The 60,948-nt window shown below is 38.1% G+C and overlaps 1 protein-coding gene, 1 non-coding gene and 1 gene segment (V, D, J or C); all 3 read left to right on the plus strand.

Annotated features, from left to right (window-relative positions):
- Nucleotides 1-8,879: 8,879 nt before the first annotated feature.
- LOC101684369 lies at nt 8,880-9,487 on the plus strand. The segment is given in 2 exon segments: nt 8,880-8,958; nt 9,069-9,487. Coding segments are annotated over 2 exon segments (462 nt in total).
- Nucleotides 9,488-20,161: 10,674 nt separating this feature from the next.
- Nucleotides 20,162-59,829, plus strand: LOC101693047. Its single transcript, XM_013059022.2, has 6 exons — nt 20,162-20,240; nt 20,351-20,714; nt 40,249-40,442; nt 45,629-45,955; nt 56,550-56,597; nt 59,252-59,829. The coding sequence occupies exons 1-6, from the start codon at nt 20,198-20,200 to the stop codon at nt 59,392-59,394; spliced, it is 1,119 nt and encodes a 372-aa protein (XP_012914476.1). The 5' UTR covers nt 20,162-20,197; the 3' UTR covers nt 59,395-59,829.
- LOC123387080 lies at nt 21,568-21,670 on the plus strand. Its single transcript, XR_006601443.1, has one exon. It is a non-coding gene; the product is annotated as a U6 spliceosomal RNA (small nuclear RNA).
- Nucleotides 59,830-60,948: the final 1,119 nt, after the last annotated feature.

Consider the following 60,948-nt stretch of genomic DNA (forward strand, 5'->3'; position numbering starts at 1 on the left):
ATTGCGGTGCATCTGATTATTGACATGAGATTTTCTGCCTGGAATCTGCTTTACTATTGTGTGTGTGAGTAAGTGTGTGTGTGCGTGTGTGTGTGTGTGTGTGTGTTTCATTACTTACTAGGCTCAGTGCTGGGAATAACATAAAATAGTCTCTAACTCAGTTCGCTATCCCAGCAGTGGAAACAGGCCAGGTCAGTGCTAAGGGCAGGGCAGTCAGCACACATGAGAGGGCTAGGAGAGAGTTCCTAAGGAAAATGCAGAGAAAATCCTCCCAGCAGCCAGAGGATGGGGTTGGGTGGGAGAAGGCTTCTCTCCTAGGAGTGGAGAGTAGGATTGCAGAGCTACAGTGAGAAGGATAGAGAAAGCAAGCTGCCGCATGGCCTGAAGGTTTAGGCACACAAGGTCTGAAGAGAACACAAGGAGATGCTACGGGGAGGTTGGACAACTGCCAAAGTGAAGTCAAATGGTGCTTGCTGCCAGGCTAAGTACCCATCACTCCCCTTATCCTTTCTACGACTAAAGTCTTCTAGAGAGGATGGAATCAATGCAGCCTTTCCATTAATACTGAAAGGGCCTACATGGATTAGCTGTGAGCGTGGACTCCAGCACTGAGCCAGTGTTCAAATCCTAGCTCCACCTCTCACTCTTTGTATGGCCTTGCACAAATTATTCCCTTTCCTGTGCCTCAATATGCTCATCTCTGAAATAGGCTGATGAGACTTTCACCTCCTAGAGTGGATTGAGGAACTCATGGAACAATGCAGTATTCTATGTCCCATGGCACTCTGGTGGGGCGGGGAGACGCTGACTGAGGCAGGGAGACAGGAGCTGGTGCAGGAACCACAACAGGAAGAGCTGAATGGAAGGTGGGGGAGACAGGATGTGGTACAAAGCAGGAGACACAGGAGGCAGGAACACAGAGGATGGAAATGGTAGGTGACCAGTGGGATGGGGGCCTGAGAAAGGGCAGCTCCCCAGGGAGGATCTGGTCTCTGTCATGGGCAACCTGGAGGACAGCGCTCCTGCCTCACACAGGGAATCCTAGAGGACGGTCAGGTGAGGGGATGACAGGGAATAAGAGAGCATCAAGACCCCTTCCCCTGCTCTGTGTTCTGAGATGCAGATCGCACGTCACAGGGTCTGTAGCCCTCGGTTACATTTATTTTACACTCTGGGGTCTCACCAAGGGTCCCACAGCAAGGCCATGTCTCAGTTCCTGCTGTGTTCAAGTCTCCTCAGGTTCTAAGAGTGGAGGGGGGGAAGGAAAAGGAGGGAGGGCCAAGCTATTGAGTGATGGATGAAAACACAAATGATAATCACATATTTTATCTACTTCAGATTCAGGAGAATAAAACTCAGCAAAAGGAGGTATTTTGAAATCTCTTGACCAAAAACTGTTTTGTTAATAAATTATGAACCAGTGCTATAAGCACAGATTTCAACTAGTTTTAAAACTTACCTTTCAATCACATGATTGACTCAGTATTTATTATTATTTTTTTATAAACATATATTTTTATCCCCATGGGTACAGGTCTGTGAATCACCAGGTTTACACACTTCACAGAACTCACCAAAGCACATACCCTCCCCAATGTCCATAATCCCACCCCCTTCTCCCAAACCCCCTCCTAGAAAGGGGAACCCTCCTACACTGTTGGTGGGAATGCAAGCTGGTGCAGCCACTCTGGAAAACAGCATGGAAGTTCCTCAAAATGTTGAAAATAGAACTGCCCTATGCCCCAGCAATTGCACTATTGGGTATTTACCCTAAAGATACAAACATAGTGATCCAAAGGGGCATGTGCACCCGAATGTTTGACTCAGTATTTAGTAGTCTTTCCCTGGGGAATACTTTCCTCCCTTCAGAAAACTATGACATCATCAAAACCAAAGCACAGAGCAAATCAAAATTCCCAGTCAAATTTCCCAGTCAAAATTCCCAGACAAAAGGCCTAAAGTATGGATTTTGGTAGAGAAATGTCAATTTAAAAGCATAATAAAGAATAGCCTTTTATCAATTATTAAGATAGAAAAAAACATGGTTATTCAGTAAAAAGTTACCCACAGAGAAGAAAGGAATTTAAAAAAACACAGAAAAGAGGAGGAATCCTGATGTGGGAGCTCAGCACACTTGCACATGATGAGAGGGACCATCAGTGAGGCTCAGGGACCCGAGGAGGTAACACTGGGAGAAGCTGGAGACCAAGAAAATAAAGGCTTGCTATAAACTGTTCCATTCATCCTGTGTTCTAGAATTTGGCTGCATCACATAAACATTCAAACCTCAGTCACATTAATAGTTGATATGCTTACAATTAAGTTCAATTTGATGTCCACACACAAATACAGAGGCAACTTCCATTAGTTCTCTCTGTTGCTGCTCCAGGACAGGTTTTAGTAGAACTGAGGGCACATTAGAGAAGAATTATCTTGATCTGATTTGGATGTTTTAAAATTTACCCTTGAATAATAATTCTGTTCTTAGAGACTTCTGCTCTTAAATTAGATCACTCAAAATAAAACCATTTACACATTTATTTCCCTCCACTGTTCCTTGAGGATATAATAATGGTTAACTTTTTCTAGGAGATAAGACTAGTTATCTTCTCAAGTGGGGCTGCCTGTGTGGTTCAGTGGGTTAAGCATCTGCCTTTGACTGGGGTCGTGATCTTGGAGTCTAGGGACTGAGCTTCATGTCTGGCTCCCTGCTCAGAATGGAGTCTGTTTCACCTCCTCCTGCTGCTCCTCCCCACCCCACGCATGTACTCTCTCTCTCTCTCTAATAAACAAACAAACAAATAAATAAATTTTAAGCTTTTTTTCCCTTTGGCAATGTAAAACAAGCCAGTTGTGTGACAGAGCATAATCACATCTTGAAATGGCCTGGGTCTCTGCATTGAGTCTCGATCATGTCACCAACAAAAGGGCAAGGCTGGCCCCTGGGTATCCACTCAGGCCATCATGCAGAGAAGAATTCCAGCCCAGTAATGAACCATGTAGCTGAGTCCATCATGGAGTTTCCTAGTCCATGTCCAGGGGTCTCCAAGCTCAGAGGTGATGAAAACCACCTGGTATGGGTCAGTATCCCACAGCACTAGGAATCCTTCCACTCCCCATAGGAGGATGGGGGGAGCCTAAGTGACAGCATTTGTCTGGCTGGTTGTCTTCCTCCTCCTGCCCTCCATGTTCCTCCTTCACCTCCCACTTATCCCCTCCAGGCACCACCTGTGCTGATGGTGGCCTCACAAAGCCACCACCTGTGCTATAAAAGCCTCAAGAGACTCTAGAGGGTCATTGACTCTTAGAGTTGCTGTCTCAGCTCAGCCTGACTGGTTTCCATCTCTCTGTCCCTGAGGAGCAGGATTATTCAGATGCACACAGTGCTTAGTGTCCTAGGACTGGGATCACCAGGAACAAAGAGGTGCTGGCTATTTCAGGGTTTGGAATGTCCTTTCCCCAGGGCTTATACTATCCTAGAGGGAAGACTGGCCTGACAGCTGGAGAGAGGAGCCAAGTTCTTTCCCCATCCTGTCCATCACCTGCTCCGGATTTCTGCTGGGCCCACTAAAGGAGGGAGACCTGAGATCCACCTTAGCACCCACCACGGGAGTGCGACTCCATTGAAATCAGGAATTCCATGGTCTTCCTTCTAGCTCGGTCCCTAGCTTCTCATAGGAACCTAACCTGGGGAGACAGTGGCTCCTCTTCTGCCTCTGAGGTGACACTTTGAGATCCAGAAACCGCTCCCCGTCCAGGTGGGAAGGAACACACACACACACACACACACACACACACACACACTTTGAGGAGAGCTAAAGTGGACTAAGATAACTGATCCTAATTTCTTCTAATAAAGCAGGTTCAATGATTATCAAATTCACTCACTGTTTTAAACCAGTCCTTGGTGAAGAATGTCCAAAGCTTGTTTGTCTGACAATACTCATGTATACCTCATAGATTTTATATTTTTATGGTTACAAAAGTGAGGTTAATATTTGAAAGAGGCCTGGCCCCAGGCCTGACAGGTTGTGGGTGTTCTGCACATAGTGACTTAGTTTGAAATGCCAGGTCCATGCAATGAGAGGTGCACATAATAGAGAGGAGGAGGTGGGGGTTCTAATCCTGCCTCAGCTGCTCATGGTCCTGTCATATTGAGTCACCTGCATTTTGACTGCTGTTTTCTTATCTTTAAAGATGAGAAACAATGAGGCTTCTGGAAGAAATGCTTTCCTTCTGTTGGAGAATGACTTCCTGTACCCTTTTGTCCTTCTAGCTAAACTTACAATCAAATTGATATGAGACAGATTAACAGAAGAAAATCAAATTCAATAGAAATATGTATGGGGAGTTCACACAGACTTGGAAATCCTAAACACAGTGAGTCAATAGGAAGCTTATATGAGCTAAGGAGAGAGGCAATATGTGATAACAAAAAGGGGCCAGGAGCAGGAGAATGAGAAGAAATGTTTGGAAGAACAAGATTGCCCAGTTATGCAGGTGATTCCATAGGTAAAGTGGAGTGAGTCCCTGTTAATAGCTGTCTCACTGCCACAGGCACACCTTTCCAGGGTAAATTTCTGCCATTCAGGGAGAGGCAGTTTTCTTGCCTCTGCTGGGTTTTGATGATTTTAACTCAAAAAAGTCTTCATGCCACTGTGGCTCAACAGGGGAAGCCAGCACTGGTGCCACTCTTTTCACCTGTAATTGATTAAGCTTCTGTGATTCCATAGCAGAGGGTGATTCCCCAGCATGCTACTTATGACTTGGTTTTAATAATGGGTTACTCATCTCACAAGACAAATGATTTTTTTAAACTTTTTCCAACACAAAGTGTTATAAAGACATAGGTTGAAGTTAAAAAAGAAACAGTTCTATGTGTCTGTTTTTATGCCAGTACCATGCTGTCTTGGTGATCACAGCTTTGTAATAAAGCTTGAAATCAGGTAATGTGATGCCCCCAGATTTATTTTTGTTTTTCAACATTTCCTTAGTGATTCGGGGTCTCTTCTGATTAAAAAAAGACACATAGACCAGTGGAACAGAGTATAGAGCCCAGATATGGACCCGCAACTCTATGGTCAATTAATCTTCGACAAAACAGGAAAAAATTTACAGTGGAAAAAAGACAGTCTCTTCAATAAATGGTGCTGGGAAAACTGGACAGCTATAAGTAGAAGAACGAAACGCGACCGTTCTCTTACACCGTACACAAAGATAAACTCAAAATGGATAAAAGACCTCAACATGAGACAGGAATCCATCAGAATCCTAGAGGAGAAGATAGGCAGTAATCTCTTTGATATCAGCCACAGCAACTTCTTTCAAGATATGTCTCCAAAGGCAAAGGAAACAAAAGCGAAAATAAGCTTTTGGGACTGCATCAAAATCAAAAGCTTCTGCACAGCAAAGGAAACAGTCAAAAAAACAAAGAGGCAACTCAAAGAATGGGAGAAGATATTTGCAAAGGACAGGACAGACAAAAGGTTGATATCCGGGATCTATAATGAACTCCTCAAACTCAATACACATGAAACAGGCAAACATATCAAAAAATGGGCAGAAGATATGAACAGACACTTCTCCAATGAAGACACAAATGGCTATCAGACACATGAAAAAATGTTCATCATCACTAGCCCTCAGGGAGATTCAAACCAAAACCACATTGAGATATCACCTTACACCAGTTAGAATGGCCAAAATTAACAAGACAGGAAACAACATGTGTTGGAGGGGATGTGGAGAAAGGGGAACCCTCTTACACTGTTGGTGGGAATGCAAGTTGGTGCAGCCTCTTTGGAGAACAGTGTGGAGATTCCTCAAGAAATTAAAAATAAACTTCCCTATAGCCCTGCAATTGCACTCCTGGGTATTTACCCCAAAGATACAAATGTTGTGAAAAGAAGGGCCATCTGTACCCCAATGTTTATAGCAGCAATGACCACGGTCGCCCAACTATGGAAATTACCAAGATGCCCTTCAAGGGATGAATGGATAAGGAAGATGTGGTCCATATACACTATGGAGTATTATGCCTCCATCAGAAAGAATGAATACCCAACTTTTGTAGCAGCATGGACGGGACTGGAAGAGATTATGCTGAGTGAAATAAGTCAAGCAGAGAAAGTCAATTATCATATGGTTTCACTTATTTGTGGAGCATAACAAATATCATGGAGGACATGGGGAGTTAGAGAGGAGAAGGGAGTTAGGGAAAATTGGAAGGGGAGGTGAATCATGAGAGACTATGGACTCTGAAAAACAATCTGAAGGGTTTGAAGTGGTGGGGGGGTGGGAGGTGGGGGTACCAGGTTGTGGGTATTATAGAGGTCATGGATTGCATGGAGCACTGGGTGTGGTGAAAAAATAATGAATACTGTTTTTCTGAAAATAAATTTAAAAAAATTAAAAAATTAAAAAAAGAAAAGAAACATTTCATGCACAGTCCTCTCATCAAAATATATCAACGACTTTCCTCTTTTTGGATTTCCAAGCTTGTCTAGTTCACTATGAGTTGACTCTCAGCCCACTGAGGCATACAGAAATACTCTTCATAGGTGGATGGACAAGACAGTAAAGGACCTCCAGGTCAATCATGGTGATTGAATTGAGAAGTTGTTTTGACTACTATGTTTGCTGAATCAGAATTGGTTATTTTCTTCTTAATTCTTTTACTAATTACATATTTTCAGAAAAAGGACTATAAGAATTTTTAGAATTAAAATATTATTTAACAAAGCCTTTCTTATTGTTCAATAATAATAAAAATACAACTTGAAAATATCAAAAGGATATATTATTTCCAGGCAAAGAATGTCCTTTATGTTCATTATCATTTTCAGTGTCATGATATAATTTAACTTTCTAAAAGATATTTTTATGACAATCAAACATATAGAAACTAAGACATGAAAAAATTAAATTTGTGAGATTATGAGTCACTTATGGTTTGTCTCCCTCCCAATTCCATCTTGCTTCATTGATTCTTCTTCTACCCACTTAAGCCCCCATGTTGCATCACCACTTCCTCATATCAGGGAGATCATATGATAGTTGTCTTTCTCTGCTTGACTTATTTCGCTAAGCATGATACTCTAGTTCCATCCATGTTGTCGCAAATGGCAAGTGAGGGTTGTTGGGGGGAGGGGGATTGGGAGAAGGGGGTGGGATTATGGACATTGGGGAGGGTACGTGCTTTGGTGAGTGCTGTGAAGTGTGTAAACCTGGTGATTCACAGACCTGTACCCCTGGGGATAAAAATATATGTTTATAAAAAAAATTTTTTTAAAAATTAAATTAACCCAGCCACCATCCAAAGGGGTAAGTAATATAGGATAGTACCTATTTTCATAGGTCATTACTAGTATTCACAATAACTTTTTAAGAACCTGATAAATTTTCAAAACACAATGTTAACTAAATGGGTTAAGAGAAAGAGGGGGGTGTTTAATTGTTTTTGCAATTAAAAATATTCTCATAGATTAAAAAAATAAAAATAAGAATATTCTCATACATTAATGACTTGCAGTATTATTCACAATAATAAGTTGACCAAATAAAGAGAATAAAAATCAAATGTGCAAATCTTAATTAAAGATGTATATTGCATATAAAATTGCAAGCTTGCTTATTTATATTTAAAAATAGGTGGGGTAAACCTAGGTGGCTTAGTAAGTTAAGCTTTGGACTCTTAGTTTGGCTCAGATCTTGATCTCAGTGTTCTGGGCTTGAGGCCAGCATCTAGTTCTGAGGTCAGGGTGGAATCTTTTTGAGATTCTCTCTCCCTGTGCTTCTCCCCCTTCCCCCATCCATTCTCCTCCTCTCTCTCTCTCTCTCTTTCAAACAAATATATGAACAAAGCTTTAAAAAAATTATACATATGTATGGAAGAATCAAAGTAAAAGTAAATGATAGGTGCCTGTGTTGTCATTTTTACAGTTCATTTTTCTCAAATTGTCTTTAAGGAAGTATGTTTCTTGTGTGTGCTCTGTTATGTACCAGCTCTGTGTTTTTGCCTCAGTCACTTCTCTTTGCCACTATACTCATTTGGGAAATGGAGACTAATCATGGCAGCTCTCTCATGAGACTGCAGAGAGTAATAAATAAAATAATGTAAGAAAACATTTAGAACACTGCCTGACACATTGCAAGTCCACAACAGACATCAGAAGAATATTAATTGTAAAGCTCATCCTTACTTATGTGACATAACATTCCTTTGCAAATGATCCTGCCTATGACATCATGCTCACAAGACTGTTGCAAGGCCCAGGGCAAGTAGAAGCTGGTTTCCAGAGACTGCTCTGACCCGTGTATCCCCAGCAATTGTAGCCTAGTCCCTTCTTGGAGGCACCCAGATGATAAATGAAATTGCATTTCTCTGAGTCCTAATCTGCCTGGTGACATCTCAGTTAACATTAAAAATGCTTATGCACAACTCACATTCAACAACATCCATGAGATAGTTCACTGCCTGTTGTTCTGTTGTGCTGTGTCAGATTTCCCATCCCAGTCCCAGATCAACAGCAAGTCAGAGACAGACAGACATAGGGGCTGAGCACAGCAGGCACATCCTCATGTTTCTGAGCAATGTTTCTGCAGTATTCGATCCCGGAGGGATGGCTGATGGGTGTGAGAATCATCCTGTCCTACCCCAGACAGACACATTCATACTAGAAATTTCCTAGCAGATAGGGAATACTCTCACCCCATCTGCCCAGCAATGATGGGACACAGGAAGCCCCAGACTGCTCAGATCTGTGGCCAATCATGAACAACCTCAGAAAACTATCTAAGCCACCACTTCTGAGATACCCAAATGAGCCCCGCCCTCCTGCCACTGACATGTCAAGTCCTGCCAACAGGAACCTCACTTCTTACCTTGTCACTGGGGAGCCAGCCAGGCCAACGGGATGCCACTTCTGGAAGCAGTCATCTTCTCCTGTCTCTGGGCCTGTGAGTTTTCCCCCAGGCACTTCAGTCTACAGGAGAGAGTCAAGAAATTCTTTATCGTTGCCTTTTTCTGTATCATTTGTTCATGGGAATATCTCTGCTTTGCTTTGCAGTTGGCCTCGGGCAGGTGATATTAGAGCAACCTGAAATATCAATTTCCAGAACAAGAGATGAGAGTGCCCACATATTATGCAAGGTGTCCACTAAGGACTTTACCAATGCAGTCATACACTGGTACCGGAAGAAACCACATCAGGAGATAGAACATCTAGGATTGGTCCAATCAATCTCTATTCAAGTTTCTTTAGGTGGGAAGAAAACCAAACTTGAAGCAACTAAAAATGCTATTACTTCTACTTCAACCTTGAAGGTAAATTTCTTAGAGCAAGAAGATGAGGCCATGTACTACTGTGCCTGCTGGAGGGGAACCACAGCATCAGAGTTGTTAGGCAAAGCTACCCAAGAACCATCTTCAGATCTGACCCACCCACATCCTTCCCAATATGGGCAACCACAAAGGCTGCATAGCTGAGTGTTTAGCCTGAGTCTCTCCCTCTGCTGTATTTCCTGATTTATGCAGGAAGACATTATAGATTCTGCTCATATAGTGAGCTCCACATGATATCAGCAATGGTGGTACAAACATTAACATTTTGATGCTATTTCCCATGAAATTCAGTTGCCTGGGAACTCTGAAAATACAAGATGAATGGTTCAGAGAAAAATTCGTTTATCTCTTCATTCACTGTAGAGAAAGAGACCCCCAGTAGTTGAATGGCTCAAAATGAAGCCAGGAAGTGGTATATACTTTACATAAATATTTTCTGTTAAGACCACTTTCTGATTTTATTCATAGGCATTACAGTTCTTCTGAGGCACAGTGATCTGTCAAATATAAGTACTGTATGTCTTTCCTTAGTGTCTGACACCATCCTGAAGGAATCTGACCATTAATTCCTGAAGTAAATAATCAGCAATTTGCGGGCATAGGAGAGACCATTATCCTAGGTTTAATCCTATATCCTAGAGATAGAAGCAATACCTACTCTATATTCAGGCATCAATACTGGAACAAAATTAGGATTGCTCTATTGAAACAGTCCCCTGAACACATCAGGTGTCTCCAGTACAGTAGATACACCTCTGACTTTGTTCTCCAGGGTTCTACAAAGAAAACTAAAGATCCTAAATAAGGGCCAAATGGTTAAAAAGAAAGATAATATGCACTCCTTATATCTCTAAATTTAAAAAAAAAAGAAGGCAATGTTCCTAATCAATAAAACAAAAAATAATTATTAAGAACGAATTTTGTGATTATTAACTGAATGGTTGTGAGTTTTCAAGAACTCACAGTATAGTTTCACAGTGTGGTGTATGAAACTACAAAAGCTTCTCTTTCACCTCTTCAGACTCCACTCTCAAATCTAAAGGAAAAACATTTACTTCACAAAAATTCGATACGTTTGGTAACATGGATATCTGATCACATAATTGCCATACTTGTCGTTTACCTCTAGCTCCTGAGATCATGAAGGCACCTTCATTGTCCGTTTCTCATTCTAAGAATCAAGTGTGCTATCAAGTGCAGAGATGTTATGGAAGCAGAATGAATTCCTCCCACAGAGGTGTCAGCCCTTCCCCAGGGCAAACTCAGGATCATGTGTCACACACCCTATCCATCGTGATTTCTGACTCTGGTGGGTCCCCAGCAGGAGGAACCTGAGGGTCTAGTTACAGAAGGGCCTCACCTGTCCCAGTAGTGCAATTGCTGGGTATTGGGTAGCTCTGTTTTCAACTTTTTGAGGAAGCTCCATGCTTCCTCACTTTTCCAGAGTGTCTGCACCAGCTTGCATGCCCACCAACAGTGTAGGAGGGTCCCCTTTCTCTGCATCCTTGCCAACATCTGTCAATTCTTGACTTGTTAACTTTAACCATCTGACTGGGGTGAGGTGGTATCTCATTTTGATTTGTATTTCCCTAATGCCGAGTGATGTGGAGCACTTTTTCATGTGTCTGTTGGCTATCTGGATGTCTTCTTTGCAGAAACGTCTGTTCATGTCCCTGCCCATTTCTTGATTGGATTATTTGTTCTTTGGGTGTTGAGTTTGATAAGTTCTTTATAGATTTTGGATACTAGCCCTTTATCTGATATGTCATTTGCAAATGTTTTCTCCCATTCTGTCAGTTGTCTTTTGGTTTTGCTGACTATTTGCTTTCCTGTGCAGAAGTTTTTGATCTTGATGAAGTCCCAATAGTTCATTTTTGCCCTTGCTTCCCTTGCCTTTGGTGATGTTTCTAGGAAGAAGATGCGGTGGCTGAGGTCAAAAAGGTGGCTGCCTGCATTTTCCTCAAGGATTTTGATGGATTTCTTTCTTTCATTGAGGTCTTTCATCTATTTGGAGTCTATTTTGGGGTGTGGTGTAAGGAAATGTTACAGTTTCCTTTTTCTGCATGTGGCTGTCTAATTTTCCCAACACTATTTGTTGAAAAGACTTTTTTCCATTGGACATTCTTTCCTGCTTTATTGAAGATTAGTTGACCATAGAGTTGAGGGTCTACTTCTGGGCTTTCTATTCTGTACCACTGATCTATGTGTCTGTTTTTGTGCCAGTACCATATTGTCTTGATGATGCCAGCTTTGGAATAGAGCTTGAAGTCTGGAATTGTGATACCACCAACTTTTGCTTTCTTTTTCAACATGCGTCTGGCTATTCGGGTTTTTTTTCTGGTTCCATACAAATTTTAGGATTATTTGTTCCATTTCTTTGAAGAAAATGGATGGGATTTTGATAGGGATTGCATTAAATGTGTAGATCGCTTTAGGTAGCATAGACATTTTCACAATATTTGTTCTTCCAATCCATGAGCATGGAACATTTTTCCATTTCTTTGTGTCTTCCTCAATTTCTTTCATGAGTTCTTTATAGCGTTCTGAGTATAGATTCTTTGCCTCTTTAGTGAGGTTTATTCCTAGTTATCTTATGGTTTGAGGTGCAGTTGTAAATGGCATTGACTCCTATATTTTCTTTCTTCTCTCTTGTTGTTGGTGTAAAGAAATGCAACCAATTTCTGTGCATTGATTTTATATCCTGACATTTCTGAATTTCTATACAAGTTCTAGCAGTTTTAGAGTGGGGTCTTTTGGATTTTCCACATATAGTATCATATCATCTGCAAAGAGTGATAATTTGACTTCTTCTTTGCCAATTTGGATGCCTTTAATTTCTTTTTGTTGTCTGATTGCTGAGGCTAGGACTTCTAGTACTATGTTGAATAGCAGTGGTGATAATGGACATCCCTGCCATGTTCCTGGCCTTAGCGGAAAAAATTTCAGTTTTTCTCCATTGAGAATATTTGCAGTGGGTTTTTCATAAATGGCTTTGATAATATTGAGGTATGTACCCTCTATCCCTACACTTTGAAGAGTTTTGATCAGGAAGGGATGCTGTACTTTGTCAAATGCTTTTTCAGCATCTATTGAGAGTATCATATGGTTCTTGTTCTTTCTTTTATTGATGTGTTGTATCACATTGACTGATTTGCGGATGTTGAACCAACATTGCAGCCCTGGAATAAATTCCACTTGGTCGTAGTGAATAATCCTTTCTATGTACTGTTGGATCCTATTGGCTAGTATTTTGGTGAGAATTTTCTATCTGTGTTCATCAAGGATATTGGTCTGTAATTCTCTTTTTTGATGGGATCCTTGTCTAGTTTGGGGATCAAGGTGATTCTGGCCTCATAAAATGAGTTTGGAAGTTTTCCTTCCATTTCTATTTTTAGGAACAGTTTCAGAAGAATAGGAATTAATTCTTCTTTAAATGTTTGGTAGAATTCCCCTGGGAAGCTGTCTGGCCCTGGGCTTTTGTTTGTTTGGAGATTTTTGATGACTGCTTCAATCTCCTTACTGGCTATGGGTCTGTTCAGGTTTTCTATTTCTTCCTGGTTCAGTTGTTGTAGTTTATATGTCTCTAGGAATGTATCCATTTCTTCCAGATTGTTGAATTTGTTGGCATAGAGTTGCTCATAGTGTGTTCTTATAATTGTTTGTATTTCTTTGGTGTTGATTGTGATCTCTCCTCTTTCATTCATGATTTTATTTATTTGAGTCCTTTCTCTTTTCTTTTTGATAAGTCTGGCTAGGGGTTTATCAATCATTAATTCTTTCAAAGAATGAGCTCCTAGTTTCATTGATTTGTTCTATTGTTTTTTTTGGTTTCTATTTCATTGATTTCTGTTCTGATCTTTATGATTTCTCTTCTCCTGCTGGGTTTAGGCTTTCTTTGTTGTTCTTTTGGAAGGCATCTTGAAATAAGTTGCTGTGGCTAAGGTTGAAGAGGTTACTACCTATTTTCTCCTCTAGGATTTTGATGGATTCCTGTCTCAGATTGAGGTCTGTCATTCATTTAGAGTTTATCTTTGTTTACAGTGTGAAAGAATGGTCCAGTTTCATTCTTCCATATATAGATGTCCAATTTTCCCAGCACCATTTATTGAAGAGACTGTCTTTTTAAAAGAAGAGACAAGGACCATATTGTCCTCTCAATTGATGCAGAAAATGCATTTGACAAAATACAGCATCTTTTCTGATTGTAACTCTTCAGAGTGTAGGGATAGAGGGCACAGTCCTCAATTTCATGAAAGCCATCTATAGAAAGCCTACAGTGAATATCATTCTCAATGGGGAAAAGCTGAGAGCTTTTTCCTTAGGATTAGGAACACAAGGGAGAAGGAGCAAGATGCCAGAGAAGTAGGAGACCCTATTTCAACCTGTTCCCTGAATTGAGCTGGATATCTACCAGAACACTCTGAACACTCATGAAATCAACCTGAGATGTAAGATTATACACATCTGTTCTCTACGGAGGCAGAGGATCATCAGTTGAGAGGTACAAAGGAGAAGTTGGGTTTGCATGAACAGATATTGGAAGATAAAGAGAAGGGTGAGGGAGCCACCAGAGCTAGCCATTGGAAAGTAATACCCCAATGCAAAAGTGCCGGGGCTTGGGTTCCAGCAGTAGCTTGGAGACTAGTGGCTGCAAGATGTGAAGGGACTGGTAACAGCACTCACACAGAACAAAGAGACTTAAGGGAAGATTGTTGGGACCATGTGGCTGCAGGTGTGGACCTATGCCCACAGTCCTGGGACTGGCCGCAGCTTCCACCTGCTTGCCTGAGAGGACCTGACACAAACTCAAGGCAGCAGTCACTGGGGCTGGCAGCTGCCACTGCCACTCCTGCCACCTCCATTGCCTCAACCCCCATTGGGGCTGAGAGGACCTGGGGCAGACTTGAGTCAGGGGTCCCAGGAATTGCAGCTGCTGTGACCAGGCTCACCTGGACCAGTATCACTAGTGGTTTTCATGGCACCAGTGTACAGAGACAAGCGGGGGCCTCCACTGACCACTGAGGTGGTCACTGGGGGCACAGACCACCTGTGGGAGTCTACAGTATTCAACAAGGCTTATAAAAGGTGAATCTGTGTTCTGGACCATTCAGAAAGGATCAGACTGTGGCTTCTCTTTGAGGTGGAGGTCTGGGTGCAGACAGTTGACTTTGCTCTTACCCTTCGAAAAGGCACAAAATGCCATCAGAGAACAAAAGCCTCCAGAGAACAACAGCCCAAAAAACACAGACCCTTGATGGGGAGCAGGGCAAATCACCCCAAGCAGGATTGATTGAAAAACAATGTGGCAGACCCCTATCCCAGAAGACAAACTGAAAGAAGACAAAAAAACGATAGGGTCCCCATGAAACCATAAAACCCCAGCACCAGGGGAAAACAGTATATTAAGTTCCTGGTATTGCCTTACAGCCTATATATTTCTTAGCTACAACTTTTCTCTCCCCCTCTTTTTTTTTCTCAATTCTTTCTCATGATTCTTGTTCTTTTATTTCTTTTACCTACTTGCCATTTTAATTAGATGTTTAATACAACATATTCTGTAGTAACATTTTAACTTGAACTTTTTCATACATATACCTTTTTCTTTTTCTTTATATATATAGATATAAATATAGATATAAGCTTCACTATAGTCCTTTTTTTTTCCTTTTCAATGCTATCATTATATATATGCCAGTTTTAATTTCCCTGTATCTCTGGAAATTTGAGTTCTATAACAAAAATAACAAGATACATGCAGGAAGAACTGAAATATCCTTTCTCATCCACATTGAGGGATTATAATCACCTTCCATAACCCCCCCTTTTATTTATTTATTTGTTTTGTTTTGTTTTTATTTTTTCTTTTGATGGTCTTTTTGTGTGTTGGTTTGGTTTTGGTTTTGTACTTTACAGCCTTACTCTTGGGGCTTATTTTGGCTGGATTATTTTCTTTCTTTCTTTCTTTCTTTCTTTCTTTTTTCTTTCTTTCTTTCTTTCTTTTTTTTTCTTTCTTTCCTTCTTTCATCAGTGACTTCTGATTGCTCCAAAACTCCCCAGGGTCCACCTTGCTTGGATAGTGGTTGATATTTTCAACTATATATCCCCTTAACTGCAATTCAACAGAATGATAAGTAGGAGGAATTTCCAGCAAAGAAAAGACACAGAGACAATGGCTTCTCCAGCAGGTCTAATGGATATGGATCTAAGCAAGATGTCAGAAATAGACTTCAGGGTAATAGTTGTAAAGATAATAGTAGGCTGGAGAAAACTAGATTTGGCAACATAGATTCATTAAGGGCATAAGTGGCAGTAGATCTGGCAGAACTTAAAAATGCTATCAATGAGAGTATCTAATCTAGATACTCTAACAGTTAGGGTAAATGAGACAGAAGGACAAACCAGCCATCATGAAGACAAACTAATAGAAAAGAAGGAGTAGGAGGATACCTGGAACAAACAGCTTAAAATACATGAAAACAGAATTAGAGAAATAAATGATGTTATGAAATGTTCCAATGTCACTATTATAGGGATCTCTGAGGACTAGAAGATATATTTGACCAAATTGTAGCAAGAATTTCTGTAATCTGGGGAATGAAACAAGTAATAGTGTCCTAGAGGCAGAGGACAGCCCCCAAGATCAATGGGGGCAGATTAAACCTCAGGCATGTAATAGTAAAACTCACAAATTTTAGAACCAAGGAAACTATTTTAAGGGCATTAGGGGGAAGAGATTCCTTACATACAGAGGAAGGAACATCAGAATAACATCAGACTTGTTCGCAGAGACCTGGCAAGCCAGAAAGGGCTCACAAGACATATTCAGGGTACTAAATGAGAATAATACGCAACCAAGAATTCTTTATCTGGCAAGGCTGTCATTCAGAATAGTTGGACAGGTAAGAAGCTTCCAGGACTGCAGAGACTGAAAAAATATGTGACCACTAAAGCGGCTTTGCAAGAAATATTAATGGGTGTTCTATAAAAGGAGAAAGACCCCCAAAAGTGAAACAGAACAGATATACAGACAATCCATAGAAACAAGGGCTTCACAGGCAACATGATGACAATAAAATCTTTTCTGTCAATAATCACTATCAATGTGAACAGCCTAAATGCTCCCATAAAACAACACAGGCTTGCAGATTGGATAAAGACAGGACTCATCCATATGCTGTCTACAAGAGATGCATTTTGAACCTAATGATATGTCAAGACTGAAAGTGGGTGGATGGAGAATGATCCTTCATGCCAACAGACCTGAAAGGAAATCCAGGGTAGCAATTCTCATATCAGACAAATTAGATTTTAAGCTAAAGACTCTAGTCAGAGATACAGGACACTATATAATTCTTAAAGGGTCTATCAAACAAGAAGATCTAACAATTGTAAATATCTATGCCCCCAACCTGGGAGGAGCCAATTACCTAAGCTAACTGTTAACCAAAATAGAGTCTAGTTGATAATAATACGTTAATTGCAGGAGACTTTAACACTCCACTCTCAGCAATAGACAGATCAGCTAAGCAGAAAATCAACAAAAAAAACAAGAGTTTTGAATGACACACTGTACCAGGTGGACCTCATAGATATATACAGACTTCCATCCTAAAACAACAATTCTTCTCAAACTTGCATAATAGAACACATACTGGGCAACAAATTAGGTCTCAACTGATACCAAAAGATTGAGATTATTCCCTGCATATTCTCAGACCACAATGCTGTGAAACAGGAACTCAATCTCAAGAAAAAAAAAAAAAAAAGAAAGAAAGAAAGAAAAGAAAAGTATGGAAGAAATTCAAACACTTGGAAGCTAAAGACCATTCTGCTCAAGAATGTTTGGGTCAATCAATAAATCAAAGAAGAACTTAATTCATGGAAACCAATGAGAATGAAGACACATTGATCCAAAACCTATAGGATATGGCAAAGGTGGTCCTAAGGGGGAAATACATTGCCATCTAAGCCTTACTCAAAAAAATAGAAAAATCCCAAATACAGAAAATAAGAAACCTTAAAGAACTGGAGAATCAACAACAAATTAAACCTAACCCACATATGAGAAGGGAAATAATTAAGATTAGAACAGAGATCAATGAATTAGAAACCAGAAATACAGTAGAACACATTTATGAAACTAGAAGCTTGTTCTTTGAAAGAATTAATAAGATCAATAAACCACTGACCAGACTTACCCAAAAGAAAAGAGAAAGGGCCCAAATTAATAAAATCATGAGTGAAAGGGGAGAAATCATGACTAACACAAAGGAAATAGAAATAATCATCAGAAATTATTATCAACAGCTATATGCCAATAAGTTAAGCAACCTAGAAGAAATGGATGCATTCCTGGAAACCTATAAACTTCCAAGACTGAAACAGGAAGACATTGACAACCTGAATAGACCAATAACTAGTAATTAGATTGAAGCAGTGATTAAAAACCTCCCAGAAAAACTGGAGTCCAGATTCTAATGGATTCCCTGGATAATTCTACCAAACAATCAAAAAAGAAATAGTACCTATTCTCCTGAAACTGTTCCAAAAAAATAGAAACAGAAGGAAAACTTCCAGACTCTTTTTATGAAGCCAGCATTACCTTGACCCCCAAACCAGGCAAAGACCCCACCAAAAAGGAGAATTTCAGACCAATATCCCTGATGAATATGGATGCCAAGATTCTCAACAAGATCCTAGCTAATAAGATCCAACAGTACATTAAAGATTATCGACTAGGTGGGGGAGGAGTCAAGATGGCGGAGAAGTAGCAGGCTGAGACTACTTCAGCTAGCCTGAGATCAGCTAGATAGCTTATCTAAAGATTGCAAATACCTGCAAATCCATCAGCAGATTGAAGAGAAGAACAGCAATTCTAGAAACAGAAAAACAACCACTTTCTGAAAGGTAGGACCGGCGGAGAAGTGAATCCAAAGCGACGGGAAGATAGACCCCGGGGGGAGGGGCCAGCTCCCGGCAAGCCACGGAGCAACGGCACACAAAATCAGGACTTTTAAAAGTCTGTTCCACTGAGGGACAGCGCTCCATAGGCTAAACCGGGGCGAAGCCCACGCAGGGTCAGCGTGGCCTCAGGTCCCGCAGGGTCACAGAAGGATCAGGGGTGTCAAGTACAACTTGAAAACATCAAAAGGATATATTATTGTCAGGCACAGAATGTCTTTTATGTTTGTTATCATTTTTAGTGTGATAATGTAATTTTAACTTTCTGAAAGATATTTTTATGGTGATTACATATATAGAAACTCAAACATGAAAAAAATTGAGTAATATAGCCACCATCCAAAGGGGTAAGTATATAGGAGGGTGCCTATTTTCATAGGTCATAACTAATATTCACAATATCTTTTTAAGGACCTAATAAATTTTCAAAACACAATGTTAACTAAATGGGTTAAGTGATAAAGGACAGGTGTTTAATAGTTTTTGGCAATTACAAATATTCTTATAAATTACTTAAAGACTTGCAGTATTGCTTACAATAAGTTAACCAAATAAGGAGAATTAAAAAACAGATATACAAATATCAGTTAAAATGTATATTTATATATTAAATTGCAAGTATTCCTATTTCTGTTTATAAATATGTACATGGGTCCTTGGGTGGTATAGTCAGTAAAGGGTTGGATCTTGCTTTTGGTTCAGATCATGAACTGGGGGTCCTGGGATCAAGCCTCAATTCCAGTTCTGAGTTCAATAGGAAGTCGGCTTGGAATTCTCTTTCTTCTACCTTTGTCATCCCCATGCATTGTCTCTCTGTCTCTCTCTCTCATATAAATGAATAAATCTTTAAAAATTATAAATATGTAGAGAAAAATCAAAGTAAAAGTAAATGATGGGTGCCTTGTGCTGTCATTTTTACAGTTCATTTTTCTCAAATTGCCTTTAAGGAAGTACATTTCTTGTATGTGCTATTATGTACCAGCTCTGTGTTTTTGCCTCAGTCACTTCTCTTTGCCACTATACTCATTTGGGAAATGGAGACTAATCATGGCAGCTCTCTCATGAGACTGCAGAGAGTAATAAATAAAATAATGTAAGAAAACATTTAGAACACTGCCTGACACATTGCAAGTCCACAACAGACATCAGAAGAATATTAATTGTAAAGCTCATCCTTACTTATGTGACATAACATTCCTTTGCAAATGATCCTGCCTATGACATCATGCTCACAAGACTGTTGCAAGGCCCAGGGCAAGTAGAAGCTGGTTTCCAGAGACTGCTCTGACCCGTGTATCCCCAGCAATTGTAGCCTAGTCCCTTCTTGGAGGCACCCAGATGATAAATGAAATTGCATTTCTCTGAGTCCTAATCTGCCTGGTGACATCTCAGTTAACATTAAAAATGCTTATGCACAACTCACATTCAACAACATCCATGAGATAGTTCACTGCCTGTTGTTCTGTTGTGCTGTGTCAGATTTCCCATCCCAGTCCCAGATCAACAGCAAGTCAGAGACAGACAGACATAGGGGCTGAGCACAGCAGGCACATCCTCATGTTTCTGAGCAATGTTTCTGCAGTATTCGATCCCGGAGGGATGGCTGATGGGTGTGAGAATCATCCTGTCCTACCCCAGACAGACACATTCATACTAGAAATTTCCTAGCAGATAGGGAATACTCTCACCCCATCTGCCCAGCAATGATGGGACACAGGAAGCCCCAGACTGCTCAGATCTGTGGCCAATCATGAACAACCTCAGAAAACTATCTAAGCCACCACTTCTGAGATACCCAAATGAGCCCCGCCCTCCTGCCACTGACATGTCAAGTCCTGCCAACAGGAACCTCACTTCTTACCTTGTCACTGGGGAGCCAGCCAGGCCAACGGGATGCCACTTCTGGAAGCAGTCATCTTCTCCTGTCTCTGGGCCTGTGAGTTTTCCCCCAGGCACTTCAGTCTACAGGAGAGAGTCAAGAAAATCTTTATCGTTGCCTTTTTCTCTATCATTTGTTCATGGGAATTTCTCTTCTTTGCTTTGCAGTTGGCCTCGGGCAGGTGAAGTTGGAGCAACCTGAAATATCAATTTCCAGAGAAAGATATAAGAGTGCCCACATATTATGCAAGGTGTCCTCTAAGGACTTTACCAATGAAGTCATACACTGGTACCGGCAGAAACCACATCAGGAGATAGAACATCTAACATATATCTTGACAAGCTATACTCAAGTTTCTTTAGGTGGGAAGAAAACCAAACTTGAAGCAACTAAAAATGCTATTACTTCTACTTCAACCTTGAAGGTAAATTTCTTAGAGCAAGAAGATGAGGCCATGTACTACTGTGCCTGCTGGGATTGGATCCACAGCATCAGATTTGCTAAGAAAAGCTACACAAGAACCATCTTCAGGTCTGACCTACCCACATCCTTCTCAATATGGCAACCACAGAGGTTGCACAGCTGGGTGCCCAGCCTGAGCCTCTCTTTCTGCTATATTTCCTGAACTCTGCAGGAAGACATTTTAGATTCTACTCATATAATGAGCTTCACATGATATCAGCAGCACTGGTAGAAACATAAACATTTTGATACTATTTCCCATGAAATTCTGTTATCTGGGAACTCTGAAAATACAGGTGGTTCAGAGAAAAATCCATGTATCTGTTAATTCACCATAGAGAAAGAGATTTTGAGTATTTAAATGGTTCAGAATGAATCCAGAAAAAGTTATACATTTTACATAAATATTTCCTATTATTCCTACTTTCTGATTTTATTCATTTATTACAGTTCTTCAGAGGTTCAATGATCTTTGAATTAAATATTGCCTTCTATTTGTATCTGAGGCCATCCTGAAGGTATCTGACCATTAATTCCTGAAGTAAATAATCAGGTATTTGTTGGAATAGGAGAGACCAAGGTTTAAACCCTGTATTCTAGAGGTAGAAGCAGAACCTCTCCACATTCAGGGATCAATTCTAGGAGAAAACCAGCACATTGGGTGTCTCCAGCACGATGGATATGCCTCTGACTTCGTTCTCCAGGGTTCTACAAAGAAAACTAAGAATCTAAGGACCAAATGGTTAAAAGGAAAGATAATACACCCTGCATACATCTCTAAAGAAAAAAAAAAGGCACTGTCCCTCACAAACCAATAAAACAAAAAATCATTATTGAGAATTGAATTCTGTGATTAGTAACTGTATGGTTGTGAGTTTATAAGAAATAGGGAAACATGCAGTATAAAATTCCACTCCCTTTCTTGCTTCAGCAGCACATACACTAAAACTGGAATGATACATAGAATATTAGCATGGCCCCTGTGCAAGGATGGCATGCGAATTCATGAAGTGTTCCATATTTTTCTAAAAAATATATAATAATTCCACCCCTGCATCTTTAGAATCCACTTGCAAAGGATGAGGAAAAACCTTTACTTCGCAAACCTTGTACCTTTGTTAACACAGTAACACGAATATCTGATCACATAATTACCATGCCTGCATTTAATACTTGGTCCCCGAGATCATGACAACATAGTCATTCTTTTTCTCTTTCTAAGAATCAGGTGGTGCTACCAAGTACAGAGGTGCTAGAGAGGCAGAATGAAGTCCTCCCACAGCAGTGTCATCGCCTTCTCAGAGGCAAACACATGATCTGATGTCCTACACCCTGTCCATTATGACTCCTATTTGTGGTTGATTTTGGGAGGAGAACACTGAATGAATGATTTCAACATCACCTTACCTTTCACCTAATAAGTCTACAGAAGCAAAGGTAAGAAGACCACTTCTTGTGATGTGAATGAAATATGTGAATGAAAAGAGGGAATAAGGGGCACCTGGGTGGCTCAATCATTAAGCATCTGCCTTTGGCTCAGGTCATAATCCCAGGGTCCTGGGATCGAGCCTCACATCAGGCTCCCTGCTCAGGAGGAAGCCTGCTGCTCCCTCTCTCACTCCTGTTTGTGTTCCCTCTCTCACTGTGTCTCTTTCTGTGAAATAAATAAATAAAATCTTAAAAAAAAAAAAAGAAGCACTGATATGCTTCTCACAGTATCAGTGCTAAATACAGATTATTTCATTTAATCCTAAAAAGAACAGTGCAGACCTTGATTAACATGGCCACGTGGTAGTGAATCTCAGGAGATGGAACCACTCTTACTTTTCAACACAAAACAACCATGACACACTACATTGTGAGCAGTAGGGCACAGGGTACCTCATTTATGAGGCTTTGAAGTGAGAGGATACCATGTAGCTCTTAAAAACATGCTTTTTGAAGAATTATAAGTAAAATTTACAATTTTACTGAAGGTCAAACCAATTCTCCCCTCACGTGAACCATGGCAGGCATTACTAAGGTGTGCATATTAACCTCCAAAGGCACCCAGAGCATGGAGCCCCAAGAGAGGATCTGATCAAGATGGAAAGCCAAAGGTAGAGTCAGTATTTTCAGCACCCCTGCCATCAATATTTTTGGGTTTTTACATTTAATAAAGATTGTTTGTATAATAATTTAAAATGTAACTATATAAAAATAATAAAATAAAACTGTCTATATGACATTTCAAATGGTTATATATTTGTATTTTCCATTCTATGGTATTACTGCTTACACCCCCAGAAAAAAGAATAACTGGAAAACTATGATTAAATACAATGACAAGAGTGGTTACCATGGAATAAGAGGGCCACAAACTATGCCCAAGTCCAGCAAACCCCCAGTTTAGTAAATAAGGTTTTACTGAAACACAGCCTGGACCATATGCTTACAAACTATAGAAATCTGCCCTTGCATTACAATGGCAGAGCCCAATATTTGCAACAGAGACCCACAAACCTTAAACTATTGATCATTTATCCCTCTACAGAAGATATTTGTCAATCACCTCCCTAGAATGATATACTATGGAGTGACATTTATTTTTATTTTATCTTTCCTTCTGTTTCAGGGTTTTCTCAATGACCCTTTGTTAATATCCACTCTCCCCATATTAACTAGCTCACTCTGGATAAATTTCTTGCCATATCTTTGATTCATTTTCCTCATTTGGAAATGGAAAACATAAACATATTTACCTGGAGGAATCACTGAGAGAAGTAACTTAGAGAATACATATAAAGTTCTTCCACATGCTTGGAGCAGGCCTAATGTTCATTATATTGAGGCACTGAATTTCTTATATGGGTTACTATGGCATATTTGATCATAATATTACAAAATATAAAACCAAGACCAAAACTTATTATTTTCTCTACTTCTTAATTTTAAATAATAGAATAAGTGAAAATAGAAAACTTTTCCTCTCAGATTTTCTAACAGAACACCAGCTGCTGACATTCCTGGAATACAACCACATCTATTCATTTCCTAACTGTCTGTGATGGCTTTTGTGCTACAGTGGCTGAGGTGATGAATTAGAAGAGAGACCTTAGGGCCAAACAGCCTAAGTAAAGTTTTTGTTATCTGACTCTGAACTGAAAAATTTTGGCAGCTCCTTCCATGAAAAAAGAAAAAAAAAGTAAAGAAATGAGCTTTTAACTACAATTAAAATTCAAGATACAATAAGAAAATATTTTGATAAATTTCACTCTGAAAATGAAAACAAATCTTGCATGGCAAAAAGCAGCATAAGTTAAATCAAAAGACAAATAACAATCCATGAGGAAATACTTTCAAGTTGTACAGCACATGATGATCAACTATCCTCAAAATAAAAATACATTTTAAAAATGGAAGGAAAATGGCAAAAGACATGAAAATCCAATTCACGAAGAGAAATATAAAAATAGTTCTTGAATATATTCATGTTCAACTTCACCTTTAATAAGGTAAATATCAATTAAAATTACATTGAGATACTATTTCTCATTCATGAGACTGAATAAAAGCAGTACACTATGTTGGGGAAGCTGTGGGAGACACTCTGACACATTGCTGGAAGGATGTAAAATACAACCCTTTCATGGAGGAATTTGGAAATATCTAACAAAATTTCACATGCATTTAACTTTAACCTAGCAAAAACACTTTTAGAAATTTACTCTGAAGGTACAGTTTCAACACTATAAATATATATATATATATATATATATGCACAAAATTATTCATTGGGTAACTGCAAAATGTTAGAAATGATATAAATATCCAAATATAGTGAGTTTAGTTGGATAAATGATGGCACATAGACCTAGTAGAAGAGTATACACTGCTAAATAGAATGTGAGATGTAAAATCCATTGTAATACATTTTTCTGGAAAATCACAATTGGAAGGTAAAATTTAAAAAATATTATCATTTACAATAGTCACACTAACAATATCAAGAGAACCTCTATAATATGTAGAGGTTAAATTTAACCAAAAATGGGAAGGATTTGTATGCTAAAATCAATAAAACTTAACTGACAGAAGTTGAAGAACAAGTAAATAAATCTAGAGATACATGTTCACAGATTGGAAGACTCAATACTGATAAATACGTTCAATGTAATCCCTACTAAAATCCCCGGAGAACTTCTCATACAAATTAATAAACTGATTGTAATATTTATGTGGGAAGATGAAGAAGAGTGCATTGCAAAATAGTTTTGAAAATAATTTAAGGACTTACTATGAACCTACAGTGGTCAAGACAGTGGGGTATTGGTGAAAACATAGATACATAGATAAGAGGGATAGAATCCAGAAATAAGGCAACACATATGTGGTTAACTAATTTCAAACAAAGATGCCAGGGAAATCCATTGGACAAAGAATGGACTTCTCTACAACTGGTTATGAAACAACTTTTCATCTATGTAAAAAAAAATAATAATAATAAACTACAATCCATATCAAATATCACATACACAAACTAAAAACAGATTCTAGGACAAAATGTAAACACTAAAGCAATAACACTTCTAGATATTTTTGTGAACACACTGTGAAAATATGTCACAAAAATATTTGTGACCGGGGGAACAAGATGGCGGGGAAGTAGGTGGAGGCGCCTTTTCAACCTGTACCCTAAAGTGAGGTGATTACCTACCAAAGAACTCCAATCACCCATGAAATCAGTCTGAGATCAGAATTATACGCAACTGGATCTCTACAGGGGCAGAAGATGCCAGTGGGCAGGTAAAGCGGAGTGGGAAAGGCGGGCTGATATCGGAAGATAAACAAAAGGGGGAGGGAGCCACCAGAGGTGACTGGTTGGAAAGTAATACTCCTAATACAAGAGAGAGTGCCCTGCATCTGGGGACCAGCATTGACCTGGAGACTGGTTGAAAGCACTCCAAAAGAGCAAAGGATTGGGAGAGAGAAATTGTGGGAATCAGGGTGGCTAGGGATAGGGGCTCAAGTCCCCGGTCCCAGGACAGCCTCCCCTGGCACTGAGCCAGAGAAAGTGTGGTGGAGACACCAGGCCTTGGTCCCTGAGCCACCAGCGTGCCCGAGATTGCACGTCGGTTCTGGCTCCTGTGAGGGGATGGGAGCCATGCCAGGGTGGCAGAATGCGCTAGCCCTGCTATAGAGCCTGAGATATGCGTGCCCCACATTCTCCCCTGAGAGAGGTACAAAGGCCCAGCCGGCGCTCTTTGATATGCGCCATTGTTTCAGAGCCTGCGCCCCAAACTCTCCCCTGAGAGATGTGCGTGAAGGCCCAGCCTGGTGCTTTCAGACCTGTGCCCCGTTCTCAGAGCCTGAGACACACGCGTGACCCACAGCCTCCCCTGAAAGAGGTGCAAGCAAGCTGGGCACTCTTAGACCCAGAAAGACCAGGCACTCCCAGCCTGGGCCAGCAGGAAAATCTCAGTATGTGATCGCTACTTGGAACCTCTCTGGTGGTCTGGAGCTCCCAGACAGCCACCACTGCCATGGTTTTGGGTACAAGCAGAAGATCTTGCATCCCCAGGGACCGCGACTTGGAATGTGCTCTGCCAGAGGCCAAGGGGAAATTTATATGGGCTCTGCAACACTCACAGAAGAACAGACTGAGCCTTCTCTCTGAGAGGGAGGTCAGGGTGTAGTTTGCTTTCCTCTAAACCTACAAAAACCATCAAAAGCGGTCAAGGCAAGGGGGGGGGGAAGGTGAACAAACATAAAAACCTCCAGAGAACAAAAGCCTGAAAAAAACATTTTCCTCAGAGCCCACCCCCTTGAGGGGGACTGGAGGACTTAACTCAGGGAACATCATTGACTGAAAACCCACGTGGCAGGCCCCTCCTCCAGAAAACCAAGCAGGAAAGAAAGAAAAAAAAAAAGACTACAAGAGAACCACCACCACTTCATAGGACAACTTTTTTTATTTTTATTTTTTTTTTATTTTTTTTTTTATAATTTTTTATTTTTATAAACATATATTTTTATCCCCAGGGGTACAGGTCTGTGAATCACCAGGTTTACACACTTCACAGCACTCACCAAATCACATACCCTCCCCAATGTCCATAATCCCACCCCCTTCTCCCAAACCCCCTCCCCCCGGCAACCACAACTTTTATTTTTTTTTTTTTTTTTTTTTTTTTTAAAGATTCTATTTATTTATTTGACAGAGAGAAATCACAAGTAGGCCGAGAGGCAGGCAGAGAGAGATAGAGAGGAGGAAGCAGGCTCCCTGCTGAGCAGAGAGCCCGATGCGGGACTCGACCCCAGGACTCTGAGATCATGACCCGAGCCGAAGGCAGCGGCCCAACCACTGAGCCACCCAGGCGCCCCACAACTTTTATTTTTAATTTGTTTCCAGAATAGTGGGAACAAATTAAAAATAAAAGTTGTCATAGGACAACTTTTATTTTTAATTTGTTCCCACTATTCTGGCCCATTTTTTTATATAGATAATTTTTAACCTATTTACCATCACAGCAAGCTGTCCAGTACATCAAATTCCATAATAACCTTCTAACCTGAAATTTTTGATATATACAACTGTGTTTTTCTTTTGTATTTCTATTTTTTGAATTTTTTTCTTAATTTCAGTTTAGTTTAGTCTAGTTTATTCCTTTTTTATTTTTATTTTCTAATATTCATATAGAGTTAAACTTCAAAGTAACCCCCTTTCCCCAATCAATACTACCCTTATAGGTAAACCAATTTTTAATCCCCCTTTACCTAGGAAAGTTGAATCCTTTAACAAAGATATCAAGATACATCCAGGAAGGTATCAAAACAACCTTCCTCGCCCACACTGAGAATTTTTAACCACTCTCCCATCTTTTTCTTCCACCAGTGTTTCTGTGTTTTTGTGTTTGTCCTGATAGTATATAAATCTTACACTTGGGGTTCTTTTTGATGAGGTTCTTCCTTTATTTACATATATATTTTTTTATCTTGTTATATACTTTTATCAGTCTTTTTGTTTGTCTGTTTTTGTTTGTATACTTCATAAATCTTACCTTGGGGCTTATTTGGGCTGAACCTTTGCTTTCATCTTCCCTTTCTTTTCTATCTCTCTCACTCTCTCTCTCTTTTTTCCTTTTCCTTTTCTTTTTTCTCTCATTTGGGTGGGGAATCCTGATTGCTCAGAAGTGTTCCAGGTGCACCCTGACTGCACCATGGTCTATACATCCAAGTACATCTGTTCAGTCATCTCTCACCAAAATGACTAGGAGGAGGAAGTCCCAACAGAAGAAAAATACAGAGGATGGACCTTCTGCAACAGAGCTAACGGCTATCAACATAGATAATGTGTCAGAAAGAGAATTCAGGGTAACAATTATCCAGGAAATAGCTAGGTTGGAGAAAGCCATGGATGACCAAATGGAATTGATTAGGGCTGAGCTGAAAGCGACCAGACAGGATGTTCATAATGTTAGGGAAGAGCTAAAAGCTACCAGGGCTGAGGTTCACAATGCTCTCAATGAGTTCCAATCTAATCTAAATTCTCTCAAAACTAGGGTAACTGAGACAGAAGATATAATTAGTGATCTGGAGGACAAACAGATAGAGAGAAAGGATCAAGAGGAAGCCTGGAACAAACAGCTTAGAAACCACAAAAACAGAATCAGGGAAAAAAATGATGTCATGAAAAGTTCCAACGTCAGAATTATTGGAATCCCTGAAGGGGAGGAGAAAGAAAGAAGTCTAGAAGATATAGTGGAACTAGTTCTTCATGAAAATTATCCCAGTCTCACGAATGGAACCAGCGTTCATGTACTAGAGGCCGAACAGTCTCCACCCAAGATTATAGATTCCAGAAAAACATCAAGACACCTGGTAGTCAAATTGAGGAATCATAATTGTAGGTATAATCTCTTGAAAGCCTCTAGGACAAAGAGGCTTCTTACGTACAGAGGAAATTCATCAGAATAATGTCAGACCTGTCCACAGAGACCTGGCAAGCCAGAAAGGGCTGGCAAGACATATTCAGGGCACTAAATGAGAAGAAAATGCAGCCAAGAATACTTTATGCAGCAAGACTGACATTCAAAATGGATGGAGAGATAAAGAATTTCCAAGACCAGCAAGGCTTAAAAGACTATGCAACCACCAAGCCAACGCTGCAGGAAATATTAAGGGGGGGGGGGTTTTATAAAAGAGGAAAAATCCTAAGAATAGCATTGAACAGAAATATAGAGACAATCTACAGAAAGAAAGACTTCAAAGGTAACACGATGTCAATAAAAACGTATCTATCAATAATCACTCTCAATGTGAATGGCCTAAATGCGCCCATCAAATAGCACAGTGTAGCAGATTGGATAAAATGACAGGACCCATCCATATGTTGTCTACAAGAGACCCATTTTGAACCTAAAGATACACCCAGACTGAAAGCGAAGGGATGGAGAAGCATCTTTCATGCCAATGGGCCTCAAAAGCAGGCTGGGGTGGTGATTCTCATATCAGATAAATTAGATTTTAAACTAAAGACTGTAGTCAGAGATACAGAAGGACACTACATAATCCTTAAATGGACTGTCCACCAAGATGATCTAACAATTGTAAATATGTATGCCCCCAATATGGGAGCAGCCAATTACATAAGAAAACTATTAATCAAGATAAAGAGTCATATTGATATGAATAAACTAATCGTAGGAGATTTTAACACGCCTCTCTCAGAAATAGATCATTGAAGCAGAAAATCAATAAAGAAACAAGAGCATTGAATGAGATATTGGACCAGATGGACCTCATAGATATATACAGAACATTCCACCCTAAAACAACAGAATACTCATTCTTCTCAAGTGCACATGGAACCTTCTCAAGAATTGACCATATATTTGGTCACATATCAGGATTCAACCAATACCAAAGAACTGAGATTATTCCCTGCATATTCTCAGACCACAATGCTTTGAAACTGGAGCTCAATCACAAGGAAAAGTTCAGAAGGAACTTGTTTCAAACACCTGGAAGCTTGCATTCCCACCATTCTTAAGCATTGCTTAAGAATGCTTGGATCAACCAGGAGATCAAAGAAGAACTGAAACAATTCATGGAAACCAATGAGAATGAAAACACGTTGGTCCAAAACCTATGGAATACAGAAAAGGTGGTCCTAAGGGGGAAATACATAGCCATTGACGCCTCTCTCAAAAAAAAAAAAAAAATGGAAAAATCCAGAACACACCAGCTGTCTCTACACCTTAAAGAACTGGAGAAGCAACAACAAATCAAACCAACTCCACACATAAGAAGGGAAATCATCAAGATTAGAGCTGAGATCAATGAGGTAGAAACCAGAGATACAGTAGAACGTATCAATGAAACTAGAAGCTGGTTTTTTTTGAAAGAATCAATAAGATCAATAAGCCATTGACCACACTAATCCAAAAGAAAAGAGAGAAAGCCCAAATTCACAAAATTATGAATGAAAAGAGAGAGATCACAACTAACACCAAGGAAGTAGAAACAATCATCAGAAGTTATTATCAACAGTTATATGCCAATAAGCTTAGCAACCTAGATGAAATGGATGCATTCCTGGAAAACTATAAACTCCCAAAATTGAACCAGGAAGAAATTGACAACCTGAATAGACTGATATCTAGTAATGAGATTGAAGCGGTGATCAAAAACCTCCCAAAAAACAAGAGCCCACTACGTTTGTATCTTTAAGGTAAATACCCAGTAGTGCAATTTCTGGGTCATAGGGCAGTTCTATTTTCAACATTTTGAGGAACCTCCATCCTGTTTTCCAGAGTGGTTGCACCAGCTTGCATTCCCACCAACAGTGTAGGAGGTTTCCCCTTTCTCCACATCCTCGCCAGCATCTGTCATTTCCTGACTTGTTGATTTTAACCATTCTGACTGGTGTGAGGTGATATCTCATTGTGGTTTTGATTTGTATTTCCCTGATGCTGAGTGATATGGAGCACTTTTTCATGTGTCTGCTTGGCCATCTGGATGACTTCTTTGCAGAAATGTCTGTTCATGTCCTCTGCCCATTTCTTGATTGGATTATTTGTTCTTTGAGTGTTGACTTTGCTAAGTTCTTTATAGATTTTGGACTCTAGTCCTTTATCTGATATGTCATTTGCAAATATCTTCTCCCATTCTGTCAGTTGTCTTTTGATACAAACATAGTGATCAGAAGGGGCACGTGCACCCGAATGTTTATAGCAGCAATGTCCACGATAGCCAAACTATGGAAAGAACCTAGATGTCCATCAACAGATGAATGGATCAAGAAGATGTGGTATATATACACAATGGAATACTATGCAGCCATCAAAAGAAATGAAATCTTGGCCATTTGCGACAACATGGATGGAACTAGAAGGTATCATGCTTAGTGAAATAAGTCAAGCAGAGAAAGACACTATCATATGATCTCCCTGATATGAGGAAGTGGTGATGCAACATGGGGGCTTAAGTGGGTAGGAGAAGAATAAATGAAACAAGATGGAATTGGGAGGGAGACAAACCATAAGTGACTCTTAATCTCACAAAACAAACTGAGGGTTGCTGGGGGGAGGGGGGTTGGGAGAAGGGGGGTGGGGTTATGGATATTGAGAGGGTATGTGCTTTGGTGAGTGCTGTGAAGTGTGTAAACCTGGCGATTCACAGACCTGTACCCTGGGGATAAGAATATATGTTTATAAAAAATTAAAAATTAAAAAAAAAGAGCCCAGGACCTGACAGATTCCCTGGGGAATTCTACCAAACTTTCAAAGAAGAAATAACACCTATCCTCCTAAAGCTGTTTCAAAAAATTAAAGCAGAAGAAAAACTTCCAGACTCTTTCTATGAAGCCAGCATTACCCTGATCCCCAAGCCAGGCAAAGACCCTACAAAAAGGAGAATTTCAGAGCAATATCACTGCTGAATATGGATGCTAAGATTCTGAACAAGATCCTAGCAAACAGGATCCAACAGCACATTAAAAAGATTATCCACCATGACCAGGTGGGATTAATTCCTGGGCTACAAAGATGGTTCAACATTTGCAAATCAATCAGTGTGATAGAACAAATTAATAAGAATAGAGGGAAGAATAACATGGTCCTCTCAATTGATGCAGAAAAAGCATTTGACAAAATCCAGCATCTCTTCCTGATTAAAACACTTCAAAGTATAGGGATAGAGGGAACATTCCTGAACGTCATCAAATCTATGAAAGACCCAAAGCAAATATCATCCTCAATGGGAAAAAGCTTGCAGCCTTCCCGTTGAGATAAGGAACACGACAAGGATGCCCACTCTCACCACTCTTCTTCAACATAGTATTAGAAGTCCTGGCAACAGCAATCAGACAACAAAGAGAAATTAAAGGTATCCAAATTGGCAACAAAGAAGTCAAACTCTCTCTCTTTGCAGATGACGTGATTCTTTATATGGAAAACCCAAAAGACTCCACCCCCAAACTACTAAAACTCATACAGAAATTCAGTAACATGGCAGGATACAAAGGCAATGTACAGAAATCAGTGGCTTTCTTATACACTAACAATGAAGATACAGAAAGGGAAATTAGAGAATCGATTCCATTTACTATAGCACCAAGAACAGTAAGATACTTGGGAATAAACATAACCAAAGAGGTAAAGGATCTGTACTTGAGGAACTACAGAACACTCATGAAAGAAACTGAAGAAGACACAAAAAGATGGAAGACCATTCCATGCTCTTGGATCAGAAGAATAAACATTGTTAAAATGTCTATACTGCTAAAGCAATCTATACTTTTAATCCATTCCAATCAAAATTCCACTGGTATTCTTCAAAGAGCTGGAACAAATAATCCTAAACTTTGTATGGAATCAGAAGAGGCCCCAAATCGCTAAGGAAATGTTGAAAAACAAAAATAAAACTGGGGGCATCACGTTACCTGATTTTAAGCTTTACTACAAAGCTGTGATCATCAAGACAGAATGGTACTGGCATAAAAACAGACACATAGACCAGTGGAACAGAGTAGAGAGCCCAGATATGGACCCTCAACTCTATGGTCAAATAATCTTTGACAAAACAGGAAAAAAGTCTCTTCAATAAATGGTGCTGGGAAAACTGGGCAGCTATAAGTAGAAGAATGAAACTCGACCATTCTCTTACACCGTACACAAAGATCAACTCAAAATGGATAAAAGACCTCAACGTGAGATAGGAATCCATCAGAATCATAGAGGAGAACATAGGCAGTTACCTCTTCGATATCAGCCATGGCAACTTCTTTCAAGATATGTCTCCAAAGGCAAAGGGAACAAAAGTGAAAATGAACTTTTGGGACTTCTTCAAAATCAAAAGCTTCTGCACAGCAAAGGAAACAGTCAAGAAAACAAAGAGGCAACCCACGGAATGGGAGAAGATATTTGCAAATGATAGTACAGACAAGAGGTTGATATCCAGGATCTACAACAAACTCCTCAAACTCAACACACACAAAACAGATAATCATATCAAAAAATGGGCAGAAGATATGAACAGACACTTCTCCAATTAAGACATACAAATGACTATCAGACACATGAAAAAATGTTCATCAACACTAGCCATCAGGGAGATTCAAATTAAACCCACATTGAGATATCACCTTACACCAGTTAGAATGGCCAAAATTAGCAAGACAGGAAACAACATGTGTTGGAGAGGATTTGGAGAAAGGGGAACCCTCTTCCACTGTTGGTTGGAATGCAAGTTGGTGCAGCCTCTTTGGAGAACAGTGTGGAGATTCCTCAAGAAATTAACAATAGAACTTCCCTATTTCCCTGAAATTGCACTACTGGGTATTTACCCCAAAGATACAGATGTAGTGAAAAGAAGGGCCATCTGTACCCCAATGTTTATAGTAGCAATGGTCATGGTCACCAAACTGTGGAAAGAACCAAGATGCCCTTCAACGGACGAATGGATAAGGACGATGTGGTCCATATACACTACGGAGTATTATGCCTCCATCAGAAAGGATGAATACCCAACTTTTGTAGCAACATGGACGGGACTGGAAGAGATTATGCTGAGTGAAATAAGCCAAGCAGAGAGAGTCAATTATCATATGGTTTCACTTATTTGTGGAGCTTTAACAAATAGCATGGAGGACATGGGGAGTTAGAGAGGAGAATGGAGTGGGGTAATTGGAAGGGGAGGTGAATCATGAGAGACTATGGACTCTGAAAAATAATCTGAGGGTTTTGAAGGGGCGGGGGGTGGGAGGTTGGGGTACCAGGTGATGGGTATTATAGAGGGCACGGATTGCTTGGAGCACTAGGTGTGGTGCAAAAACAATGAATACAGTTATGCTGAAAATAAAAAATAAATTAAAAAAAAAAAGAGTGAGAGAGGGCATGGATTGCATGGAGTCCTGGGTCTGGTACAAAAACAATGAATACTATTATGCTGAAAATAAATAAAAAATAAATTAAAAAAATATTTGTGATCTTGGGTTAGCCAAAGGTTTCTCATATAGAACACAAAAAGTAAGAATCATAAAAGAAATGTTTGACAACTTGCACTTCCTCAATATTAACATTTCTGTTCTTCTCGTGATTTCTGTTCTTCGCATGATGGAAAATAAACAGTGAATCATATAAATCAAATCAAGACAAATAAAATAATAAAACCACAGATTAAAAAAAATAATAACCCAAATGCCTGTCAGAGAAAAGACTGAGATCCACCATACAGAGAGAAGTGTTAAAGCTGAGTATTAACAAATTACAGTTAAAAAATTGTAAAGAGATATAATGGGAATTTGGGCAGAACTCAACTGAAATTTAACAACAATTTACACTAAAGAAAAACAAACAGGGGCTCCTGGGTGGCTCACTTGGTTAGGTGTCTGCTTTTAGCTCAGGTCATGATCTCAGGGCCTGGGATTGAGTCAGGCTTGAGTCCCTGAATCTCAAGTCCCAGACTTGAGCACCCTGCTCTGTGGGGAGTTTCCTTGTCTCTCTGCCTCTCCCTTCCAGCACTACCCCAACACCACCACCACCTGTGCTCTCTCTCCCTCTCTCTCATTCCCTCACTCTTCCTCTCAAATAAATCAGTAATATATTTTAAAAAATAAAGGAAAACAAACAAAATTTAGGAAAAAGGACCCACATGTGTTCCAAGGTGTTGAGATCTGGAAATAGCTCAGCTCTCATCTTAAAATAGCATCCAAAAAAGTAGGAGGAGCTGAAATGTCATTCTGTGTATCCATTGGAGAACTGAGATTGTACTTAATTAAATAAGAATTGGAGACAGGCTCTTGCAGCTAGAAACAGGAAGTGAGCATTTGTTCTTCTTAGATAGATGTTGTCAAACACATTCACCTGGTCACAAGATTAAAGTGGAAATTTCTAAAGAAATATAAAAAGCTGAGTATAGACTAGTGGAAGAGTGTGAACCCTGAGGGACCATGTATAAAGTATTTCCCATCACCTTTTAAGTGTCTTCTCCAGGAACTCCATAAAATTCTTGGAGGGAAGATCAGGGACATTCCAGAAAAATACTTCCCCCTTGATGCTGTAGGAGGGGAACAACAACTAGAGCTAAATCCACCCAGACCTTATCTATGCGATCACCACTGTAAGAAACAAGTGACTTCATCTGCAGGGGAAGGTGCTGGTGGAATCCCTGTTGAGGGAAGGCAAAGGAGGAGATCACAAAAATGTTCACCAGAAACATCTCCTCTATATCCAAAAGTAACAACTTTTTATTTACAGAAGGATGGGCATCAAAGTACAACCTGAAGTGGTGGGTACTTATTGTAGCTGAGGGAGTGAAATAGGGATTTAAAATTTACTACTTCTGGAAAACTGGAAGGAATAGTTGTGAAGATCACATCCTTAAAACCCATTTTCACTGCATCTGCTTAAAATTGAGACTTAATGAAAATATCAAGAATGTCTCCCTCCCCGACTTTTCACTCACAGGCCAGCAAACCTTTAGTAAAAGTCACAGTGGAATAGAGCTCAGAGAGCTTCAAAAGATGGACTCTCTCTGGTGAGCAAAACAAAAGTAGATACCCAACTTTTGTAGCAACATGGACTGGACTGGAAGAGATTATGCTGAGTGAGATAAGTCAAGCACAGAAAGTCAATTATCATATGGTTTCACTTATTTGTGGAGCATAACAAATAGCATGGAGGACATGGGGAGATAGAGAGGAGAAGGGAGTTGGGGAAATTGGAAGGGGAGGTGAATCATGAGAGACTATGGACTCTGAAAAACAATCTGAGGGGTTTGAAGTGGCGGGGGGGTGGGAGGTCGGGGTACCAGGTGGTGGGTATTATAGAGGGCACGGATTGCATGGAGCACTGGGTGTGGTGCAAAAATAATGAATACTGTTATGCTGAAAATAAAAAATAAATTAAAAAAGACAAATGAGGAGAAAAGACAAAGTAGAACTAGGGAATTTTTAAGTGTCTGAACACTAACAAAACAAAATTCAACCCTGATAACAACAACAAACTTCAACTCTAGTCTAACTCCTGATCCATTAACATAAATCCCCAAAGTAAAGGCCTAACAGGAAAGGTGTGTTCACTTTCAAACACAAAATATATTTACTTCAGTATCTACTATACCACACAGCATGTCCAGCTTCCAAACAAAAATTTCGTAGACATACAGTAGGTCAGGAAAAATACACTCTGAGGACTCAAAGCCATTACCACAACCAGATTGAGACATGACACAGATGTTGAACTATCAGGGAATTCAAAAGAACTATGATTAATATATTAAAGGCTCTAATCTAATGGAAAGTGTAAACAATACTCAAGATTAGACAGATAATTTCAGTAGAGAGATGGAAAGAACCAAATTAAAGGCAAGAAATAAAAACACAATAAAGGAAATGAAGAATGCCAAAAAGGATCACCAGTAGCTTTAAGAGATGCAAGGAAAGAATTATTAGTCTCCATGAGTACAGACCAATAGAAATTATCTCAACTGCATTGGAAGGACTAGAAAGAGAGGAAAAAGGAAAGGAGGGAGTTGATAAGCATAACTCATAAAAGCAAAGAACTGTAAGAACTTCCTCCATCTCTCTCTCTCTCTCTCCCACTGATTTCAACCAATGAGGGACTACAGTCTATTAACAATAAAATGGCTTCTTTACATTAATATCATTGAATGGTAATAGTCACACAGTGATGAGAGAAATCTGCTGATAAAGGGAGTTAGTAGACCTATTCTGCAGGATGATTTGGTGTAAATACTGTGGCTCCCTTTCTCTGCTGTCTATGGGTCTTAGCTGTGTGTTCAGAGCACCACTTCCTCTTGGTAAACCAGCTCTCAGATTTGCTTTGTGATCAGCTGAGTATTCAACCACCTCTCCTGACAAGAGCTGGCAGGATGCTATTCCCACTGCAAGTCATCCTGGTGACCTCCCTGTGGATCTGTAAGTGGCTCTACCTATGGGAGATTTCACTCAGTGAAGAAAGGAGATAGAAAGCATGGACAATCAAGCCAGCCATTACGGGAAGAAGAAAGCTCATATGGTCATTTAAACTAAGCTGACAAATTTCACCATGAGCTTGAATTCTTCAGGAAGGAAAATCTAAATATCAGACCCTAAGCTTTTCACTAATAGAGAACAAATGTGCATTATTTTGCAAATGTCAAAATTTCATGAATTGTTGCTTTTTTCTCTCTCAGATGCAAATGCAGACATTCTAATAACACAGTTCATGCCATCCATTACTGACAACAAAGAAACAGAATTTTTAGAACACCAAAGGAAGGATGTAAATATATACTAGTACTGACAGAAGCCAGACCAGCCTCTAAATGAATTCTGTGCATTTCCTTAAATGAAAATGTGGTCCAGGAACAAGGTATTAATGAGGACAGCTACGAAGCCAGGAAAAGAAAGAGGGTTTACCAGCAAGCCTCAGGATACACCAAGTTAGTGAGGCAAACGCTGGGCTGGATTACTACACCTGCTCAAATACACTCCAGTGAAGTGTGGAAATGCTCTGCTGCCACTGGACAAAAGCCCTCCCACAACTCCACACCCTTGCCATCATATACATGCTCCTTTCTACCTCCCAGAGAGACCTGACTAATGTCTATACAGGAATTTTCTCCTGAATCTGTGTTCTCAGCAAGGTCTGAGCTAGGAGCCCAAGGACCGAACCTGTGATGTTTCTTTCAGTCAGGTCACTTTATCAACTATCCTTACCTCTGTGGGAGCTACACTAGCTTCTGCTAGTGTCTTGATTTTTATACTTCTGCATCTATGAGAAGTTTCTGGGGAAGGAAGACAAATCAATGTGCAAAATGGTGTGCTGAGTTTGAATGAACGAATAAATGAACAAAGGAATGAAAGATGGAAGATACAAGACTTCTGAGTGTTACAGATCTTGATTTCAAATTCCTGCTCAGCCACTTAACCAGCAGCATTGATTGAGGAAAGGTACTAAATCTTTGTTATACTGTGTTCCCAGTTTTTGGTATTAACCTACTGGATTGCTGGGAACTCAAGAAGGTTGCATACAGACAGTTCTAGTACAGGATCAACACATCACAGTGTCCTTTCCCATTATAACTGAGCTACTTCATGAGCCATCTCAGCGAACACAGGATCTCAGGGAGTCTTTAAAAATCACATCTCACTTTGCCCTCTAAACAACAGTAAAGTGTTGCTCTAATTCTAAAAAGCTAAGAATTGTGAAGAGGGAAAGAGTCAAGGGTAATAAATGAAAGAATATTTTTCCTCCAATATTTTTCTTTATTCACAGTATAGAAATGTCATAGCATCTAAAGCAATAACTAAAGTAATTTTAAATATTCATCAAACTTTGTGAACTTTCTATAAACTATTGATCTATAAAATATACTTACTTCTGCATAAGGTTGTAAGATTAGTATCTCATTTGTTATTATATAATAAGACTTTTCTCCAATTTGCACTCTAAGTTAGAGCTCTCCACACGTCCAATCTGAGTGAAAAAGAGCTCAAGGATAGGTGTGTCTGAAGTAAAAGCTAAAGGAAAAATGCAAGGTTGTTGTTCCCAAGGGGAATATACATTGAATTATTATAACATGGGTGTTTTGGTAAGGGCTTCCAGGATCTGATAGTTATTTATACCAAGAACATAATAAAATGACACTGAGACAGATCTTACTGAGAGGGTCTTTCATTGGTTCTAAAGCAAACCTTCCTTCCCCATTCTTGCCTCTGAGGAAAAAGGGCTGCCTCCACCACTACCTCCCCAGTCCTGATTCATGCCCCCTCTTGGAGCCCATTCTAATTAGTCACTGGCAACACCAAACGTATGGATGTATGTATATCTTTGGCTTGGGTTTGTAGGTGACTATACACCTTCTTGTCTTTTCACTGTTTTTTATGTCCACTATCAACTTGTGCAGTACCTCTGGACTTATTCCCTTGCATTTCAAATGGAGACACCAAAATGAGAATCTCTCAGAATCAACTCTCCTTTACCTGAACACCAGTCAGAACTTTTCATATACATTGCAAGCAGTCTAGGGTTTCCCTTGAGAAGGTCATTGTCCCCTGGTACCAATTAAAGAAGAGCCCCTGAAAATAATCCTATAAGCTCAACCAATATTACCTGTAAGACTAACCAAATTCTGCTTAATCACAGATAAGAAAAACAACAGTCTTCTACCTGATAGTCAATAAGGTCCTCATGTCCCATAAAGCCCCCTGATATTGTGCCTACTGGAATCTCACAATATCAGAGGGAGAGAAGGACTTGTAAGTAAACCTTCTCTATTATTAACTCTGAACACCTTTCTCACTTGAGCAACCACAGCAGACACTTTCCTGCTCTTAATCACAGGTTCATAAACTGCGGGAACAGGAAGCACCCTTTGAACATTCATAGCCCAATGCCCACACAGCAAATGGGATGTGGGAAAGCAGGGGTGGCAAATGTCTTGTCCAAAGCTAGTTAACCACAAAAGTAGGGCTACGCATGAATTTCTGAAGATCACAGAATAGCTTCCAAGAGGCTGCTTCTTTCAACATTTCAGAGAAATGGATTGTGTTTTCAAATTTGGGTTTAAAATGGTATCTATTTTTTCATAGAAGATAGATTTCTACAAATTGATTCTTTCATTCCAGGGATAATATGTCATTACACAAATTATCTTCTCATTTTGATCTTGTGGTAAAAAATCATTTTGCTGTTATTAAAGTAGCTGATTACAGAATGGAGAACATTGTTCACATTTCTCAAATATATTTCTATTGGTATATTTGCAGTGTAAGTTACTGAAGAATTTCCCTCTTTAGAAATATAATCCCAAATTACTAACAGAGTAGGTCTGGTGAGAACACAAAGGCTTTTCCTTTGATGCACACTCTGAGCAATTTCACACAATTATACACCTGGATATCAACCTCTTAATTCACTGAACACTTTCCTGGTAATGTAGATATGTAGTTGGTTGACCAGTTAATCCCAATCTCTCTCTCTCTCTCTCTCTCTCTCTCTCTTTTATTTTTGTTCTTAGTGTTTTTGTTTTCTATCAGCCCTTTTCAGTAATTATTGGCTTCTTGGAAAACAGACCCTTTGGTCAACTAAGCTCAGGTAAACTTATAAAATATCAGATGCTATGAAGCCTATATTCAAGGATTCCCCAGGAAACTCAGAAGATCAAATTTCCAGTACAAGGTTTCTTCCTGCTGGTCCTGCCATGAAGCTCAGGAGAAGGCTGATGTTTTTGTAGAACCTCTAACTAATGTGGTAACAGTCTGGGTCAAGAGATTTGCACAAGGAACTAAGCTCATAGTAACATCCCCAGGTAAGTAAATATATTTTTTAATTTTTTAAATTTATTTTCAGTGTAGCAGTATTCATTGTTTTTGCACCACACCCAGTGCTCCATGCAATCCGTGCCCTCTCCAATACCCACCACCTAGCTGATAGATACTTTTGAGAAAAAACAATGTAGGATCACCTCAGCATAGGGACAGCAATTTTGCTGTCCATATATAGGGATATATGGAAGAAAACTCTTTGCAAATTATTTATTTACATCCCTTCTTGAAAGCAGATTTTTTTTTAATTTTTTATAAACATATAATGTATTATTAGTCCCAGGGGACAAGCAGATTTTAATTCTACTTTTAGAAAATACACACACACACACACACACACACAAAATACACACACACAAAAACATATTCAGATTTGAAATTAAAATTATTTTGAGAACTATGTTTATAAAACATTGGTGTGAGTTTATGGTTCAACACGCTTTTCTTGTAGTCACTCATGTAAGAAATACTTGTAAGTACCTCTAATATTAATAGGGCTCCTTTCTTAATGAATAATGATTCTTTCTCAAATAACTTGAAATTTATATGATTGCTTTTGTGTCATCTTTTAGACCAGTGCAAAAAAAAAAATCTTAGAGTAAATGACTTAATCCCACTTATTCTTATTACTGTAGCATCTTAGTGGAGAGGCTGGCACTAGTCAAAATTTTTGCTACTGTTAGTCTTATAATATTGCCTAGAGATGGTCTAGTTTAATGAATTTGTGAGCTAATTAAACCAATTCAGCTCCAGAACTCATAAAAAGAGTCTTCATGGTTTTAGGAGAGTTTCGTGTAGAAAAAAATTACAGACTGTGTATAATCATCTGTTAGCAAATAAATTTTGATTCACTTGTTATTGCTTTCTTAAAATTATAAAAATTATATATGTTCATTATGGAAAAAATTGGAAATGACAAAATTAAAATTTTATAGTTACAGTTATTACTGTTAACATTTTGGATTCCCATCTGTTCATATTATCAATGTAATAACAATCTCAAGTGAATGGTGCTAATAGTATATGAAATTAAATGCAAAAAGAGCGATTATAAAAATTGAGACATGATCAGTGATAAAGAATATCAATTTTTCAGAATTCAAATGACCACCCCCTGGATATCTTTATAAAATCAGGAGTACAGAAAAATATGTTAATTATTACCATATAGTCTACAGATCAGTTCAGAACCAATGGTCTAATTTGTGGAATACTTCAATTTCTAAGACTCACTGTCACTTGCTTCTAAAAATGTTGAGAATGTAAAAAGCATTGTCTCAAATATTGTTAACCTGAATATAAGATGCTATCTCATGCTTTAGTGAAAATATCCAGACATAAAGGAAAAAGAAAGGCTGTTTTGCAATTTGAATATATAAATTTATAGTAATATGGATAAAAGTCAAATAATTACTTGTCAATTTAATATCTTAATAAATTATACCTACACAGTTTAAAACTATGTCAATATAAATACCAGTTGAGAAATACTGCCTTTTTTACCCCTAATTTCATTAAAAATAGTTTTGTTCAGCACTTCATATCCATGTAAAACATCCAATTTGGAGCAAATTTCTGGATCGTCTCAGGGTCTGAGTGTCTGTTTAGGGATCCCCTTATAATGATGTCACTGGATAGTTTATTTGAATAGGAAACTACCCACTTATAAAATTTTTTAAAATGCATTTCTATTCCCTCTGGTATTCCATATTTTTTTCAATGTAAGTATAACATGTAGAGATTTTTGTTCCAGGTAATATTTACCAAATCCATATTAAACTTCTTTACTGTCTTTACCAGCTCTACTTCTTATGTCAACGTTGAGTTTATTTCAGGTTGTTTGAGTATTTGAATATTGAGTATTGAATTGAATTGAGAATTGAATTTTGAGTATTGAATATTTCAGTATTGTTTGACCAAAGAAAAGCATTAGAAGAGCCTCTTTTAATATGAGAGGCTGAAACAAAAGGCAACTCCCATGTTGTGAGGGATAATATTGGGAATGAAAGCTTCACCTTATGCTCTGGCATTTCAGTGTGTTTGATTCCACATGCTTTGTGTCTGTATCTCAGCAGGATTTGTAAACATCTTCTGGTTTTCATGTCATCTTTGAGGTAGACCTTGCCAGTCAAGCTCTGCGGCAGAAAAGAAACAAGCTCTGGCGCACAAACTATTTATCATTTATTTATACTACCTATTTCCTAAATCGATTTGAGAAGACTTAAAATAAAACACACAGTAGAGTTCTGCCATGAACTAAAAATAGAAGATCTTAAGCACTGAGGAAAGCAGAGAAAAAGAAAAAAGGCCTGTAGTTATCTATCAGGAAACAGTCAAATTTTGGGTTCAATGGTAGAGAAAACTGTGATGAAGTACATACTTTATATCACCTGTGAAAATGAAGCACACTGACTTTTCATATTTGTTATGTTTTTCCCACCATAAAATGAGAAAAGGACTTTAAAGTACAAGTCCCTTAGGAGGAATGTGAAGTGAAAGAGTGGGCATTGCCTTCCACATCCACTTTAAAAATTGAAGAAATGGTCTAAGAAAAGCACATTCTATGCTCCCACTATGTCGTTACTTTGGGCACCACGATATTTAATGTCATTCACAGATGGTGACCTTCAGCAGACCTGGTCAGACACCAACAAGTTTATTAATTTTTTATTTTTTATAAACATATATTTTTATCCCCAGGGGTACAGGTCTGTGAATCACCAGGTTTGTCAATAAAGTTAGAAATGTCATAAATTTGAAATTCTTATTGAAGTATGAATTAGCTTTATTTATTGCAGAAAAGAAAAATAACAAAAAAAAGAGAACGATTAAATCAACACTAATATATAGGTTTGAAATATCACACTTGCACTTGAAAATGTAGCTGACATTTAGTAAATTTATATAGAATTCATACTGCTGCATCTTAATAAAATATAAATAACTCAGACTATTTAACTCCAATGTATTTTGTGATTATTCCAATTAATGTATATAAGTGCTTTGAAGAGGCTTATGTATTTTGGAATATGCTTTCTACTTCATGAATCATAAAAATGATTTGGGCCTTAATATAATAATGTTTAAAAAAGAATGTTGAAGGAAAAACCATGTAATCTAATTACCTAAAATATAGACAATAACCATGCGTAATCAACGTCACTATTTTAATGTTCAGTTAATATTCCATTGAGAAAATTGTGGAAGTTCAAGATTCGTTTTATCCTGGGGTGCTTGGGTGGCTCAATTATCTGAGTGACTGCTTTCAGCTCAGGTCATGATCCTGGAGTCCCATTATAAACTCCCTCACTAGGCTTCCTGTTCAGGGAGGAGTCTGCTTCTTCCCCTTACCCTTCCCCCTCTTATGCACTCTCTCTCTCCCTCTCTCACTCTCTCTCTCTCAAATAAATAAATAAAATCTTAAACAACAACAACAACAACAAGATTCATTTTTTCCTGGAAAGAATAAAGTAAGAATCTAACAAAGGGAAAGGACAGGAGGAAAAACAGTGTTTAACTTTCTAGAAAGTTCTCATTCATCATTTCATTTTCAATTTCTTGACTATAATGAATCAGAAGTGTTCCCATAAAAAATACAAATTTTCTGAAATGTAAATTGGATTCCTTAATATATTGACCAGAGACTAAAACTATGTAAATAACATAAAATGGAAACATTAATCTCATTTAACTAACATGCTTTCTAAATTAAAAACAAAGTATATGGCTGGAAAAATATGCAGTGTCCTACTATTATAATATATATTATATTTAATATATATAAAATCATATATTTTATTATATATAAATATATATTATGTTATATTTATATATTGTATATTTATATACTGTATGTATTTGTATGTACATATATATAATTATATATAATATATACACATATATATACATGATATTTACACATATATATCATTATAATATAATATAATGTATATATAATGATATATAATGTATATTGTGTAGTGTATATATTATGTAAATAATATAATATAATTTATATGTACATATATACATTTATTGTATATAAATTTGTATATGTATATGTATATGTATAATTTGTATATGTATATAAATGTATATATGTACATACATTTATATGTATATACATATAAATTATATTATATTATATACATAATATATCTATTATGTATAGATGTATAATTACATATATAATATATATGTATATATATTATATATATTATAATTTATAATTATATAAAATAATTATATAAAATATATAAATATATTATATAAATATATAATATATAAATATATAATATAAATAATTATATAAAAATATAATATATAATATAATATATATAATATTATATTATATAAATATATATTATATATGTAATTATATATATAATAATGTTATATTATATTTATATATATTATGTATATAATATAATATAATTAATATATTATATTTATGTTTATATATTATATTTATATTTATATATTGTATATTTAAATACTGTCACTTTGCTACTAAATTCAAGGTATTGCAAATATTTGGGAGGAACAGTTTTGAATATTGTCCTACTCAAAATCCTGGAATGGTTCAGATGTGTGATTGAGATGTTTTATAAAATCAGGAATAAAGTAGAAGACATCCATTACTTTACAAGTGGGTTTGGCTCAGATAATGATCCCAGGGTCCTGGAAGCAAGCCCCATGTCTTTGATCAGTGGGGAGTCTGCTTATCCCTCTCCAGCTTCCCCATGCTTGTTTTTCCTCTCTCATTAACTCTCTCTGTCATAAATAAATGGAATCTTAAAAAAAAAATTAAAAAGGAAGTGGGTTTGGAATCCATATTTGAAGATTTGAAGGTCAACTTGATAGATTGTCAAATATACATTATAGTAGTTCCATTCAAAATGTGAGTGTGTATTGTTTCAAAAATTATCATATTTTAATCCAGATTCTGCCATTTAATAGTTGTTATTTGAGCAAGCTACATGACTTCTTGTAACTATCTCTCATTAAAAATGAAAACAGTCAGTACCTCATAACCCACTGTGGATGAAAGGCCTGAGATAAGCACTAATTCTATGGCAAATTTCTTTCATTTCACTGTGAGGTGGTTCCAAACCACATGATGTTTGTGTTAATTTAATAAGGTTTTAATTGCTATTCCATTTCCCCACAGATAGAAACCTTGATGCAGCCATTTTCCCCAAGCCTACAATATTTTTTCCTTCAATTGCTGAAAGAAGACTCCATAAGTCTGGAACATATCTTTGTCTTCTTGAGGATTTTTTCCCTGATGTTATTAAGATAGATTGGAAAGAAAAGGATAAAACAATTCTGACATCCCAGCAGGGAGACACCATGAAGACTAAGGACACATACATGAAATTCAGCTGGCTGACTGTGACTGAAGCGTCAATGGATAAAGAACACAAATGTATCATTGAACATGAGATGAATAAAGGAAAAGCTGTTCAAGAGATTCTATTTTCTTCCCATATAAAAGGTATGTACATGTATGTATGTATGTATGTGTATGTGTGTGTATATATATATATATATATATATATATATATATATACTGGTACTCTTTTCTTTAAAGGAAATACCCCACTTCCTTGCCAAGTATTAATGAAAACAAACAAATAAAAGTCTTTCTAAATGTTGGTATCTTAAATGGTAGTATGAATGTCTTGCTATTTCCCCATAGAACTGAAAGAGGCTGGGCTTTGGAACATACAAAGAAAAAGACAAATTCACTTAGCTTTTCTTGCCTCAGTTTCATCATCCAATATAAAGGTCACAATAATGTTTTTTAGGGCCATCGTATAGAATAAATGAAAAAAATACAAATGAAAGCACCTACCAACCTCGCACCAAGAAATGCTCTGAAGAGAGTCCACTTTTGATTATCTTACTTGATCAGGAAATGAAAACAATTATATGCCTGTCAGGAATGTTCTACTCAGCAATCAGAATCCTTCTCCCTTCAATATTGCTCTACTCAAAGTATAACCCTGATCGGGCTGTGATCAGTAATTTGTTAGATTTAGAAGTCAAGTCCTGGCATTAACATCACAGACCAAAGCCCCAGAGGGCCCATGAGAAAGAACCAGTTTGCACTTTCCCCTGTGGTTCACAAGTCCTTGGGAAGCAGTAGGAAACAAGCCCACAAAACATACAAAGACCGTTGCATTGTGCAACTCTGAGTTGTTGAATTAAATCTTTATCCTCTTGGATCTTCAGTGATTCCATTGATCAAATTTAGATTAAATACTGATATACCTTTCCTTTTTCCTGGCATGTGATGAAGAGGAAGCACAATAATGTCAGTTAAAATGCTTGGTTTTGAAAACATAACATGGATACATTTATTCATATTTTTATTGTATTTATGTATATTCTTCCCTAAAATAACTAAAGTAAGATTCCAAACAGTCTGAATTATTTTTGTTTCTACAGCTAAGATAAAAAAAGGAGGCAAATAAGCTAAGCATAACTTTAATGTAACCACTGGGCTGAAGTCCTTTAGGTGTCGATTTTTATACTGATCAATGTAAAAATATACTATAGTAACATTCCATGGTGATGATCATAGAAAAGGGAGAAGTTCTTTATGGTGTGTTTTACTTGGGAATTAACTTCTGAAAGGATAGTCAACCAAGGTCTTCTCATAGCAAAGCTAGTGAGGGCATTTCTTTTAATGCCTTTCTTCAACAAATTTCTTTCTTTTTTTTTTTAATTAACATACAACACATTATATGCTTCAGCGGTACAGGTCTATGATTCCTCAGTCTTACACATTCACAGCATTCAATGTAGCACTTACCCTCCCCAAAGACCACCACCCAGCTACTCCATCCCTATTACCCCCTTCCTTCCAGCAACCCTCAGTTTCTTTCCTGAGATTAAGAGTCTCATCTTATGGTCTGTCACCCTCTCTAATTTCATCTTGTTTCATTTTTCCCTCCCTTCCCCTATGATTCCTCATATCAGTGAGATCATATGATAATTCTCTTTCTCTGGATTATTTAGTTCGCTTAGCATTATAGCCTCTAGTTCCATACATGTCCTCGTAAATGTCAAGATTTCAGGGGTTTTTGATGGTTGGATAGTATTCCATTGTACATATATACCACATCTTTAACTATTCATTTGTTGTTGGACATCTAGGCTCTTTGTATATAATTTGGCTATTGTGGACATTGCTGCTATAAGCATCTTTGGATCACAACATTTGTATCTTTGGAGTAACTTCCCAGTAGTTGAATTGCAGGGTCATAGGGTGGCTCTATTTTCAACTTTTTGAGGAACTTCCATACTGTTTTCCAGAGTGGCTGCACGAGCTTGCATTCCCACCAGCAGTGTAGGAGGGTCCCCTTTCTCTGAATCCTTGCCAGCATCTGTCATTTCCTGACTTGTTAATTTTAGCCATTCTGACTAGTGTGAGGTGGTATCTCATTGTGGTTTTGATTTGTATTTCCCTGATGCCGAGTGATGGTGAGTACTTTTTCATGTGTCTGTTGGCTATCTGGATGTCTTCTTTGCAGAAATGTCTGTTTATGTCCTCTGCCCATTTCTTGATTGGACTATTTGCTCTTTGGGTGTTGAGTTTGATAAGTTCTTTATAGATTTGGGATACTAGCCCTTTATCTGATATGTCAGTTGCAAATATCTTCTACCATTCTGTCAGTTGTCTTTTGGTTTTGTTGACAGTTTCCTTTGCTGTGCAAAGGATTTTGATCTTGATGAAGTCCCAATAGTTCATTTTTGCCCTTGCTTCCCTTGCCTTTGGCGATGTTTCTAGGAAGAAGTTGCTGCGGCTGAGGTCAAAAAGGTTCCTGCCTGTGTTCTCCTCAAGGATTTTGATGGATTTCTTTCTCACATTAAGGTCTTTTATCCATTTGGAGTCTATTTTTGGGTGTGGTGCAAGAAAATGGTACAGTTTCCTTTTTTTGCATGTGGCTGTTTAATTTTCCCAACACCATTTGTTGAAGAAACTGTCTTTTTTTCCATTGGACATTCTTTCCTGCTTTGTTGAACATTAGTTGACCAGAGAGTTGAGGGTCTATTTCTGGGCATTCTATTCTGTTCCACTGATCTGTGTCTGTTTTTGCGCCAGTACCATGCTGTCTTGATTATGACAGCTTTGTAATAGAGTTTGAAGTCTGGAATTGTGATGCCACCAACTTTGGCTTTCTTTTTCAACATTCCTCTGACTATTCAGGGTCTTTTCTGCTTCCATATAAGTTTTAGGATTATTTGTTCCATTTCTTTGAAAAAAGTTGATGGTATTTTAATAAGGTTTGCATTAAATGTGTAGATTGTTTTAGGTAGCATAGACATTTTCATAATATTTGTTCTTCTAATCCATGAGCATGGAATGTTTTTCCATTTCTTTATGTCTTCCTCAATTTCTTTCATGAGTACTCTATAAGAGTTTTCTGAGTCTAGATTCTTTGGTTAGGTTTATTCCTAGGTATCTTGTGTTTTTGGGTGGAATTGCAAGTGGGATCAACTCCTTAATTTCTCTTTCTTCTGTCTTGTTCGTGTACAGAAATGCAATTGATTTCTGTGCATTGATTTTATATTCTGACACTTTACTGAATTCCTATATGAGTTCTAGCAGTTTTGGGGTGGAGTCTTCTGGGTTTTCTACATAAAGTATCATATCATCTGCAAAGAGTGAGATTTCTTTGCCAATTCGGATGCCTTTTACTTCTTTTTGATGTCTGATTGCTGAGGCCACGACTTTTAGTTATATGTTGAATAGCAGTGGTGATAGTGGACAGCCCTGCTGTGTTCCTGGGCTTAGGCTTTCAGTTTTTGTCCATTGAGAATGATATTCATTGTGAGTTCTCATAGATGGCTATTACAATATTGAGGTATATACCCTCTACCCCTACACTGCGAAGGGTATTGATCAAGACAGTATGCTGTACTTTGTCAAATGCTTTTTCAGCATCTATTGAGAGCATCCTATGGTTCTTGTTCTTTATTTTATTAATGTATTGTATCACATTGAGTGATTTGTGGATGTTGAACCAAACTTGCAGTCCAAGAATAAATCTCACTTGGTCGTGATGAATAAGGCTTTTTAATGTACCATTAGGTCCTATTGGCTAGCATTTTGCTGAAGATATTTGCATTCGTCATGAATATTGGTCTGTAATTCTCCTTTTTGATGGGGTCTTTGGTTTTGGGATCAAGGTAATTCTGGGCTCCTAAAATGAGTTTGGAAGTTTTCCTTCCATTTCTATTTTTTGGGACAAGAATGGCTATTGGTTCTTCTTTAAATGTATGGTAGAATTCCCCCTGGAAAGCCATCTAGCCCAGGGATCTTTTTGGTTAGGAGACTTTTTATTACTGCTTGAATATCCTTACTGGTTATGGGTCTGTTCAGGATTTCTCTTTCTTCCTGGTTCAGTTTTGGTAGTTTAGAAGTCTCTAGGAATTCATCCATTTCTTCCAGATTGTCTAATTTGCTGGTGTATAATTAATTGCTCATAATGTGCTCTTATAGTTGTTTGTATTTCTTTGGTGTTGATTGTGATCTCTCCTCTTTCATTCATGATTTTATTAATTTGGGTCCTTTCTCTTTTCTTTTTGATAAGTCTAGCCAGGTGTTTATCTATCTTAATAATTCTTTCAAGAAGCCAGTTCCTAGCTTCATTGATCTGTTCTATTGTTCTTTTGGTTTCTATTTCATTGTTTTCTTCTCTGATCTTTATTTATCTTCTCCTCCTGGGCTTAGACTTTATTTGCTGTTCTTTCTCCAGCTGCTTTAGGTGTAGGGTTAGGTTGTATATTTGAGACCTTTCTTGTTTCTTAAGAAAGACTTGCATTGCATATACCCTCCTCTCAGGACCACCTTTGCTATGTCCCAAAGATTTTGAACAGGATGCTCTTTAGCTTTCATGTATTTGAGTTCTTTCCAACCTTCTTTTTGTAGTTTAGTTCTAGTTTCAAAGCATTGTGGTCTGAAAATATGCAGGGAATAATCCCAATTTTTTGGTACTGGTTGAGACCAGATTTGTGATCTAGGATGTGATCTATTCTGGAGAATGTTCCATGTGCACTAGAGAAGAATATGTGTTCTGTTGCTTTGGGATGGAATGTTCTGAATATATCTGTGATGTCCATCTGGTCCAATGTGTCATTTAAAGCCTTTATCTCCTTGTCAATCTTTGCTTAGAGGATCTGTCCATTTCAGTCAGGGGGTATTATAATCCCCTACTATTATTGTATTGCTGTCAATGTGTTTCTTTAATTTCATTATTAAGTGGTTTATATATTTGGCTGCTCCCATATTAGGGGTACAGATATTTTAAATTTTTAAATCTTCTTGTTGGACAGACCCTTTAAGTATGATATAGTGTCCTTCCTCATCTCTTTTTATAGTCTTTGGCTTAAAATATAATTTATCTCATACAAGGATTGCCACCCCAGTTCCTTTTGATGTCCATTAATATGGTAAGTTATTTTTCACCCCCTCACTTTAAATCTGGAGGTGTCTTTGGGTCTAAAATGAGTTTCTTGCAGACAGCATATCGATAGCTCTTGTTTTATTATCTATTCTGATGTACTGTGTCTTTTAATGGGGGCATTTAGTAATGAGTAACTCAATGTAATTGAGTTACCCTCAATGTAATTGAGGTAACTATTGAGAGATATGAATTTAGTGCCATTGTATTGCCTGTTGGGTGACTGTTACTGTATAATGTCTCTGTTCTTTTCTGGTCTGTTACTTTTAGGCTCTCTATTTGCTTAGAGAACTCTTTTCAATATTTCCTGTAGGCTTGGTTTGGTATTTGCAAATTATTTTAGTTTTTGTTTGCCCTGAAAGCTTTTTATTTCTCCTTCTATTTTCAATGAGAGCCTCACTGGGTATAGTATTCTTGGTTGCATATTTTTCTCATTTGGTGCTCTAAATATATCATGCTAGTCCTTTCTGGTGTGCCAGGTCTCTGTCAATAGTTCTGTTGCTAATCTAATATTTCTACCACTGTAGGCTACAGACCTCTTGTCCTGATCTGCTTTCAGAATTTTCTCTTTGTCTCTGAGAATTTAAGTTTTACTATTAGATGACAGAGTGTGGACCTATTTTTATTGATTTTGAGGGGGGTTCTCTGTGCCTCCTGGACTTGATTCCTGTTTCCTTCCCCAAATTAGGGAGGTTATCTGCTATAATTTGCTCCAATATACCTTTTGGCCCCCCCTTTCTTCTTCTTCTGGGATCCTAATTATTCTACTATTGTTTTGTCTTATGGTATCATTTATCCCTTGAGTTCTCCCTTTGAGATTCCATAGTTGTTTCACTCTCTTTTCCTCAGTTTCTTTATTCTCCACCATTTGGTCTTATATTTCACTAATTCTCTCTTCTGCCTCATTTGTCCCAGCAGTAATAGCCTCCTTTTTTTTTTTTAATAATTTTTTATTTTTTATAAACATATATTTTTATCCCCAGGGGTACAGGTCTGTGAATCACCAGGTTTACATACTTTACAGCACTCACCAAAGCACATACCCTCCCTAATGTCCATAATCCCACCCCCTTTTCCCAAACCCCCTCCCCCCAGCAACCCTCAGTTTGTTTTGTGAGATTAAGAGTCACTTATGGTTTGTCTCCCTCCCAATCCCATCTTCTTTCATTTATTCTTCTCATACCCACTTAAGCCCCAATGTTGCATCACCACTTCCTCATATCAGGGAGATCATATGATAGTTGTCTTTCTCCGCTTGACTTATTTCGCTAAGCATGATACGCTCTAGTTCCATCCATGTTGTCACAAATGGCAAGATTTCATTTATTTTGATGGCTGCATAGTATTCCATTGTATATATATATACCACATCTTCTTGATCCAATCATCTGTTGATGGACATCTAGGTTCTTTCCATAGTTTGGCTATTGTAGACATTGCTGCTATAAACATTCGGGTACACGTGCCCCTTTGGATCACTACGTTTGTATCTTTAGGGTAAATACCCAATAGTGCAATTGCTGGGTCATAGGGCACTTCTATTTTCAACATTTTGAGGAACCTCCAGGCTGTTTTCCAGAGAGGTTGCACCAGCTTGCATTCCCACCAACAGTGTAGGAGGGTTCCCCTTTCTCCGCATCCTTGCCAGCATCTGTCATTTCCTGACTTGTTGATTTTGGCCATTCTGACTGGTGTGAGGTGATATCTCATTGTGGTTTTGATTTGTATTTCCCTGATGCCGAGTGATATGGAGCACTTTTTCATGTATCTGTTGGCCATCTGGATGTCTTCTTTGCAGAAATGTCTGTTCATGTCCTCTGCCCATTTCTTGATTGGATTATTTGTTCTTTGGGTGTTGATTTTGCTAAGTTCTTTATAGATTCTGGACACTAGTCGTTTATCTGATATGTCGTTTGCAAATATCTTCTCCCATTCTGTCTGTTGTCTTTTGATTTTGTTAACTGTTTCCTTTGCTGTGCAAAAGCTTTTGATCTTGATGAAATCCCAATAGTTCATTTTTGCCCTTGCTTCCCTTGCCTTTGGCGTTGTTCCTAGGAAGATGTTGCTGCAGCTGAGGTCGAAGAGGTTGCTGCCTGTGTTCTCCTCAAGGATTTTGAATAGCCTCCATTTTTTATTGCACCTCATTAATAGCTTTTTAAAATTTTAACTTGGTTGTATTTGTTCTTTTCTTTTTTCTAATAAAGGAACTCTCTAATATTTTCTATGCTTTTTTCAAGCCCAGCTAGCATCTTTAGAATCATCATGCTGAACTCTAGTTCTGACATCTTACTAATGTCCATATTGATTAGGTCTAGCAGTCAGTTCTGCCTCTTATTCTTTTGTTTTTGTTTTTTGTTTTTTTTTTTTTTTTTGAAGTGAGTTTTTCTGTCTTGTCATTTTGTCCAGAGAAAAATAGATGAATGAGAGAACAAAATGCCAAAAAGGTATCAATGAACCCAGAAGAATATACACTAACCAAATCAGAAGATACCATCTATAAAATGGTCACTTTCTGTTCATAGAATTGTTACTATTCTCTTTGATCTCCTTTTTAGTTTGTAGGTGTTCAGAATGGTTTGATAACTATTTAGCTGAATTCCTTGGACCAGAAGAAATTTAGATCTCCTACTCCTCTGCCATCTTGCTCCTCCCTCCCTTCCTCAGTATATTTCTAATGCTAATGCTCATAAGTTTTTTGTTTGTTGTTTTTGGGGTTTTTTGATGAAATATATAAAACATGGAAACACAAAACAGGGAAGGAATTTTGAAGAGAGATAAAACTAGTCTGGTCCAAGTTTTCAACCAACATTGATTAAGAATGTGAAACTAGAATACACATAGATTTAATTTGAAAAATTATTACCTGACTGTTTAAACCTCAATAAATGGTGGTAAGTGATTTATATTTATTTTTTAATGAGCAAAGTCACTGTATGGAAAAGAAAGATGATTTCAAGACACTCAAAAACCAGTTCTTGAGGATATTTTAACATCTAAACACGATTATGTAAATATTTCTGTTCTTGAGATTTACACAAAAGCCTATAGCTCAGATTCATTTTTTTAAAGCATACCAAAATAAGATTATGTGAAGTGAATAATTTCCACAACAGAACGATATCTGGAGAGAACACATCAAGGAGAAAAATAATGAACATGCTAAGACTCTCTTCCCCCATCCAACAGTCAATCATACTTTTTTTTTATGTTCAGTTGGCCAACATATAGTACATCATTAGATTTTGATGTAGTATTCAATGATTCATTAGTTGCATAGAACACCCAGTGCTCATCGTCAACATGTGCCCTCCTTGATACCCATCATCCAGCTATCCCATCCTTCTACCCTTCTTCTCTGAAACCCTAAATTTGTTTCCCAGAGTCCAGAGTATCTCATGGTTTGTCTCCCTCTCTTATCTCTACAAGCAAATAATCCAGTCAATGACCTTTTTAAGGAAGTTTGGTTTTGTATGCATATCAGGTTTTTGTTTTTGTTTATGTTCTTGTTTTTGTTTTTATTTTTTATTTATTTTCAGCATAACAGTATTCATTATTTTTGCACCACACCCAGTGCTCCATGCAATCCATGCCCTCTATAATACCCACCACCTGGTAACCCGACCTCCCACCCCCGCCCCTTCAAAACCCTCAGATTGTTTTTCAGAGTCCATAGTCTCTCATGGCTCACCTCCCTTTCCAATTTCCCTGAACTCCCTTCTCCTCTTTAACTCCCCATGTCCTCCATGCTATTTGTTATGCTCCACAAATAAGTGAAACCATATGATAATTGACTCTCTCTGCTTGACTTATTTCACTCAGCATAATCTCTTTCAGTCCCATCTATGTTGATACAAAAGTTGGGTACTCATTCTTTCTGATGGAGGCATAATACTCCGTAGTGTGTATGAACCACATCATCCTTATCCATTCGTCCGTTGAAGGGCATCTTGGTTCTTTCCACAGTTTGGTGACTGTGGCCATTGCTGCTATAAACATTGGGGTACAGATGGCCCTTCTTTTCACGACATCTGTATCTTTGGGGTAAATACCCAGAAATGCAATTGCAGGGTCATAGTGAAGTTCTATTTTTAATTTCTTGAGGAATCTCCACACTGTTCCCCAAAGTGGCTGCACCAACTTGCATTCCCACCAACAGTGGAAGAGGGTTCCCCTTTCTCCACATCCCCTCCAACACATGTTGTTTCCTGTCTTGCTAATTTTGGCCATTCTAACTGGTGTAAGGTGGTATCTCAATGTGGTTTTAATTTGAATCTCCCTGATGGCTAGTGATGATGAACATTTTTTCATGTGTCTGAGAGCCATTTGTTTGTCTTCATTGGAGAAGTCTCTGTTCATATCTTCTGCCCATCTTCTGATGTTATGTGTCTGTTTTGTGTGTGTTGAGTTTGAGGAGTTCTTTATAGATCCTGGATATCAACCTTTTGTCTGTACTGTAATTTGCAAATATCTTCTCCCATTCCATGGGTTGCCTCTTTGTTTTTATTTTTGTGAGTTTTTTTTTTTTTTACACTATAAAGTGTTACAATCCTCACCTCAGTTATATATTCAGAAAATCTATGATTATTCCTTGTCCAGTCTTTCTGTCCCTGGAAAGAAGCACACTGAAATGCTGAACTTCTGTAATAAAAAGATCATTTTCTATGAGTAATTATGATAGGAGAAGAGATAAAGCCTGAGATAATGCCTCCACTATGGTGGAGTCATATGAATTTCTATGGATTGTTTTACAAGGTACTTTCCACATGTTCTAGCTTATCTAAACCCTCATAATGAAATGTTGAGTGCTGGCTCTGCCAATCACTGGTATGACTCCCAGCAAGTTATTTAGACTTTCTAAACCTCATTTCTTCATGGCTAACATGAATACAGCTCACATCAGTGTCATGACCTAATACATGTGATTCTTTCACATACTTCCTGGCACAGTAATAATCATTCAATAGGTATTGGCTTTCATTATTATTATTGTCATGTCCACAAATACCACCACTCCAAAAAATCATGTGCATGAGTTGGGGATATTGGAACATGTGTGCTTTGGAAAGGTGGGGCCTCTTTCCTTTGCTTAGATGGGGAATTTACCTATTCCAGACTCCTCCCAAAATGTAATATTCTGCTGTGCGTTCTAGGGTTGGATGAATTCTTTTTGATAACAACCCTTCATGTTAGCAGTGGGTGCTGAGCAATGTATAGCAGCCACTGTTTCAGTTATTTTTTTCCATTTAACAAGAATTTATAGAACACCTACTGTGTAGCAAGCACTGTGCTGAGAGCTATGAGCACAGAGGGAAAACAAGATAGTCCTAGACATTAAGTTGTGAGAAAATAAGGAAAAATGCATCATTCATGCACTTCAACATCTTCATATGCAGAAATACAATAAATTAATTGGTCTACTAGCTTACACAAACTCAGAACAATCAGTTCTGGAATTGTGGGGCTCATATTAGTAATGGCTCTCTCTTCTCTGTTTACATATTCTATCATCTACCTATCTATTTATATACCATCCATCTATCCATCCACAAAACAGACAACATATCAAATAATGAATATAAACAATTTAATAATACTTGTTGTCTTTATTTCTTTTAGAGCTTTCTGCTATTACATCTAGAAAATCTTCCTTGAAAGATGAAACTGGTAAGTTTTTGTCTATGTTTGCTCTTAGTTATGCTATAGCATTTTTTCTTCCTGATCAACTTAACTTATGAAATTCCCTGGCTTCAGGGAGACGCCTCAGAATGGCCGGATCTTGCAAAGTATACTGAGTTATATTTTAAGTCAATCCATTTCTCAGGAGTCATTTTAACACAGTAAACGCTGGTTTTGGTGTGAGAAGACAATAAATTAGGGGTACAGTGATGTACTCTGAATTCTTTCTGCAATGGACTCTGTTCACTTCTGTGGCCTTTGTTTCTACTGACTGAGGAAAACATGATATCAAGTTGCTTCTGAATATTTTTAAGTTTTTGTTCTTGTTGGTGGTTAATAACATGAATTGACACTGAGAGTGTCTTATACAGGGGGCACTGTACTGCACATTACACTGTACTGTGTGTCCATGTTGTTTGATTCTCTTAATATTCACTGTGGAGGATTTTATCCCCATTTTACACAGTGGGGGGGGGGGCAAGGACCTAAAATTAATTCTGTCCCTTGTGCCATGCCACACAATGATCTGGGGCTTCAACCCAGACCTTATTAATTGAGAGTTCAAATACTTACTAAGTTCTTATTCTTTCTCTAATTCCCAAAGCCAAGGCCCTGAGACAGGTCCACACATGGGAGAGGGGGTGTAAGTGCAGGGCTTCATGTACCACAGACTGGACATTAACCCCAGTCTTTTACTATTTAGTTTCATGAATGTGGGTACAGTAGTTACATTTTCTGGAAGGCAGGAATAACACAAATGATGTCTCACTCAGTTACTGAAGACATAAGGTCACATTTGTAGAATGTCTAGCATAAGGTATCTCATTTAGCTGTCACATTGTAAGTACTGGTTTCTGGTCCTTTCTACTATAAGAAGCTACAAGAAACTACAAGAAGCACTGGCTCTAGCCTTACTGATTTTCCCCCTCCATGTCCAATCTTGACCTCAGCTAACATATTACCTAACCAAAGGCAAGGAGCAATGAGCACGGCACCACTTGATGTCCTTTTCCACAGTAAGGGTTAATGATTCTTGAGTTCTGACTCTTTTGGAGATAAACACATAAAAAAAAAATTTCCAGGTGCTCCTGCATGGGTCAATCGGTTAAGGGTCTGCCTTCAGCTCAGGATATGATCCCAGGGTCTTGGAATTGAACCCGATTTTGGGCTCCCTGCTCAGTGGGGAGCCTGCTTCCCTCTGCAGTTCCCCCTGCCTGTGTTCTCTGGCTCTTTCTCTCTCTTTGGTAAAGTAAAATAAAATAAAATAAAAATAAAATAAAAGTCTTAAAAAAAAGAGAGAGAGAAAGAAATGTCCAGATGAACAGACTCAAGACCCAACCTAGTGGTTCATTGAATGGCCAGTCTGGTCCACCATCATTGTCATTAATTTCTTGACATCATATATTGTCATTATTTCTTGACATCATATATTTCTTACAAAACCCCAAAGGATGAAAAATGCAATTATCATATAACATCATAGATACAATGAGGGTATTCAGGAAAGACAAGGGAGTGAGTTTGAGCTCTTAAAGTTGCAGAGAATTGGATTTGCCCCTTTCTTCCATTTTTTGTTTATTTTATTTTATTATTTCTTCAAGATTTTATTTAAATTTCAGTTATTTAATATAAGGGTAATATTAGGTTCAGGTGTACAATATGATTTAACACTTCCATACATCACCCTGTGCTCATCACAACTAATGCCCTCTTTACTAAAACCTCCCACCCATCCTACCTTGAACACAACCAAATTTGTACCCCTGATAGTAATCTCAGTAATGGCTAAGATGCTTCTAAATCAACAATTCATCTTTATATTTATGCTTAACTCTTTGTTGTTGAGGGTATTTATTACATGTAGAGGTATAGAAACACAGAGTAGGTAAGAATGTGTTCTTTTTTTAAGGTTTTATTTATTTATTTGGCAAAGAGAGAGAGATCAAGAGAGGGAACACAAGCAAGGGGAGTGGGAGAGGGAGAAGAAATCCCAGAAAGCTGGGATCAATCCTAGGGCCCTGGGGTCATTACTGAGCCAAAGGCAGATGCTTAATTACTGAATTACCCAAGCTCCCCAAGAATGTGTCCTTGAACATTATGTTGCTGGGATTAAAATCTGGCTTGTGGTACTTACTAACTGTAGACATCAGGCAAATTAGTTCTCTGTTCTCAATTAATTTGTAAAATGGCAATGAAAATAATCCCCTAGGTTACTAAAAAATTAAGATTAAAGTTTTGCACACAAACCTCTCAAATTAATCTGTAGTTTAGATAGTGGTTAAAGCATATTAGTGATTATTATTACTTAGAGACGTGGTGGGGATGAAGAAATGATAAAAGCTATTTTCACCAATTTTTTTCAGGTTGACTCATTCATCTAAGATATAACCTTACTTCCTAATACTTTGGAGTATTCTTAGTGAACCTCTGATGTTGATTGAGTTTATCTGCAAGCTAGATTATGAGTTATTTGGTGGTGGTGGTAATGGTGGTGGTGCTGGTGATGTTGATGGTGTAGACATTTACTTCCAGGTTTTGCTGTTATGGGGACATCAGAAATGTATAATATGACTCGTCTCCCATTAATAAGTTATAGCCCTTCAAAAGAACAGAAGGTAAAACTAATAAATGACCTATTTTAGACACCCTGCAGGTGCAGCTCATGAACATCTCTGCCTACTACACCTACCTTCTCCTCCTTTTCAAGAACCTGATCTACTTTGCCATCATTCTCTTCTATCTGCTTGGGATATCAGCACTCTGTGGCAATGGGAAGAGCTCCTAGCACATGGTGCCATCACGTGTCCACTTGTCTTCATTGGCTATTATTGCCTAAAGCATCATCTGAGTATATAATGGGGCATTCTAGATTTGGGTTATTTTGGTTCACATGTGTCTTTCTATTGTATCATTATTGAAGAATGATTTTACAAACAATTGGGCAAGCAGAAAAGTTCACTCTGCAGCAAGAACAACTTCTGCCATGACTTAAGTGTAGGGTCATGGGGTTATCCACAGGGGCTTCAACACTGCTCTCTCCTTAATGTCTGCCAGCTCCTCAGAGCCACCTGTGCCTCTAAGTTTAGCCAACACAGAGCTTCTAGGTGTATCTTCTGGGGCCCTTTAACCAGATAATTGCTTCAAAACCTTTTATTTTGCACATCTGGAAACTGACATCTTTGCTTTCATAATAGGCACAATAAAAACAATCAAAAGTCTACTTCTGCATCTGTGTACTTTCATTTGGGGCAATCTGAGAGGCCAAGGTAAGGGAGAGCATGACAAACGAGCTTTCAAATTCAGGACTGGCTGTAATATTGGTCAATTTCACATTTCAAATCTTTCCCTGAGATAGTCCTTATGAAGCCTTCTTTGGGACACCCACCCCAGGGGGGGCCATAGCCAGTGAAGGTGCCCAAGTTATTTCTCCTTCAAAGGTGAGCAGATTCAGACCCACTTGGTTTGAAACATTCTGGTAGTGACAGTATAACATTGTTACATGACAGGCAGGTATGCTCAGACCCATGTTTCCTAATCTCACAAGAACCCCATTAGAGTCCCACTAACACTGAAAAAGTAGAGTAGTAGAGGAGTTAAGTGCATGAACTCTGAACCTGCCAAGTACCTGGGTTTAAATCTTGAGTCTATAGCTGTTTGAACTGTCTATGCTGCAAGTTTCTCATTTATAAAATGAAGATATGTTATACCCCATCTCCTGGAGTTGTGTAGAAGAGATAGTTAATTTTGTTGAATATATATGAATCTTCAACAACATTAGCATCTCCTGTTGGCAGTTCTACTTTAGAAATAAGAGAAAACACACCTGCTTGCACACCCTTATTGTAGGAACTAAGATTTACGTGCAATACCATACCACTATTTACAACAGTCCCAAATTAAATCAAATGCCAATAAGGGGAGGTGAATCATGAGAGACTATGGACTCTGAAAAACAATCTGAGGGGTTTGACGTGGCGGGGGGGTGGGAGGTTGGGGTACCAGGTGATGGGTATTATAGAGGGCACGGATTGCACGGAGCACTGGGTGTGGTGAAAAAATAATGAAGACTGTTTTTCTGAAAATAAATAAATCAATTCACTAAAAAAAATGCCCAATAAGAAACTAAAAAAATAAAATTAATGTATGATGGGCTAGTATGCATCTACACAAAAATATAGATTGTTGAAGAAATGAAAAATTAATCAGAAAGTATTATTGAGGTAGTAGCAGGCTGATTCAGTTTAAAGAATGAAAGACTTTTGATCTCAAGTTTTAAATTCTTAAGAATTTACATTCATTGTAAATTCATTGTAGAGATTACATAAATAAATAAAAACTA

The sequence above is a fragment of the Mustela putorius genome, unplaced genomic scaffold, assembly GCF_011764305.1.
Source record: "Mustela putorius furo isolate JIRA1106 unplaced genomic scaffold, ASM1176430v1.1 tig00003845_pilon_pilon_pilon, whole genome shotgun sequence".
NCBI classification, from domain to species: Eukaryota; Metazoa; Chordata; class Mammalia; order Carnivora; family Mustelidae; genus Mustela; species Mustela putorius.

Coding starts and splice junctions, on each gene's coding strand:
- LOC101693047 (XM_013059022.2), top strand. CDS start 20,198: ATGCCACTTCTGGAAGCAGTCATCTTCTCCTGTCTCTGGGCCT. Junction 20,715..40,248: donor TACACAAGAACCATCTTCAG/GTCTGACCTACC, acceptor ATAAAATATCAG/ATGCTATGAAGCCTATATTC. Junction 56,598..59,251: donor TTCCTTGAAAGATGAAACTG/GTAAGTTTTTGT, acceptor GACCTATTTTAG/ACACCCTGCAGGTGCAGCTC.